A 72,089-nucleotide genomic window follows, 5' to 3' on the forward strand; every position below is an offset into this window, starting at 1 on the left:
CGGCTAACATACTGCTAGCCCCCGCGGACACTTCTTGCTCTTCTTCTTCACCTGACACTTGTTGCACTTGTTCGATTGCAGGCATGACTTCTTTGTGAAGCAAAGAATGATGGCGTTTTTTACACGTGCCGCATCGACCTTTAGAAAAACACTTGCTCGCAAAATGGCCAGGCGACAAACAATTTAAACAAAGCCTTTTCTGCATAGCCACCTTCAACCTGTCATCGATTGTTAACTCACCAAACGACCTGCACACCACAATGCTATGCTGTTTGCTACACTGCGCACATTTCGTTTCTCCTTTGAGAGCAAGATTAACAAAGCGACGATCAGATTTCTTCGTAACACCCAAACTGTGTTGATCAACCGCCATGGCATCCAGAACACGCGTTTCTGCTCGAAGAAAATCGAACAAACTTTGCACCGAACACTCGCTATAACTCTCTAACTGCCGTTCCCAATTCCGCTGAGTTTCATCATCCAATTTTGACAAAAGAAGCTGAGTCAAAAGCATACCCCAACCACTGGTTTTTTCGCCAAGCAGGTCCAAAAGCTTCGCATTTCGCTCGAAACTATCCACAACGCTGTGGATATCTTTTGTTTTACGCGTTTTCATTTTCGGCATATTCAACAGTTCGTTTACGTACCGCTTTTTCAAAAGATATTCGTTGGCGTATCTTTTTTCCAGAGCCTTCCAAGCGGCTTCATACGCCGAACCACACGTAGGAAAAGCGTCCACTACCCGGAATGCCTCTTCCTTCAACGCACGCTTCAGATACATTATCTTTTCTGTATCCGTCAAACTATTGTTTTCATGGACTGCCGTTTTGTACAAACTGTAAAAAGGCAACCATTCATCATAATTTCCCGAAAATTCGGGCAGCGCAAGAGGCGGTAGCCGAACCTTTTGTTCGTCCAAAACACGTACTGCCACTGCACTGTCACTTTCTGGACGCTTCAACTTTTCCTCGAATTGCCCGATCAACAACATGCACTGTTCGTCGATTTCGTCCACCAGCTCTTCGTTTGCTTGGACTATTCCCTCGATCGAACGAATTTCACGGGTTACTTCTTGGAATTGTTCCCAACACGAACGAACACGTTTCAACCTTGTTGGAACATACATTGCGTCACTTTGTGCGTAACTTTGCAAAAACACTTCCTGACGCTTCAAACACCGGATTATGCCATCACGTTCAGCTTTTTTCACTTCTAAGACTGCATTGGGCTCAACGAATGCTCCTGTCTTAGGGCCCTCCCCCGAGGCTCCCCTGACCATCTTCTTATCCAACTCCGTAGAGTGGTGTTGAAGTAAGGATGCTTCTTTCACCAAAACTGTATTAATTGCGGTTTCCAGATCTTCCTCTGCGAAACCACGCAACTCCTCATCCGACTCGTCCGAGTGGCCTTTAGACGTTGCCAATTCACTTCACTAACGCAAAAAACTCCAAACAACAAATCGAAAACCACGCTAAACGATCACAATCACAATCCTGTGTCACGAAGCACCATATGTTTATACGGGTTTGATTACGTTTGCTAGTTTTAATTTAGTCCCACGTTGTGTTACAAATTACAAAGTTTTAGTGAAGTTAAAGAAAAATGGCTGAACAAAATCCGTGGTGTTTTAAGTGTTGTGCACAAGTACGTGTAGCGACCAGACCGCCATCTGGCGTGAGAATCGTGAGCGATCGTGACATCCAGGGACAAAGACACGGATCTCCGTGGAGCGCACTCACCAGGCACACGAATGTGTCAAAGTGACGTGCGCCGCGTGTCCAGCGCTACACTTCCTGCTGTCAGCGAGCACATTCTCTCTCTTGCGACCCAACCTCGAAAGCGAACAGACCTCTTCCTTCGCTCCGCGCTCGAAAATTCCTCAACGTGAAACCCTCTCGAACGAACGTGCGCAACCGTTCATATTATAGTGTAAAATAAAGTTCATTATTACCTACTCACGAAACCCGACGCGTTCGCGACATAAAAAATTAGGGACCACTTTTGTGGCGCCCCTAAAACTGGTGACCCCGACGTGATCGCGTGCGCGAGTGAGTGAGTGGTAACCTGACGAACACCGTGTCCAGCCGGAAAAAACGTGTTTCCATTGTTCCACGGTCCGGACCGACGGCAGCGTTCCCCCCCCCCCCCCCCGTCATCGAGGAGCGGCCGACCACGAAGGAGGCACCACGCAAGCGCAGCCAGCGAAAAAAACCCCCGTGCACAAACCCCGAACCCACGTGAGTGCAAATCGACACCGAAGGTGGCCGACAGTGAGGAACACTGTTCAGGAACATTTTTCCCCGACGGAGCGACCGATCCTAGCGGAAAAGTTTCCTCTCGGTGCTGAGCGATCGCCGAACATTTTGCTGACACACCCCGCGCCGTGTCGCACACCCGCCGAGCATTTTGGTACCCGTACGTGTTTGCGCACCCGCCGATCATAACCTCACACGTACCGCCGAGCGCGCTCCAGACCCATGCGGTTTTTGTGTGTGCACCGTGTGTGTGTGTGTGTGTGGGTGAATGTGCGCAGGCCGACACCGAGCGAATTGCGTCAGAATTTTGCTCGAGCTACGTTCGTCTTTTTTTTCGACCGTGTACCGAAGACGTCGTCAGCGCACGCAGCCATCGTTCTCTTCTCGCCGACACCACCGACCGAACGCCACCGAAGATCATCGCCCCTCGTTTCTCACACCACCGGCGTCATCGACGAACGCAGCCAACGAGCGACTAATCCTAACACGATCGACCGCGTGTGCGGATTTTTCGTCGCCGAAGGATCGACATAGCCAACCTCAGCTGGACTTGCTTGCGCCCCCGCCACTAAGGTAAGATCCACCCTTTTTTAACTAACCTTAGTCGTAAGGATGTTGCACAGTCCGCCGGTCCGCGACGTATCGACTCCCGATGGCGTAACCCCGAGTGCCGATCCAGCCGCGAGTGGATCCAAATCGCCTCACGTACCAACACCGCCCGTTCCGAATACCCCGCGCGTACCAGGGCCGTCCGCCTGCGACGCCATGTTTATGCCGCCCGAATCGCAGATTGACACTTTGAATGCCATGCAGCTGAAACCACCGGAGATGGACACCACTGACATTCAAACCTTTTTCTTCGCATTGGAAAACTGGTTCGATGCGTGGAATATCACCACGAACCAACATATTCGCCGTTTTAACATTCTTAGAACGCGTATACCGCTTCGTGTCCTTCCTGAGCTTCGCCCCCTGTTGGAGAACATTCGACAGTACGCTACGGACCGTTACGAGGTAGCAAAGCGTGCAATAATTGAGCACTTTGAAGAGTCGCAACGAAGCCGCTTGCATCGTCTGCTTGCCGAAATGAACCTCGGGGACCGAAAACCATCGCAGCTATTAGCGGAGATGCGCCGCGCCGCAAATGGAGCAATGACGGACTCTATGCTGGTAGATTTGTGGATCGGCCGTCTCCCGCCATACGTCCAGTCCGCCGTTATTGCCACTAACACGGATACCAACGATCGAGCTAAAGTAGCAGACTCTGTTATGGATTCGTTCGCGTTATACCACCGAACGGGCCCGTACCAAACCATCCACGAAGTACGCAACGAGGACTTCGAACGTCTTTCTCGGCAAGTAACGGAATTAGGTCAGCGCTTGGACGCCGTACTGAGCAGGCTCAACGAACGAGAACGCGCGCGACCACGCTCACGTACCCGGCAACGTCAACCGAACCAGGATGCGGTAACACCCAGCGGACACTGCTATTACCACACGCAGTACGGGCAAGCAGCGCGGAACTGTCGTGCCCCCTGCTCCTTCAACAATCGGCGGCAGGGTAGTAACTCGGCCACTGCTTCCGATTGACGCTTAACCAGAGGCCAACCTCAGCAGATACACGTACTTTCGACCCATAGCTATCGTCTCGTAATAACCGATCCAAAAACTAACATCAAATTCTTAATCGATACTGGTGCAGACGTTTCAGTAATCCCTCGACAACACAGTTCCGTCCCGAGTAAACCCTCCACCATGAAGCTGTTCGCCGCTAATTCTACACCAATCCAGGTTTACGGAGAGTCGCTCTATACTCTCGATTTGGGACTTCGCCGATCTTTCCTTTGGAACTTCATCATCGCAGACGTGGGGACAGCGATTATTGGAGCCGATTTTCTCCAACATTTCCATCTGCTCGTGGACTTGCGCAAAAAATGTCTTGTCGACGCCTTAACGAACGTACGTTCTACCGGAGTGCCGAGCCAAAACCCGTGGGAACCAACCGTAAAAGTATGTGATTCCACCTCACCGATCGCCACTCTCCTAAAGGAATTTCCCGGGTTAACTGCACTATCCACTCCTGGCACCTTACTGCAGTCCGAAGTGACACACCGAATCGAAACGACGGGGCAACCAACATTCGCAAGACCTCGCCGATTACCACCCGAAAAGTACGCAGCTGCCCGCAAAGAGTTCGAATCACTCGTCCAGCTCGGAGTGTGCCGCCCCTCGAATAGCAGCTGGGCCAGCCCGCTACATATGACAAAAAAGGCCGACGGCACCTGGCGCCCTTGTGGTGATTACCGCGCCCTAAATGCAAAAAACCGTACCCGACCGTTATCCACTACCGTTTTTACAGGACTTCACGATGCATTTGCAAGGCAAGATCATATTTTCCAAGGTCGATTTGCACAAAGCATACCACCAGATAGCAATTCATCCGGATGATATAGCGAAGACAGCCATCACGACACCCTTTGGACTTTACGAGTTCACTACCATGCCCTTCGGATTGAGGAACGCAGCGCAAACATTCCAACGCCTTATCCATGATGTCCTACGAGGACTCGAGTTTGTTTTCCCGTATATCGACGATATGATCGTAGCATCAACGTCCGAGGCAGAACACCACGAACACTTACGCCAACTTTTCGAACGATTGGAGAAGCACCAACTAGCCATCAATCCAGCCAAGTGCGAGTTCTACCGGAACGAGATTTCCTTTCTGGGCCATCTGGTCAACGCTTCTGGTATTCGTCCTCTCCCCGATCGAGTCCAAGCCATCAGCGAGCTGCCACAGCCAACGACGATTATGGAGTTGAAGAAGTTCCTCGCCATGATAAACTACTACCGACGTTTTCTGCCGCACGCCCTGGAAACGCAAGGTATACTTCTCGAGATGACTCCAGGTAACAAAAAGAAGGACAGAACGCCATTAACCTGGTCGCTAGAAGCTTCCGAAGCATTCGCCCAATGCAAAGAGCAACTGAAACGTGCAACGTTATTGGCACATCCCGTGAAGAACGCCGAACTTTCTCTATGGACCGACGCTTCAGATTTCGCAGCCGGAGCCGTACTTCACCAACGCACCAACGAAGACCTGCAACCACTAGGCTTCTTCTCGAAACGTCTCGAAAAGGCACAGCAAAAGTACTCGACCTATGACCGAGAACTTACCGCCATCTATCTCGCCATACGACACTTCCGATACCAGCTAGAGGGTCGGGAATTCTGTATTTATACAGACCACAAGCCTCTAACCTTCGCCTTCCGACAAACGCACGACAATGCCTCACCTCGACGAGCCCGGCAGTTAGACTTCATTGGACAGTTTTCCACCGACATCCGTCACATCGCCGGAAAAGACAACGTTACAGCCGATCTGCTCTCCCGCATAGAGACAGTGCACGCGACACCGACCATCGATTATGAGCGATTAGCAGAAGAACAAGAGCGCGACCCTGAACTTTCCGACATTCTCAGTGGGAAAATTCAGACGGACTTGTTCCTGCAGAAGACACCAATACCGGGAAGCCCCAAGTCACTCTACGCCGACTGCCCTGGAGGTATCATCAGACCGTACATCACCCGATCGTTTCGAACACAACTTCTCCACGCCGTACATGATCTCAGTCATCCCGGAGCCCGCGCCACAGCTAGACTAATAACAGAGCGTTTCGTGTGGCTCAATGCAAGGAAGGAATCCCAGGACTTCGCTCGGAACTGCTTAGCCTGCCAGCGCGCTAAGGTAGGAAGGCACGTCAAAAGCCCCTTGATACCGTACCCTGCAACAACAGCGAGGTTCAGTCATATCAACGTAGACATCATTGGACCATTTCCCATCAGTAACGGTAACCGATACTGCCTTACGATAATCGACCGATTTACTCGCTGGCCAGAAGCAATACCGATCTCGGATATCACCGCATCTACCGTCGTATCAGCACTACTATTCCACTGGATCGCCCGATTCGGAGTTCCGGCGCACGTAACAACGGACCAAGGGAGACAATTCGAATCCTCCTTGTTCAAAGAGTTGACGAAAGCCCTAGGAACGAAACACATCCGTACGACAGCCTATCACCCGCAGGCAAATGGAATAATCGAGAGGTGGCACCGCACTCTTAAAGCAGCAATCACCTGCAAAGACACCGCAAGATGGAGCGAACACCTACCGCTAATACTGCTTGGGCTACGAACCACGTTCAAAAATGACATCAACGCCTCGCCAGCCGAACTTGTGTATGGAACGACGTTGACCATCCCGGCAGAATTCTTCATCGCGAAACCGCAAAATGCCCTCGCCGACCAATCCGACTTCGCCAAAACGTTAGAGGAGACGATGAGCAGCATTCGACCACAGAGCACCGCTTGGCATACCAACCGCACACCGTTCGTGCATTCCGATCTGAACAAGTGTACTCACGTGTTCATACGCGACGACACCGTCCGACCTGCACTAACTACACCTTACCACGGTCCATATAAGGTTCTTACACGCAATCCTAAGTCTTTTCAGATACTCCTACGTGGACAGCCAACGCTGGTTTCGATCGACCGCTTAAAACCAGCGTATGGCGCAGAAGAGGAAGCTACCCCGGCCCCGCAGTGCTCGTGGGAAGGGCTAACGACAAACCTGCTGCCGCCAACAACCGACCACTCGGAAACTCTGCCGTTACCGGACGTCCAGGCAAATTCGGACCGCAGAGACGCCACCGCAGCCTCCAAACCGACGTCGCGCGAACAACCAGTGCGTAATCAGACGACACCCGCACCACCATCGCACCCGACGACATCGAGACAAACCGACCGAGCCGCCGTCGACGCCCCACCACCCTCCATCCTACGCCGCAACGACCAGACGGTATCGACCGGCGTCACCAGGTCTCAGCGGAAGGTCATCATACCTCTACGTTACCGGTGACACCGCTCTAGGAGGGGAGTACTGTAGCGACCAGACCGCCATCTGGCGTGAGAATCGTGAGCGATCGTGACATCCAGGGACAAAGACACGGATCTCCGTGGAGCGCACTCACCAGGCACACGAATGTGTCAAAGTGACGTGCGCCGCGTGTCCAGCGCTACACTTCCTGCTGTCAGCGAGCACATTCTCTCTCTTGCGACCCAACCTCGAAAGCGAACAGACCTCTTCCTTCGCTCCGCGCTCGAAAATTCCTCAACGTGAAACCCTCTCGAACGAACGTGCGCAACCGTTCATATTATAGTGTAAAATAAAGTTCATTATTACCTACTCACGAAACCCGACGCGTTCGCGACATAAAAAATTAGGGACCACTTTTGTGGCGCCCCTAAATACGTCTTTCTCTTCTCGAGTTCACGAAGCGTCTGTCTTCTCCTTACAAAAAAATGGTAGTGATGAGCGTCACAGCGGAATCGATCATTCCGTGCGGATCGGAACTGTACCCCTCACTGAGCTGTCAAAATATGACCCAAGCAGCAAATTCTCCTAAACAAAATGTATGATAAATTCAAATCCAAACAGATAGTTTATCGTCCATAATAATGTCACATTCAAGAAAAATAATAAAGGTTGTAAGTGTACGAGCTGTTTTAGTGAAATTGCTGCACTAACCTGCCCAATACTGGTTCATTTACCCTATGCAAAAAAAAACGTATTTTTATTCGAGCTACAACTACTTTTGGTAGTGTATACTGGTGTTTATCTACATATCTCAAATTGCATGAGATTTTAACCAGCCTGACCTTATGAGTTTTTTAAATCAAATCATGTAGATTCGATGATACAATTATTATTTCAATCGGAGATTAAATTCTTTTTTTTCATAAATTTGCAACCACATGAAACAAACGACCTAACTCTCGCAGGAATACATTCAACACATTCAAGGCATCATACGATTGAAAATGGAAGCTTTTTCATCCAGCTGTCAAAACTTTCCCACGCTTTTTGATCAAATGTTCTGGACGACTCGACCTCTGTATTATATAGAATTTGGGAAAGACACTGACGGTAACTACAGAAATGAATGTCGTTCTTCAACAGTCGTGTCATGGCAACAGGGAATGTTATGTACGAAAAATGATTTTGACCAGTAGCCTACGGCGAACGTCAAAAAAAAATAAATGTCAACAGTTTACGCCAGGACTCCACAGAGCATAACACGGAGCGCAACATAACAACTGACAGCTGCCAAACGCTTGAGAAAACGCTTGGGAAAGGAGGTTAAGCGTTTCATTAACTATCGGTCATCGCAGTAGGTTGGTAGCTTTTCAACGAAAAATGAGCGGCCTACTAAGGATATTCAAAACATAGTACCGGCAATAAAGCGTTTTATGAAGCGTTTAGCAGCTGTCAGTTGTTATGTTGCGCTCCGTGTTATGCTCTGTGGAGTCCTGGCGTTACAACACTGATCTGCACCAATCATTCTAAAAACAGAAAACACCATCATTCCTCCAACAGAAATACCTGAGGCTTTAGCTGGATACTTTTATGATACATCTGCAACACACAATTTGCCACCTTATTTTTTAAGCCATAAATTCATCTCTGAGACCCCTTCCATCCATTGACGCCGCCGACCAAAATTGCAAGAGTCTTTTTTCTCTTGATGAGCTTAATTGGGCTCTTAATAAATGCTGTGGCATGTCTTCAGGCCGGACAACATTGGTTATCCAATGCTTCAAAACTTCCCTTACCGGTCCAAAACAGTCCTCCTACAGATCTACAATAATATTTGGTCATACAATCCGGGAACATACCGGATGATTGGAAAACCTGTTTCACAATGCCCATTCCAAAACCCAATAAATCACCACATGCAATAGATAGCTATAAACAGAGCTTATTCCGGGCCCGACGGCCAAGCCGACCGCGAAGGTTTCGGTCGTTCTGGAGCGCTTGTAAACCGTCTGCTGCCACGGAATAGAACGTCCCGGGCAAAAGGGTTTCGGGAGCGTCAACGGTCCAATTCTCCTTCACCAAACTACTTTCAGTATTGGCCTACCAGGCTAGTTACTTCTTTTCCAATGTAAATTGGGAGGTCTATGCCGTGGTAGCACCGCTACTGATTTCGTTAAGCGCAGTCGAGAAGGCAATCGTATTCGCCCTGGTTTCACCCGGGAGAATCTTAACACCAAACAGAGAAACGCACTCCTAATAAATCAGTCTTACACCAGCATTTCATAATTATTTCCTCCTTTTATACTCTAAATTACAAGAATACAACAATCAATTGTACACCATCATTTAATAGTATACTTAAATCAATTGTAAACTTCAACATCCCGCCTCAATTGATCAATCTTAGCATCGTTCGTAGTTTGCCAAATCTTGGTGCAGGAAGGCCTTTCGTCATAATCTTAGCTATTTGTTCTTCAGTTGGCTGATATTGAAGTTTGATATGTTTCTGTTGAATAAGGTCTCTGAGGAAGCAATATTGTATATCAATATGTTTCATTCTTCTATGCTTCCTTGGCCTTTCACATATAGCAATGCATGGTTGGTTATCTTCATACATAGTAACTGGTAAAGGAACAGTAACATTGTGCGTTTTCAAAAGGTTTACCACCCATACAGCTTTACAGCTAGCTTGACAAAGAGCCAACAATTCTGCCTCAGTAGTCGATAGTGCTACAGATGTTTGTTTTTTTGTAGCCCACGTATCCTGAAACAGATCGACGGTTATTTGGATCAATTCGAGCAGATATCTGGTCTCGATGTAACCATCAGATACATTAAGCATCCAATCAATCAATTGCTTATACGGCTTCTTCGTGAAACATGTTGCATCTTCACACTTGAGCAGCTTTAAATGTGGATCCATGGGAATTCCACAAGGTTTATAATTGGCCATCCCAAATCGCTGTACGATTTTCTTCACGTATTGCTTCTGGTCGATCGTCATAACTCCAGTTGTTCTATTTCGATTGATGTTTAATCCTAAAAAAACACCGCACTTCAGCCAGGTCCTTCATTTCAAACTCTTTAGATAGCTTTTTCTTCAGACATTTTATCGCCGTTATCGAGTTTCCAATAATCAGGATGTCATCTACGTATATAACTAGATAAATGACTACCTCTCCTTTTGACCAGTAGTAAAGACACTGATCATGTCCACTTCGTTCAAAACTAATGCTAGTGATGAACGTATGGAATCGCAAATTCCAGCTCCTAGATGCCTGTTTCAATCCATAAATGGCTTTGTTCAGTTCGCAGACCAGTCCATTTCCCGCCTCAAAGCCAGACGGTTGCCTCATATAAATTTCTTCGGTCAGGCCGCCATTCAGGAACGCAGCCTTCACATCCATTTCATGAACATGTAGATTTAGATGATTTGCCAGGGCCAACAATATTCTCAAGGTCGTCATCTTCGCCACAGGAGAATATGTTTCCGAATAATCGAATCCTTTCATCTGCGTAAATCCCTTCGCAACAAGTCGAGCTTTGTACCGGTCAATTTTTACTTCACCATCACGCTTGATAGTGAACACCCATTTATTGCCGACAGGTCGTCGACCAGCAGGCAGTTCTGTAAGGGTCCACATTTGATTCTTCTTCAGCGATTCCCATTCGGCCTCGATTGCTTTCTCCCAAAGTGACTAATCATCTCGCTTTTTCAATTTATATATATCACTTGGAATGCTGTCGACATACTCTTCAGCACTCAACGCAAACGGAGGGCACGGCTTTGACCTTGCTCACGCAAAAGCCCAGTTTGTGCTTTGTGCCCTCAAGCTCCTTCGTGAAATATGGGATTGGTGTTGGCTGTGCTGGTGGCTCCAACTCCATGACCACCACCGCTGCCTCACGCCCCGACGTCAGTTCCGGCATCGCAATGATGGTGCTATTCAGCTCATCATCATCGCTGGAGTAGCACTACTCCATCATTGGCGTGGCCGGGCGCTCTATCAATGATGGCTGCGTCACCACTATCGACCCATTTCTTGGCCGTAGCCTATACGGCGTACTCGAATGCGGAGTTTGGGCCTCGTCATCGATCATCGGTGATGTTGTTGTTCAAACCCGCTACGCACGCGCACTCCACAATGTGAGGGTTTGGACGCAGCCCGTCGCACTCTGCGTTTCGACCGCGATACAAAACGAACACTCATGGTGGGGGAGGGGGCGGCAGAGGGTGCCACTGCCACCGCGACTTGGCCAAGGATGGAGGAAGGGAAAGGAGGAACAAACCGGTGAATAAATTCGACCGGAATTGCCACAGGAAAGGGAAGGAATAGAACCTGACTGGTTGTTGGACGTGCCGAACTAACCAGGTCGAGAGAGGGGGAGGAAGCGACTGATCGTTGGACTATGCCGAACTGAACAGGTCGAGGGAGGGGGAGGAAGCGACTGATCGTTGGACTAAGCCGAACTGATCAGGTCGAGGGTGGGAAAAGGAGAGGAAGCGACTGATCGTTGGACTATGCCGAACTGATCGAGTCAAGTTGAGAGGGTGAGGAGGGGCCAAGGGGGGAGTGAGCAAATTGACCAACTGCGCCAGAGAGCGCCCAAGAGTGTCCAGCTGTAGCTACCCGCCAAGGACTACCGAAGGATTCTAGGGCTGTGTCGAGTTGAGGATATGAAATAAATTTCGACTCCGAACAATTTGCCTTTTCTCTCTAATCTCATTTTGATTTATTTTGCGCATCCTATGGCCTAAACACAGGCATGCGCTTCTAGCGATTGTTACATCAGATTACACGGTTACATTTACATCATGGCTCCTTATCGAAGGAACAGTGGTAATCTGCCATGATGTTATTTTCGCATGTATTAGTAGTACTGCAGGTTGCATATCTGCAGGCGGATATTTGTTACAAATCCAACATCCTGCCACCTAAAATTTCTAAATTTTACTATCGGTTGGATCTATATGGTCTATTTCAGGAATCAGACATATTTTGGTTATGGGTCTAGTCAGTTCCTTTTCTTTACTAGTCTTGATTGTAACTACCCGAGTGACACCATCCTTTCCTGGATGGATTTTAGTAATCCTAGCGAGCGGCCATCTAGAAGGTGGAACATTGTCTTCATGAACAATGACTAACTGCCCTTCCCTTATTTCATCATTCCCCTTAACGAACCACTTGCTTCGCGTTTGCAAATGCTGCAAGTATTCGGTATGCCAACGTTTCCAAAAACGTTGAAGTTGTTGTTGGATAAGCTGCCAGTGGTTGAGTCGATTGGATGGAATCTGCGAGACGTCAATCGAAGGTAGCAGCTGCATATGGGACCCAGTCAGGAAGTGCCCCGGGGTTAGAGCTGTCAGGTCGGATGGATTGTCGGACATCGGAGTAATAGGGCGCGAGTTGAGACATCCTTCAACCTCCGTCAGTATCGTCATCATATCTTCGAAGGTATACGAAGAGGTGCCCATGGTACGGAGAAGATGGTACTTGGCTGATTTTACGGCCGACTCCCAGAGTCCGCCGAAATGGGGTGCGCGAGGAGGGATGAACGTCCAATCGATGCCACGCTCCAGGATCCAGGAGTGCATCTTGCGGTGATGTTCATCAGAATGAAGGAGACGATAGAGGTTGTTGAGCTCGTTGGAAGCTCCCTTGAAATTGGTCCCGTTATCCGAATGGAGCTCGGACACCAGACCTCGACGGCCTATGAATCGACGTAAGGCTGCAAGAAAAGCTTCGGTAGTTAAATTGGAGACGAGTTCGATGTGAACTGCCTTTGTTGTAAAACAAATGAAGATAGCTACGAATGCTTTTGTGGGTACCGCTCGACGGTGTGCACCCTTGACAAAAACAGGCCCACAGTAGTCGATGCCGCTTATTGAGAACGGCCTGGAAGCAATCACCCTCGGCGGTGGTAAGTCACCCATGAGTGTGGTAAGCATCTTGGGTTTAGCTCGGAAGCAAGTTAAGCATTGGTGATAAACACGCTTTACCAAATTTCTGCCACCGATGATCCAGTATTGTTGCCGAATTGTATTTAGCATGTGCTGCGGTCCAGCATGGAAATATTTGAGATGATAATAATTGGCTAGCAACACTGAGTAGGGATGTTTGCTTGGTAGAATTATGGGATGTTTTTCGGTTTCGGGGAGAATCGAATGTGTGAGTCGACCTCCGACACGAATGAGGCCATCAGAAGATATGATAGGATTAAACCATTTCATGCAGGACGATGACGGTACTGAGAGTCCTGCCTTTAATGCTTTCAGTTCTGCCTTGAAGTGGGTTTCTTGTACTAGACGACATAAATATAAATCAGCTTCTATTATGCTTTGCACTGATAGAAGCTTGCTGGGAGGAATTTGCTTGCGAAGTATTTTGTAATACTGAATCCAGTAGCCAATCATGCGTCTAAGGGTAAATAAAGATGAGTATTTAGTGAATAATTCATGCACTGATGGCTCAACTGCTACGTGAGCTAGTACGGGATGCGATCGTCTTTGTTGTTCAGCATCGACGTTTTCTTGTACCGTAGGAGTTAATGGCCAAAAATTTTCTGAGCATGGTAGCCAGGTTGGACCCTGCCACCATTTTATGTCGTTGATTAATTCAGAACCAAAGCAACCGCGAGAAACTAAATCTGCTGGATTGTCGCATCCTGGAATGTGTCGCCAGGAAAATCCTTTGGTCACTTTTTGTATGTGAGAGACACGATTTGCGACAAAAGTTTTCCAGCTCTGTGGTGGAGATTGTAGCCAGTGATAAACGATCATTGAATCGGTCCAAAAATAAACATTCGAAAATGTTGGAATTGCTTCCTTTACTTTCGCAAATAGATCGCTGCCTAACTTTGCTGCGCACAGCTCTAGTTGGGCAATAGTTAGTTTTTGGCTAAGTGGAGCTATTTTTGACTTAGAAGTCAATAGTTGTGAAGTGATGTTTTCTTCATCGTTGTCGTCACGGATGTAACAACAGGCGCCATACCCCTTTTCTGAAGCGTCACAAAAAACATGTAATTGAACATTATGAATGGATGTATGGACAGCTGCTCGAGGAATCTGAAGGTTACGAAGAGGTTCAAGGTGTTGTTGAAAGTGAACCCAAGCTTGTTGTAGATCCGACGGAAGTTCATCATCCCAATCCCAGTTCTTCCCATCTGTTTTCTTTAGCTCCCAAATCTGCTGCATTATTTGTTTTGCCAATGCCTTTACAGGATCGATGAGGCCTAATGGGTCATAAATTTTAGCAATTGAAGAAAGAACGAATCGTTTTGACAGGTGATGAATGGTTTCAGGAATGTGCACCTTTATGCTAAAAGTGTCCGCACGGGGTCGCCAAATAAGTCCTAGGGTAGTCACATGTCCATTGACGTCGTCCGCAGGCATTGTGACATTTTTTATGTTGCCGATTTCAATCAGCGCTTCAGGATCGTTTGAACACCATTTTCTGAGGGTGAACCCTCCCTTTGCCAACAGTGTTGTTGCTTCAGTGTACAATTGTTGTACATCAGCAATCGAATCAGCACCGGAAATAAAATCGTCCACATAGAAGTCGTCCATTCTTTCTGCCGCTTTTGGAAATTCTTTCCCATGATCAATTATTATCTGTTTCAAAGCTCTTACAGCAAGGAATGGAGCTGATGCTGTTCCGTAGGTGACGGTGTTCAGTTGAAAAGTTCGAATTGGCTGATTTATAGAATCTCTCCAAAATATACGTTGCAGTGGGCGATCTTCAGGGTGTACCCACACTTGCCTGTACATTTTTTCTACATCAGCGATGGCTGCAATGATATGGGAACGAAAACGTAGTAAGATTGTAAACGATTCCTGTTGAATGGTTGGTCCAACCATTAATGCATCATTGAGAGAATAGCCAGAAGTGGTTTTGGCAGACGCATCGAACACTACTCTGCATTTCGTTGTCGTGCTTTCAGCTTTGAACACTGGATGATGTGGGATGTAATATTCCACCTGGTGTGATACAGCTTCATGTTCGACAGGACTCATATGACCAAGTTGTTCGTATTCGGTCATAAATTGAACATAAGCTGCTCGTGTCTCTGGTTCGCGCTGCAATCTACGTTCAAGGGAAAGAAATCTACGAAGCGCCATCGATTTTGAATCACCCAAAGCATGCACTATGTCTGACTTTACTGGTAGTCGAACAACATAGCGACCTTGTTCGTCACGCGTTGTGCTATCCAAAAACGAAGTCTCGCAATGTGTTTCTTCTTCACTCCAGCCGGAGCTGGTTGCCGATAGTTCTTCTACTTCAAAGAATCTTGCCATAAGCTGTTCTATGGGTGTTATGCATACTGCACTCATAATAGGTGTGGACACATTTGTTGATGCCACCTTTCCGCTAACCAACCATCCTAGTTCGGACTCTTGAAGGGAAGGAAGTACGTCGTTGATTTTCAAGCGACCACCCTTGATGATTTCTGCGAAATGCTCGGCACCCAGTATAATATCAATTTTTCCTGAACAATAGAAATTAGGATCTGCAAGCGTGATGGCTGATGGTAATAGATTCTGATTGAGATTGACATTGTTACAAGGCAGATTAGCAGCGGGTTTTTTTAGCACTAAAAGTTCTGTTGTTGTTTTATAATTAGTGCAACGGGAGTGTATTGTAGTGCGGACCTTGCTTCGCACAAAGCTATCGATGCTGCCTCCTATACCAATCACTGGTATTTCTACTGATGTTTTTTTAATGTTTAATAATTGAGCCAAATGGCTCGAAATGAAATTAGATTGCGAACCGCTATCTAAAAGTGCTCTAGCTGGATGTGTTTTTCCTGTTTTGTCTTCTACATAAACAACGGCAGTGGCGAGCAAAACAGTTGGCTGTGTTGTGGTGTTTTGCATGCTGATCGTAGTGGATGTAGTGGGATGTACAGGCTCTTTATGCAACAGAGTGTGATGCCTTTGCTTGCATTTGCGACATGTATATTTCGACTTGCATCTGTTTGCCGCGTGATTTTTTCCAAGGCAATTTTCGCACCGTGCTAATTGTTGAACACGATTTATTTTTTCGTGAACAGATAGCCCAATAAATACTGGACATTTATCCAGCCAATGGCGTTCTGAGCATAGCTCACATGCGGAGAAGGCTGAAGATACTGGTGTGTGTTGCGCTGGTACGGCAACGTGTGCCCGAGTCTCTTTATTGCCTTTGTAGTGGCTTTCAGGTTTGCACCTTTCCAGCACTTCACATTGAGTGGTGAGAAAACTTAATGTGTTGTCAAAATCTGGAAAGTCATGGTGAGGAAGTGTTCTTTCCCATAATTTGCGCGTTTCAGGATCAAATCGTGATGTTAACAGGTAGTTAATTATCAGCTTGCTTAGTGTATCAGGTGCCTTGTTCATATTTTTCAACCCATTAATATAGTGTGTGCACATTTTAAGGAGACTGCGTAATTCCTTTGCAGATTCACTGCGAACGTGTGGCATGTTGAGCAGTCCCTTAATGAGTTCGTCCACTATTACTCTTGGGTTGTCAAATCGGGCTTCGACAAATTTCCAAGCTTGATCGAATGTAATAGTTGTTGTTAAATGTGCATTTAATGTGCCTGCTGCTTGGCCCACTAGCGCTTTATCTAAATGATGGATCTTAACAGCATCACTGTCACTGCTTCTTTTTATTATATCAAGAAACATTGCCTTGAATTTTGGCCAGGCTTCATAATTCCCGTTAAAGGAGGGAAGCGATGCCGGAAGCGGATAGTGCTGTACTATAACTGAAGCAGGTTGAACTTCTGTTATAGATGGAGAAAGTTTATTATTGATTTCGGAAATAGCCTCTTCCAATGCATTAGTTAATTTTCTATGTAGTGAGTTGTATTTTCGCTCGCGTTGCTTGTCTTCATTAGTATAATTTTTGCTATCATACAACTGTTCTTGAAGACCATTGTATTTCTCTGCCATTGTGTTTACTCTGAGTTTCACGGCAGGAACAATTGACGCAGACGGTTTTGTGACGAATTCGTTTAGTTCGTCTTCGAGTTGTTCGATCACCATTTGCATTTTTGTTCTTGCAGTGTCGAACTGCATTAAAGTGGTTTTCGATAACACGTCATCGACGAAGCCGGCAAACTCATCCACATCGTCCTCATGTTCCCCCTTCTTACTCGGTTGCGGTAATGGAGTGACTGGCATTGTGGTGGCTGGTAAAAAATTGCTTCACTTGTCCCTACACCCTTGCTTACCTGTGACTTTCTATACTCACCAACCGAGGGGATGCTGACGTCTTGATGGTCCGCTTCCCGGAATCAAGCAGGAACACAGCAAATACAGGAACGGGCCGTAATGCACCAAAAGCATCCGACAGCACCAAGCAGGAACACAGGAACAAGCAGGAACAAGCAGGAGTAAACAGGATCAGGCAGAAACAACAGGAACAAGCAGGAACAAGCACTAACCAACTTCGCAAGAACTATTGCTTTAATGTTAATGTTCACTCGCGGAGTAGGGTTGTACACTGAATTCGAGCGCAGTTTTCACTAATTGTTTCTCGGAAGGCAATTCGCGTTCACGGTGGCGGGTATGAAAAGAAACGTTCTTTGCAACTTGCAAATGTTAATAATGGTAAATTAGTACAAGCTGATACGCACTTGTACTCGCGAACTACCTACACTTGCACTTCACAGCACTGATTTTCGTAGGATCGTGTAAGCTGATTTGCACTTACACATGCGCACGGAGAAATTCACTTAGGCTGATACGCACCTAAGTAAAGTAAACGTAATTTGCGAAGCACTCTACACACACGCGAATTGTCTGCTGCGCTTACACTGCACTGCTCTTTGGTTGGATCGTGTAAGCTGATACGCACTTACACACGCACGCGAAGAAAGCTACCTAGGATGATACGCACTTAGGTATTGTGTGAGCTGATACGCACTACACACACGCGACGCAGAAACACTGTTCTAACCCGAGCGGATGATCGTGAAAGCAGATAAGCACATGTACGCGCGATGCACAACACTATTGTCTTGGATCGTGTAAGCTGATGCGCACTTACACACGTACGTGGAAGATGTCCCTTAAGTGGATACGCACTAAGGCACTACACACGCGACGTAGACACACGGTTCTGACCCGAACGGAGATCGTACAAGCTGATACGCACTTGCACACGTACGCGGAGAACTTTCCTTAAGAAGGTACGGACCTTAAGGAACGTGAGCTGATACGCACTCACACACGCGACGTAGAACCACTGTCCTGATCCGGTTCGAAGGACCAATTGGTGGGGGAGGGGGCGGCAGAGGGTGCCACTGCCACCGCGACTTGGCCAAGGATGGAGGAAGGGAAAGGAGGAACAAACCGGTGAATAAATTCGACCGGAATTGCCACAGGAAAGGGAAGGAATAGAACCTGACTGGTTGTTGGACGTGCCGAACTAACCAGGTCGAGGGAGGGGGAGGAAGCGACTGATCGTTGGACTATGCCGAACTGACCAGGTCGAGGGAGGGGGAGGAAGCGACTGATCGTTGGACTAAGCCGAACTGATCAGGTCGAGGGTGGGAAAAGGAGAGGAAGCGACTGATCGTTGGACTATGCCGAACTGATCGAGTCAAGTTGAGAGGGTGAGGAGGGGCCAAGGGGGGAGTGAGCAAATTGACCAACTGCGCCAGAGAGCGCCTAAGAGTGTCCAGCTGTAGCTACCCGCCAAGGACTACCGAAGGATTCTAGGGCTGTGTCGAGTTGAGGATATGAAATAAATTTCGACTCCGAACAATTTGCCTTTTCTCTCTAATCTCATTTTGATTTATTTTGCGCATCCTATGGCCTAAACACAGGCATGCGCTTCTAGCGATTGTTACATCAGATTACACGGTTACATTTACATCATGGCTCCTTATCGAAGGAACAGTGGTAATCTGCCATGATGTTATTTTCGCATGTATTAGTAGTACTGCAGGTTGCATATCTGCAGGCGGATATTTGTTACAAATCCAACAACTCAGTTGACGGGTTGAAATCTGGGCCGACGCTTATTTCGGCTAGCATTTGCGTCTATCTCAAAACAGGCATCAGCGAGTCAGCCGTTGCAGACCCGATTGATAGCACTGCCGCGTAGCCTGGCTGAAGCTGAGTTCAGCGAGCACTTGCCTGTTCGGCTAGGGCTACCCGTTTCAGAGATATTCGCTCCCATAGTTTCACTTAGTTCACAAACTGGGAACACTGCCACGAGCGTTTTAAACTGGGTTGGCCACACTGCCTGGTAGTTGGGCCGGTGCCAACGTCAGCCAACACTTTCCCGTTCGGCTGGGCCTACCCGTTCCGGAGATGTGCACAGTTGAATTTTTCGCCACCTGTCAAAACTGGCAACACTGGAATGGTCGAAAATGGCCTCGATGGCAGCACTGGCAGATAGCCGGGACAATGCTGATTCCAGCGAACACTTGCCCGTTCAAATCCGACCAGCAGTTCCTGAGATATACCGGTATAAAGTTTGACCGGTGGCGCCTTCTAGTAAGTTGGTGGTGCACTAATGTGTCGCGAATCTAAATCGTGCACTGCTTGCTCAATTTTCCTCCGATTTTGACGTACGGGTACACATTCGAAGGTACATACACACAAAACACGTTTTTGCAAAATCGGTAAATCAGCTGCTCTGAACACGTTTTTGACGTTTTTAGAGCGATCCACGGCCATTTACACACTTTTTTCACAATGCTCACGGAGCGTGTTTACACCTGTGTTCACTGGTCGGCTACCCAATGAACACTACTACCGGGATAACTGGCTTCTTTTTTAATACATACAGGTTATTTTATTCAGTTCATTCTTAATACCTAACTTAATACACCCAACCCTCGCCTAAACCACCTTTGTGCCCCGCGAAGGGTCTAAGGGGGTTATTATGCTCATTCGAGCAGCCTATATCCGTGCTAACCGCACCTTGCTTATTTATTTTAGAGTAATTCAGTTTTCTCCCATTTCAAACCTCCTTCATGTTCAAGCATCCAGTCTAACGGGAGGACAATTCAGCCTCAAGCGCTGCTGCGGCCTCGGCTTCCGTCAGCCCTGCGCGAGGCTCCTCTACCGCCGTTCGCACTGCCTCTGTAGAAGCTGCTGCTGCTGGATGATCTCCATCGTCACTGTCGTCTTCGCTGTTTTCTGCCGCCGCTGGCCAATTTGCGCCGTGCATTTCAGCCCGGGCTGCGTGCTGTCGTTCCTCCAGTCTTGCCACCGCACGACGGTTTACCTCCCGTCTCCGCTTAGTTCTTGGTGCGGGCGGACGTTCTGCATGTCGCTGTTGCGTTGCGGCTCTTCTCGCTGCATTGCGTTTATCGTTGTACCTCCGCAGTCTCTCCTGGCGAAGGACGTCTGCGTTGCGAAGCTGGACATTGTCGGCTAGTACGCCGTGTGGAAGTCGTCCCACTCGCGCTGCAGAACGATCGTGATCTGCTGGGCAGCCTCGCAGACGTTGCTCCAGTTTTGCTGACTCTAGAGCATGTAGGACAGCAGCGTGTCCGGGTTGACGCCGTGTATCAGTCTCTCTCGAACATCGGTGAAACGCGGGCATGTGAACATCGCGTGCTCGGCGCTCTCACTTACGCCGGGGCAATGCGAGCAGTCCTGGGACGAGGCGAATTTCATGTCAGCGAGATACTCACGGAAAAATCCGTGACCAGAGATTATCTGCGACAAATAAAAATTCACCTCTCCATGTTTCCGCGACTGCCATGCACCGATATCCGGAATGAGGCGGTGCGCCCACCGAACGTAACTGCTGGCTTGCTGTCTCGCCGCGTCGCTGTCCCACATAGCCTGTCACTCAGCGATGGTCGTCTGGCGTTCCTCCTTCCTCAATTCTGCGCTCGCCTTCGCGATCTGGTCCGCTTGCTGAGTCACTGCAGTCACGTGAGGCAACCAGGATAGGTGGTCGTGGACCAGCACATCCAAGTGCTTTATATGCCTCGAGTACGGAATTGCAATTCCTCCCACGTTGATGGTGATGTGGTTTGGAGGGTGCTTCAGACTGGAGATTATCGTCAGCTCCGTCTTAGCTGGCGCCAGCTCCAGGTAATGCTGCTGCATCCACTGGTCGACTGCTGACACCGCTGCCTCTGCCAGTGCTGCAGACTCCCCCCGCGTCCTACCCGTTTCCAGGACGACGAGATCATCGGCGTAACCATTGATCTTGGCTTCGTCGGGCAGGGGAATCCGCAGCACCCCGTCGTACATTACGTTCCACAATGTGGGCCCAAGATGGACCCTTGTGGAACTCCCGCGCTGACGCAACGTACGACGGGTCCCTCGTTGGTATTGTAGGTCAGTTCCCGATCCGTGAAGTAGGACTGCAAAATCCTCAGCAGCCCAGCCCTGAAGGGACCCCCTTTTCTCGCAACGCGTTGGCGATCGACTGCCAACTAGCAGTATTGAAAGCGTTACAGACATCCAGCGCAACCACCATCAGGCAACGTTTATCGCGGTTGTTGGTCCGGCCGAACGTTCCTTGCCTGCGTCCATCTGGCTTTGAATGGCACTAATGATGGATGATTTCGTCCGCGACGAAAGCCATACTGCGCGTCCGAGAGCAGCGGTGAATCCGGGTCCTCGAGGTGTTTGTTGAGGCGATTGAGTATTAGCCGTTCCGTAGGAGCTGCTTTCCCCGGGCCAGGTAAATACTTAGGCTTAGGCAACAGCACCAAGTGCTGCCGTTTCCACTGTTGCGAAAACGTACCAGTGTCGAGGCAGTCCTGGTACAGACGACAGAATACCCCCGAGTACTCTTCAATCGCGACCTTCACCGCAGCATTGGGGATCCCGTTTAATCATGGCGCTTTCCTTGTAGCCATTTGAGGTGCGATCTCCTTCAGCTCTTCGGGGGTCACGCGTTCGACATCGGACATTCCCATATCGAGATCGCCGGTTTCCGGCCAAGACACCGGTGGGTGGGTGGGTAACAAATCAGAAACGATCCGTCCCAGCTCGACCGGATCTGTCTCAGGCGGTACATGACTGCCGCGCAGTCGACACAGAACAACCTGGTACCCCGTTCCAAACTCGTTCTCCTCGGCGATGTCGATAAGCTTAGCAAAATCCGCGCGTTTGCTAGCTTTAATGGTATTTTCGAGTCTTGTTTTTGCATTCGGGTGCTCAGCTCAGGCAAGACTCCTCTCCTGAAGATCTGTAGTTAGGCGCATCCGCTCGAGCGCCGCAGTACACTCGTTTCGCAGCTCTTCTATCAACGGTGACCACCAATAGACGTCGCGGTGTTGCTGCAGCACGTTGGGGCCCGCTGCATGGCAATGTCACACGCGTCGACCATTGCGTCGACTAGGCCAGTGTGAGTCGTCGCCTCTTCCGCGAAGTTCACGTTCTCAAGAGCAGAACGGAAACTCTCTTCGTGAAACTGCGTGGTAATCCATCGCCTACCAGCGCATGTAACGCGTTGCCGGCTGGCTGACGGACTACACCCCCACGACCCATGGGACTGCTGTTCCGCTTCCCCAACAATGTAAGTTATCAACTGATGATCTGACCGGGCAAACTCGTGTACTTCCCACGTTTCTGCCCGAGCGATGGACGGAGTGGCGAAACAGACGTTGATGACGCTGCTGGTGGCCGCTCCTCTGCCAATAAACGTGAGTTCATTCCCGGTGTTAATCACTTGCAGCTGTACACCCTGAATAAGCTGTAGCAAGTTTTCTCCTCTCTGGTTGTTCCTGGCACTGCCCCACTCCGTGTGCCAGGCGTTAAAATCGCTGGCGATGACGACGTGGGAGTGGGATGATGCCTCCAGCTGAACAGCGGCCAGAAAGTTCTCGTACTCGTCCTCAGGGCGTCTCGGTTGAGCGTAGCAGCTGATGAACACGAAGCCCCCAATCTGTGCGGCTATGACTCCAAGGATTGCACTGCGCCACACCCGTTGGATAGAGTAGGAGCTAGTAGCCACCACTGCTACAGATTTATTTGGCGGCGTCGTACGCCCATGGCCCGTTATTCGCCGGTGGTCGGTACATTTCCGACAGGAGCAGGACGTCAGCACGGTGTTCCCGCGCTGCTTGAAGCGCCAAGTCCTGCCCTGCCTGCCAGTGATCCGCGTTTAGCTGTGCCACCTTTAGATTGCAGGCGAAGCCGACTGTTCACAACTCACATGCCCAATGCGATGAGGTCCATCGCAAGTCGCACACTTCATCTTGCCGGAACAATCCCGGGCTTTGTGGCCTACGCTGCCGCATCGGATGCACAGCTGCTGGCGGTCTGCTGGGGAACGGCATTCATGAGCGAGATGGCTGCGTTCCAGGCAACGGTAGCAGGGCTGGCGCTCACGTGTTGCTTTTTCGACGCCTTTTATCTTACTGATGCAGCCACACAGACGGAGCTTCGTCCTCTCGAGGGCAGCGACAGCCTTGGCGGGCAAGCGGACTCGGGCTCGCTGAGTGCCATCTCGCAACTCCCACAAGATCACCCGGACGATGTCAATCGGCTCTCGACGTTTTGCTTCTATGGCCTTTATGATCTCCTCTTCAGTCGCGAGGGGATCAATGTTTGTCACCATGACATCGGCCATGTCGGTGATGACCCGAGCCTGTCCGGCGTCCCCAACGATCTCCTGCACTTCCGCGCGGACCAACCTGTGGCTGGGGTTGGCCGAATGACTCAGGGCCATTCGTAGGTTGGCCGCGTGGCTACGCTTGCCCATCTTGAGGAGGTCAGCAAGGCCCTTGTGTGGGTGTACTTTCACCGCATCCCGAACATTCTGGTACAGAATATGCCAGGTGTGTCCGGAACTCGGGATCGTCTCGATCTTGTCCGGCCTGGGCCGAGCCTTTTGCTGCTGCTGCTGCTAGGCCTGCTGCTGCTGCTGCTGTTTCGGCTGCTGCTGCTGGGCCTGCTGCCTGCGCTCTCCCTGTTGTTCTAGCTGCTGTTGCTGTCTACGCTGGTGCTGCTGCTACTGCTGCGAGCCAGCGATCGCCTGTCGCTGTGGCTGACGCTGCTGCTGCTGCTGTTGTTGCTGCAAGCCGGCGATCCCCTGTCTGCTGCTGCTGCTGTTTCGGCTGCTGATGGGAGCGTGGCTTACCAGTGGCCCGGTCGCGGTATCTGCGGCATACCACCTCGCTGAAGGTCAGTCCCGGCATGACTTCTCCTGTCGCGGCTGTCAGCACGTCCCTATCACTCTGATGTGCGACGGCAAGTTTTTCTATCTGCGCCTCCATCTTCTCCTCCCGGCACTTTGCTTCCTAATTTTCCTGTTGCAGAAACTGGCACATGCCGAATATCTGTTCCAGCCGGGATAGCTGGCTTTTTTTCAAAACGGGTTCTATTATTTCGAAAATTTTAAACCCTCCCTTTCCCCTACATTCATGCCCGCGAAGGCGTACCCTGAAGGGGGTTTCTCGGCTTAATTGCCTGTTCTAATACCGTGCTTAACACACCTTCCATGTTTTATTTTTACAGGGTTTCACACTTTATCTCAAGACCGCGGGACCCCTTCCCGAATCTGTCTTAGCCAAAGCCAAGATTGCGGTATGATGCTTGAAATCGTTGATGATACCTGAAAACGTTGATGATACCTGAATTCATCGGATGCAATGCTGAATCTGCGGCACATTTCTCGAAACACACTGGTCCGCGCCGAGGACATGCGGTCGAATATTTGTTTACACGGATAACCTTTGTGTGCATCAGTCTATTAGAAACACTCAATTATTTTTTTCGTTTTTTTACCACAAAAAGACAATTTAATAAAATGAGTGAATGCATATTTGTTTAATTTGAATATTTACAAGTGTTAAGAAAGTAGTTTGAACTGTTTAAATAATTTTTTCTGGTAAAAACACGAATAAATAATTCACTGTTTTCAGTACACTGATGTACACAAAGGTTATCCGTGTAAACAAATATTCAACCGCATGTCCTCGGCGCGGACCAGTGTGTTTCGAGAAATGTGCCGCAGATTCAGCATTGCATCCGATAAATTCAGGTATCATCAACGATTTCAAGCATCATACCGCAGTCTTGGCTTTGGCTAAGACAGATTCGGGAAGGGGTCCCGCGGTCTTGCGATAAAGTGTGAAACCCTGTAATTCAAAAGAAAAACCGCCTATTTCCCTTTATAAGGGCACTTGTTCTCGCTAATAGGCGCTTCTTTGCTGACGAAGGTAGAACGCCTAACGGGAGGCAACTTCTGCCTCGACCGCAGCAGCTTCTTCCGAAGCACTCAGGCCACGGTCCCTGGCGTCGTCCTCTCGTTCGTTCGCGCGGTTGCGCCTTCCAGACGGTCCGGCTGCATCATATGCGCGTTCTCGGCCGTCTGAGTCGTCGTCATCGCTGCTGGTTGATGACGATGAAGTTGGACTGCGCTCCCCATACAGACGTCTCACGTCCTGCTGCGCTTGACGCATTCATTCCCTGAATCGCACCTGCCGCAGCCGAAGATCTATGCGGCGGGCCGCAGTTCTGGGTGATGGTGGTGGAGATGGGGGACGTCCAGCTCTCTGCTGTTCCAGTTGCCGTGCCCTGGCTGCTCGGCGGCTCGCGTTCCTACCATCTTTCCGCGCTCGACGGATCTCCGCTCGCCGTGCCTCCAAGTCGGCAACATCCTCCACGTGCTGCTCGTTGGCCTGAGATGCTAGGGCTGCTCGCTCGTCGTCCCAGGCTTGCTGAAGCTGAGCCATAATCTGCTTAGCAGCTACTCTGATGCGGCTCCAGCTCTAGGCGTCGCGCAATAAATGCTGCTAAAGGTTTTCCGGACGGACCGGGTCCGTACTTCCCTCGCCAAGAAGCTGTTGACGGACTTCAGCAAACATCGGGCACTCAAACACCGCGTACTCCGCGGTCTCTGGAACGCCGCTACACCACTGGCAGTCAGGGGACGATGTGAAACCATTGCGACACAGGTAGTCTCGGACGAAGCCGTGTCCCGAGAGGACCTGGCACAAATGGAACGAGACATATCCATGCTTCCTTGACTGCCAGTCGCTGATGTTGGGCAGCACACGGTACGCCCAACGCGTGTGCCGGCTTGTGTCGGCTTTCGCATCCCACTGCTGCTGCCATTCCTGGATAGTGGCCTGTTTACGGATGTTCGCCCTTGTGTCGGTGCGGTTGGCGGCACTCAGTCACTGGTGGACCCGAGCGTCATCATCCACCAGCAGGCAGATAGGGGTCAAACCAGCGAGGAGGGTGGCAGTCTCGTACCTCACGGTGCGGAATGCTCGTGCCACCCTCATCTTTCGCTGGACACGCTCCAGCAACCGACCAGGCTAACGTTTCCGCAGCTCGTTGCTCCAAACTGGTGCTGTATAGCGCATAACGGACTCGGACACCGAAGCTAGCAGCTTCGCTTTCGACGCCCTTGGTCCGCTATGATTTCGCAGCAACCTGGCGATCGGCGATCTTCCCAGCCCTCTCGGTAACCTCTTTGACGTACGTCAGCCAATACAGCTTGTCTTGGAAAGTCACGCCGAGATAGCGGATCGAGCGGGTCGAGGTCACGTCGTCTACTCGTACGGTGATCCGCGTCGGGGCCTTAGTGCTGGAAATGACCGCACTACCGGGCCATCAGAGGTTTCATACACCAGCTTCCGGTCCTGGAAGTAGTTATGTATGATGCGTTGGAGGCCGGCAGGAACACCTTTCGCCTGCAGCGCAGTGGCGATGGCCTGCCAGCTGGCCGTGTTGAACGCGTTCCTGACGTCTAGTGCAGCTACTAGCAGGGACCGTTTGTCGCGTCGGTTCGTGCGATCGAACGACATCGCACGCTGGCCGGCCTCAACAACGCCGGGATAATTGGCTTGTGGCCTTCAAGCGTTCATAGCGACGTGGCTTTTTGATCCTTCGATGTCGGCTGTTCCTATCATAGTCAAGCAAAATTCACCAAGTGTTGGGTTGTTCAACCTTTCAAGGGAAGGTGAGCTGGGTTTAGACCGTCGTGAGACAGGTTAGTTTTACCCTACTGATGTGTGCTTATAGTCGCTATTTTAACGGAATTCCTGTGCAGTACGAGAGGTACTACAGGTACGTATCACTGGCTCAATACTAGGTACATAATGAGAAATATTGCTGGTACACACGTGTATTGTTTAATAATAAAAGTATAAAATATGCCTCTCCCCATAATCCAACTTTGTGTTTTGTTTTGCAAATCAGGAAGATAAATAATAAGATAAATTATGTGTTTTTTGAGAGACTTGGAATGATTTTTATAGTCAATGTCATAATATATTTACATTATTAAAATACGATATTTGTGTAGTTCTTTAAAAAAACAAAAACATACTAACAATTTAATTCACGCGCTTTAACAAACTTTGCACTGAACACTGAAATGCTCAAATTAATCGGCATATTTAACGTAACGCAATACGCGTTTGAAAAAAATACCAACATTTAATAATACGAGTCGACCGGTTGGTCTAATACAAATGGTCTGACTAAGAATGCATCGATAACCTGTTATTGAAACTAACTTATTGAAACTGTCGATTGTATACTGAGGGTGATGACCGAGATGAATGCTGATGCGACGGCTGGATGACGACTGTGCTGTACGGATGGCAATCGCGTGATGCCACGGGTCCGGCCGTTGGTATATGTCGCTGTTATGGAGGCTTTTAATGTTGAGGCAGCTCTCCGGAACAGCTCACACACGTTGAGGAAATTGGCCAACGCAATTTTATCCTTTCGAGCAGCATCACTTCCTTCAGGCGCTTGTGGGCTAGCTTACCAACTCACAGTCAATCCACATAATCTCTCATGTATTACTCTTCGGCGGACTCACTGCTTTCATCCAAATCGGGACATATCGCCGTTTGAATCCGATTAAGCATAGCCTCCGTAACCGTTAAGGTTTTCCGAACAACGGTGATCTCTTCGTAAAGCGCTTCATTTTGTGCGATTAGCTCGTCCAAGCGGCGATTTGTGTTGGCCAGCTCGTCCAAGCTGCGATTTGAGTTGGCTAACGTCTCGGTTATCAGCTGCAGCAAATCGGTCGGAGCATTAGCTATTGAAGGCGTGTCAGTTGGAACGCTTACGGGGACGGTGGCTGGAACGATGGTTGGTGCGGTAACCCGAGCGGTAGCCCGTGAAGCGGTGGGAAGTGCAGAAACGGAGGCCTTCAGCTGCTTGCTAGGACCCGGTTGCTCATTGAGACCCTGGTTACGCATTGACCGCTTCTTCGTGATACTGGTGGAGGTGGCGATGCTCGTGGTGATGATGGAGGTAGTGGTGGTGGTGGTGGTGGTTGGTGTGGGGTAATTTTCCTCGCTGGACCGTTGCACGGTTCCTCTGACGCTCTTTTCAGAATCCATTGTTTTCTAGGAAAAAGAACAAACACAAACAGTTCTTTGATCGTTGGTGTGTGAGAGGATAGCACGTGTTCACTCGTTCAAGTCTTGAAACGGATTGAGACAGACGAGGCCGGCGCGCACTATAAATACCATCGGGAGTGCGAGGCAACGAACGAGATCGGGTGCGAGCTGCGAGAAGAACCCATACGCACCATCTACCTGTATCATTCGTCTTTTCCACCCGTTAAAAAAATATTATTTGCCGTTTAAATACAAACACATAGCAGCAAATATTACACCTGTTTCCAATTTTGAATTTTGTACCGTATGCATCGAATCGCGAATCGCATCTCACTACGATCGAAAGCGTGCGTCTACGGTTGAACCATCAATCAGCTCTTTGCTGCGTTTGATATTTGTATAATTTTATCACAGTTTAACAACAATACATTTCGTTTTGTTAATAATCGTATTATTTTTTTCATTAACATCTTTTTCATTGTTTACCTGCTTTTTTACTCTTTTGGTCGCTTTCGATTAGATTTTAGCAGCTTTTTAATTGCGGCTTTGGGATTGATTTGTTTCATTGTTAATTTCACTTGTAGCAACGTAAAGCATTTAATCATTTCTATGGGTAAACTCGATATTTTTTCCTGTCTTTACACCCGTTTTATCACTATCCCTGTCTTTTTTGGCCAGATTATCATCGGGATGCAGCTTTTGGAAGTTTGTTTTCCTATTTGGAAAATTCCCAACTTCAGAAAAGAATGAGATGGAACAAACAATCCTCCTGTTGATAAATGTTTCAGAAATGATGGTGGTTTGCTGTAGTAATAGTGCGGATGCCTTTATCAGTGTGCGGGTATTTTTTAAATGTTTTTCAGAAATACTCCATAATGTATTCAAATTCATCACTATCTTGTTCTGGTAGATCTGGAATGGCGGAACTGATGGTAGGGGAAGGTAGGTAAAGACGGACACTGCGGGTAAGATGGACACTTCTCATAAATGCATGAAAAAGGTTATTTGCGAGAAATTCAACAATACACTATCCAAACTGAAGGTAAAACAACACATTTGAGAACATTTTTCGAGTAATATAAGCAAAATTGGTTAAATTCACGAACAAAACAAGTTTTCAATCGTGCGCTCCTTTGTGGATCTAATTTGATTGCTGCGGGTATTAAGCTCTGTAACTTGAATTGTTTATATTTTTGGAAGTTTTATTACATGAACGATTTGTCATGATTGTTAAGAAAAAAAACTGGCGAAAGAACGAAAATGAAAAAATTAAAAAATCTTGTTTTCTGATGGTTTAAACATCCTGACACCAAAGCGGGAAAGACGGACACTTTGTTGTAGGGAAAGATGGACACCGAATTTATTGATTTATTTTACTTCTTATTTTAATTGGTTATAAATAGATTTCTTCAAATACCTTAAATAAGGGCATTACGAAGCTTTAAACCAATCAGCAACTTGAGAAAGTATTGAAATAAGCGAGAAATGAAACACCGGACAAAATAGCAGTCATGCGTTATGATATTACTCGCTCAACGCTAATGAGGTTCTTCACGAAATCCAATATTTTGTCACGACTTGGATAATTTTAATAAAAAAAAGATAAAGTACTGATATCAAATCGTTTAGGAATAGATGAGAGATTCTATGGGTTTACAAATATCAAAAAGTTCAATCTTCAATGTAAGAAATGGCTTCACCTATTAACAAGTCCCTCAAATATGCTGTGGTCGCGGACTTTCCGCGGAATAATTTCCTAAAGCGAAGTTTTAAATTGTTGTTCTGTAAGCTGGTGCAACCTCCACTATTAGTGCCCAATATTAAAAAAAGATGCTTTAGATTCTGCATTCTATGTTCTATTAGAAGCGGTGCTTACAATTCCTTAATTCACGGCTAAATGAATCGTCGTTGCAATTGGCCAAGAATTGGTTTATAAACGTACCAGGACGTGGAAAGCGATAGAATTTGTTAAAATACTGTAAAACTCTTCAATTTCCAACGTTTTCTAAAGATGTCCGTCTTAGCCTTCATGGTGTCCATCTTTCCTATATCAGGTGTCCGTCTTACCCGAACATTTCAAAACTGCACGAAAAAAATCATGTTTTTCATTCATGAAAAAAACGCAAAAATCGACGGAATCTTAAAAGTTTCAACACATTTTCTGATAAAACATGAGTGTAAGATAATTTATGCACATTTTCATGGCCGTAGCACTTATATATCCCTAGATTTTTACCATTTCCCTTAACGTTTCCGTCTTTACCTACCTTCCCCTACTAAGGAGTTCACTTTCATTATCCATTTCATGTTGGCATAGGCATACAAAAACACATACCCTCAAACCCTATTAATTTGTCTACCAACATACACGCAATAGCCGTTAAAATATCTTCAACAATAGAATCCACAATTGTTAGTCTGTACCTTTTCTCTTCTCTATCTCCTTCTATTGTTGCTCAGGAGATGGAAACTATGTTACCTATGTAAACTATGTTTTAAACTATGTAAACAAATCTTGACGATTTCAATGCACAACATTCTACCTGGGGAAATCCCGGCTCTAATCCCGTAGCCATATGCTACAGGACTATTTTGATACCTGATTCATAACACCACGGCAACACGTACCAGTCCCACTCGTGCACTAGGTACTATTTTAGATATTTGTGTTCTCTCCTCTTCTAGAGCTTCTAGTTTTTCTGTTTCCATTCATAACGATACCCGTGGCAGTGATCACCACTAACTTTTTGTCCATAGCCATCAACTAACCCACAGCCCTCAAAAACGTCCCAGGTGCATTTATGAAGAGGGTGACTGGGAAAAATACAAAATAGAAATGACATACACATTACCCTCAGATGATCCTCCCTCCCTTACGTGTTTTACAGAGACAATAACAAATGCAGCCTTAACTAGTATCCCTCTTACATAGGGGTACAGTTGGCAGAAAGTCCGTCTCCTGGTGGAATAAAACAGTTGCCCTTGCCATTAAGACTCGGTGAAAAGCACTCAATAGGGTCCAACGATAAAAAAAAGAAACAATATTTTTACACCGCACTTGGCCGATCAATACCAAGAAGCCAATCGGGAATCAAGAGAGGCCGTCAAATTTGCAAAAAATCTATCTTGCTGGCAAATTTGTTTTTCAAATTAACCCTAAGACAACCACCAAAGTAATGTTCCAGAATGTTGCAATTTTATTCGGTACAAACCACAAATCTGCATCAGTGTTGTTAGCGGTGAAGTTCTTCGACATGAAATTGCCTACTTTGACACGATTTGAAGCTTTGCGTTTAGTTATCACTGTTTCATTCTACAGTATGTTTGATTCGACGACATTTTTTGGCGACATTTATTTGACTTTCATTTTCGAGTGCACTACATCGCCTTCTCCTTTGTAACATTTTTTCTTTAATATTTGTGTACGCCAGCAAGAAGACACTGATTTTCGCACTGGCCAAGTAAAAATATTTATTTTTCAGTCAATTACGATCGGTAAAGGCACCAGGCAGTTCTGGATTCACAAGATGAATGTCAATTGACATTCAAACTACATTTTTAACAGTCATGTCATCGGAAAGACCAAATTAATTTTGTATTTCGTGTGAAATGTTAGCTAATATGCCACATTTCTTGCTGAGGCTTCCTTCTGGATTCAGCTTGAGAAAAATATTTCCATCTTGTTTCCTTGTTTTATAAAGTTCTCTGACGTCTCGAATAGACCTCCCAGAGACAAATGTCTTATAAACGACGGCGGTTGACCGTAGGTATGGTCATCAGTGATTTGGTAGGTATGCTTGCCTGAACATAAATTTGGATACTTAGCACTGAATTTATATGCAAGATATCCCATTATGTAATGCAGCCCATCACTTTCTTGTTCTGATATTTCTAAATTGCTGCTACTAACGCAGCCAACAATTTCATTTTCAGCGTTATTACTTCCCGTCAGGTTGTTATTTTCTTCCATCAATGAAATTTCTGGCAGTGTTTGAGGAATATCTGCAATGGAAAATACCGTGGCAGACAGATATTCCTCATTGTGATCTCCTTCGTTGTTTGGTGTGTTGCTATTATTTGAATTATTTTTTTCTTCATATGATGTGTGATTTTTCAAAATAGTATTCGTCTTTCCCAAAATCATTATTCGAATTATGTATAAACAACTTAACGGTGAAGGATGATCGTATACTCCACCTTGTTGACGAATTTGTGAAAAAAAAATCTCAAGAACATCTTGGTTGAGCTGAGAATGAGATGAACATAATGATAAAGGGGATTCATGAGATAATTGATATCAAATGATGTTAAATAAAATTTACCTTATGCGTTGATATAAATGTTATTTGATGTTTTTCTTTCATGTCTTCAAACAGCATTCTTAGTGATGTAATACGCATCAATGTTGATTTTTGAAACCAATTGGTATAGCTTTAGCCATGAGATCAAACATATCGTTTAACGCTTGATTTTGATTTTCATTTGCATTAAACGATTTTTTATAGTGGATTTTTGCTACCGGTGAGTACGAATTTGAAATATTAAACCAAAAATCAATTTTTTCAATAAAATCGGCTAATTGTTTGGCTTCTGTATGGGTCGGAAAATATATCCTTAAAGCAGTAGCAGTGGTTCGCGATAATAACTCAGCTGCTTTACGTACATTTTGCCGCTCTTGTGGGGACATATCCAAGTGATGTTGGGTGAGCTTGAACAATGGAGTTGTCTCGGATTTAGTTCTTTCGAGGACTAACTCACGAAGAATATGAGCACTTATATGATTGTCTTTAAATATAAACCCGGTATCAAGCAACCAATTTCTAATTAACTTATTAAGTGAGGTGCATCCGGAAAAACATAAGCATTTATTTTGTCACCGGGTGAGGAAAGTGTGGACTTAGGTAATTATGTGCACCTAAGACTTTCCAGCATCCAACATTCGCCTGACAATTATCACTAACTATCGCCACAACATTGATGCCCTTTTCGAAAAGCCTTTCTACAATTTCAAGGATGATTTGTTTCTTCATCTGTTGGTCAAAGCCAATAAAAATTGGTTGCTTTCAATTTCTGAAGAGACCCCGAGCCATTACTACTTGCAAATAGCTATATGGCCCAACAATTTCATCCGGTGCTGGATCATATTCGAAATACATACATACTTCATCTCGTCAAAGCTCAAAACGCATTCTCGATCACTTTCAGAAAATTCGCAAGCAAGATTTTTGATAAAAATTAATATGTCGTTGAGAATTCCTTGCTTAAGATCTAGTTTTCTTGAGTAGCGTTGCAATGTTGATATGGCATCGGTATATTTAAATAAATGATTTTATATTTGTAAGATCGTTTACTGAAATACCTAAGTGTAAACGCCTTACTTATTTCAGCGTTTGTCCATCTTACTCGATTTTTTTGTCCAATAATCAAATCAATTTGATTAGATGAAAGTGTTTGTTTTAAGGCATCTTTCATCTTTGCCAAAAATTGGGATGATAGAATGGTTGAAGTTTTAAAATCGCTTAGTTCTTTTTCTAATTGGTCTGCTTCATTTTTCAAAGCGGCCATCTGCTTTAAAGCGTCTAATTGATTTGCAATGAATCGATTAGATTCTAGCAAATGTTCGACATTTTTCATAAGGTTGTCATTGGCCTCAAGCAATTCTTTTACCTCTGATTTATTTTTGATACATTCTCTGCAAATTTCAGTATCATTAGTATGTTCCATTAGTTCATCAAATTTTGGTTGTTTTTGTATTGGTTCTATTGTTTCTGAATCATATAGCATGTTTTTTTTCACAACAGGTTCAATTAAAATCAATGGTTCTGCTGTCTGCACAATTTCAGATTTTTGATGGAAAATATTTGCTTTTAAGTTTGGCAATGCTGTAAAAATAATGTTTAAAAAAGTGAAAATATTACAACTATGATTTGAATGCGATACCCAACCCGCAAAACCGAAGTTATTGGAAAACTTTCCTGTATACCAAAGCGAGAGAGCATGTCTTCTCTCTCTAGATTTTGGACGGCACAACCAAGGTGTGTTTATTAAGGAGGTGAATTGTTAGCGCGTTTTCCGGGCGCCATCATTGAGTATTGTTATGTCAAATCGCATACAATTTTCTATACCCCCCTCCAGCCCTCCCAGATTTTAATACCGGAGCCCCCAGTATTGTTATGTTAAGTCGTGAAATGTCAATTTGCTCTGAAGCAAGGTGGATTAAAAATATCAGGTGGTGGATTAGGGCCTTTGGGGGGTCGCCATAGTTGAGGGACTTTACGTCATTTCAGAACCGTTAACCATTGTTTTCCGCACACAAAGCTTAGCAAATAGCACAGATTTCTTTGTTATTATGTGCATTTTTGTGTGTCTATTGGTTTTATCGAAAAAAATGAGATATATTAAGAAAAGATTTGATGATTTGTTTATGCACGAAATTTAACATCAAGTGAGTAAGAGTTCTAATCTCACGTAAATTGTCCATGCGGCTCGTAGATAATGAGGAATTAATGTGAAAATAGAAAAAAATAATGCTTTCTTAATTTTTATCATCGAAAATGTCGAAAACACAATGAATTATAGAATAAATTCACGGAATAACACAAAATAACACACTTTAATCCATGTTTTAATGTTAAATAAGAACTCGCGAAGTCCAAAATATATTTTTAAAGAATGTTTGATCAAAAAAATGGGGTAGATAAATTATATGAACAAATTTATTAAATGTAAACAAAGTTTGAATCCTGGGGACCTTACGTCAAGTGACGAATTGTCAAAATGCACTAGAGTCCACCACCTGATATTTTTAAATCCACCTTGCTCTGAAGCACTTCACCTCCTAATATCCATACACCTTGGGCACAACGCCGCTCGTGTAGCCTGGAAAGAAATGATGGACAAAAACCGGCCGTGAAGGGGTGAAGGGGAAACCGATATCCATCGAACGACACACACTCATGCAGCTGCATGCAGAGTTCGCTAGGCTGAGTCTATCCATCTCTCTCGATCTGCCATGATTCTTCTCCCATCGCGCTCATCTAGGACTTGTGAATTTCTCTCTCTGTGCATCGACGAGGCCATCGCTCGCATCCAGGCTTGATGCTCTCACACAGATTTGTTCTTCTAGCGTATCAACAAGTGTCAAAACATTGCAGAATTTCTTAAGCGTCAAGTGAAGCCAACAAGTGAAAAGTGAATCTGTTGTTATAATCTGAAGCAAGGTGAATTTGTGCTGTGCCAGTAACTTAATGTTACAAAATGAACTAACTTTTATCGGTATTTGCAGCATAAAATGGAAGCATCGTGTATGAGTTCTCTGGAGACATAAAAAAGAACCGGGCAATTCTACCGCCGGCTTCAGAAGCGCACTGCTGAAGAAGAAGTGCTAGAGGAAGAAGAATACAGCAGGAGCGGTGTGGAAAATGGTAAGACTATATTTGCCAACAAGTGTTATTTGTTTTGTAAAAGATAATGTTTGTTCCTAGCCATATAATTACTTTACTTGTTTACATTATGTCGTGTTTCGTGATTTTAAATCAGTTTTACAAATTGTTTATAGTGCAAATTGCTAATTTCAATGTTTACGTTTATGTCAGAATATATGTGTGTATGTAATAAGAGTGCGGCGTCCTGGTATGTTTTGTGATTCAATTTGTACTTTGTAGGAAACATTTTAGCTTAATTCACAGTGTAAATCTCTGTGATTATAATTGAATTGCGTGTTGTAAAAGAACAATATTAACAAAAGTTTCAGTGTCTGAGCAACAGCCACAATCTTTTGTGGGAGATGCATGCGTGGGTGATGTGGAAGATGTTTTTGAAACTGTTATGGAGGGCGAAATACTCGATTCGACCGACGATGAGGCTGAAGAAGATTCCAACGAGCCTCCTAAAACACCGGGATTTGATGTGCATTCGCATTCAATTAATGAATGTCTGAGGTGTATTAGTTATCAACGCCCAATACCGCAAACCTCCATCAATTTGCTGCTACACATCTTACGGGAGCGGGCCAATTTACCGTTGCCAAAGGATGCGCGAACGTTGATGCGGACAAGCACGGCGCCAAAAAATATTTTGAATATTGCTGGGGGGCAGTATTGGTACAATGGTCTTGGCAAGTGCCTGCAAAATATTTTTAGGTGAGCATATAATGTTATCATTTTTGTTTCCCTAAAGGAGCAACACAAAGATTACAGACGAAAATTTTCTTTTCTGTTGAGTCTGCGACGAACATTCCCATTGATATAGTGTATATGATTCGTTGCTGTTAAAACTTATGCTTATTTTTTTAGGAGCCAGAAGATGCTACCCAATACAAAATTACCCATAACAATTAATATTGATGGTCTGCCGTTGCACAAAAGTGGGCGAACATCATTTTGGTCAATTTTGGCTAATATACACACCATGCCACATTTAAGGCCAATGATTGTGGCTATATTTTGCGGGCCAAAAAAACCAGAATCGCTCGAACAATACCTTCGACCATTGGTGGATGAACTAAATGGTCTTATCGAGAATTGTATTATGTTAGGGTGTCCTCTAACTAAGGTGTCCATCAGAGTGCGTGCTTTTGTGGCTGATTCCCCAGCACGTTCATTTATTAAAGGTAATTACAAACAGTCTATGATTTATCCAATGATGTTAATGTACTTTTTTTTAGGTGTGGTATCACACACAGGAAAGCATGGCTGTCTGAAATGCACCGTTGTTGGATACCATCATCCAAGATCACGAACGACTTGTTTTCCGGGAACCAATGCTCCATTGCGTACTGATAAAGATTTTCGTAATGATGTGTATAAAGAGCACCAAAAAGAAAAAAAACCCATTGCTGGATATAAAAAAATTAGATATAATTGAGAGAGTTACTATCGGTGATGAATTGCATCTTATGCACTATGGAATCGAACGCAAAGCATTGCAAGGGTGGACCTACGGTATGTGGGGAGCGATTAAGTGGTCTCCATCGACTATAGAGGCTATTTCATTGGATTTGGTACGCATAGAATTGCCATCGGAGATCCATCGTAAGCTACGCAAATTGGATGATTTAAAATTTTGGAAAGCTTCTGAATACAGCTCTTTCCTTCATTATGCTGCTCCTGTCGTTTTAAGAGGCAGGATAAGTCAAGATGAATATAACCACCACATGCTTTTTATATGCGCAGTTAAATTTCTTTCCTCTTACACATACAAAAGTAATTGGAAAACTGCGTGTCAAATACTTGAACGATTTGTTGTCGATTATGACAAAATTTACGGGGAAGGGTACGTTATTAGTAACATTCATAATTTAGTACATGTTACAGAAGAGGTTGAGAAATTTGGTCCACTCAATACATTTTCTGCTTATATTTTTGAAAATGCCCTTCAATTACTGAAGAACATGTTAAGAAGTGGTTGGAAAAATTTGGAACAAGTGATAAACCGGCTGTCGGAGTTAGATAATTTGATTGTTCCAGAACCATGCAAGTGGTTTTATCGCGTCGAATACCACGGAAGTAACATCACCCTCCATATGAAGGATTATGTGTTGAAGAAAAGTAATAGAGATGGCTGGTTCCTTACCTTAGAAAGAGAACTCATACAATTTTGTTCGGCATCGATGATATCTTCCACTGTGCGCATTACTGGGAAAAAGCTGAATTGCAAAAAAAGAGAATCCTACAGGTTTCCACTTTCTTCAACACACCTATTCACGTTCGAGTGTAACGTTAATAACGCATCAACTACCATTGTCGAGTTAAGCCCTTCGGATGTTTTCTGTAAACTAGTGGCGATTCCTCTGGGTGTTACAGGGGAAATGTATTTTACCCCTTTGATACACACTCTCCCTAGTGCAGACAACACGCAATGAAAGTTATATAAAATTAATAACAAAACGGTTCTTGGCGTTTATCAGTAGTTTACATTTATTTGTGTTTATTACTTTTTCCAGCAAAACAGTCTTAAATAGTCTTAAATAAAAAAACCTTTCTTTCCCTTCCTTCTAACCATTCCTTATTTGCTCACCGTTAATTACCGCTATATGTTTTTTACCTATTTTAGAACGGGGTGCAGTCTTTCTAGCTCCGCTCAATGTTTTTCTTCGCTTAGCATGTTGATTTTTTTTGCTGAAAAAGCTTTGAAGCTCTTCATCTTCAAGATGCCCTAGTTCTTTAAAAAGCGTTAAAACATTTTCAAATTTCTTAATGGGAATTTTTTTACATCGCCACCCGCTACCGCTCCAAGTACACTTTGCAAACAAACCTCTTGAAAAAATTATGTCGATTGCGCGATGGGCAATGTAATTTACGCGATTATCACCGGCTTTACGCAACACAAAGGTCAAAATATTTTTCCGAAACTCGTCATCGATTCCTAACAGTGCATCAAACTCTTCCAATTCTATACCGGTGTTCAGGGGACTGAAATGGAACAGACGTTCACGATTTTCGGTAGCAGGGCCGATGTTCTTCTATTGGATAGAATGTTCAACAATTTCTCTTAAGTTTTTTATTTCACGAAGCAACATTCCATTATGTACAGGAGTACGGGTTTTCGCTAGAGAGGAGGGATCCACAGATAATGGGAGCTCTGATATTAATGGTTCATTTTCGTCCTGTACATTATCAAAAATATCAGGACTTGTGGTTGGTATTAAATTGGGATCGGCTCTGCTATTTACAGTAGCGTTATGTAATGTTGAAGGCGTTAACGAATCGTTTGTAAACGATGTAGACGAAAGAGTATCTGACGATTTCTTATCCATTTCAGATTTGTCACACACCAACGGAGACATCTCAAAGAATGGTGCAGCTTTTTTCTTACCAACAGAAATTGATGTAAACTGCTTCATATCAAATGGTTGTACATTGTTCATTAATGGTAAACCGATATCTAAACACGGAAGCGGATTCAAGGAAGAATACACCTCGGATGCAGATAATGGTTTGACGGCGCTTGGCCCTATCTTAGCAGTAATCTTTTTGGATCGTTTATCAACTTTTAACGTGTCTTTCTTTTGTTCTTGTTTTCGCACTAGTTTGTTTGATGCTGATGATGATCGAGAAAGCACGACGGAAGATGATATCTCGAAAGCACCGGGCACATTTTGTTTTATCGGCAGCGCTGCTGCCCCGAACGATAACGGAGCCAGCGGAGGAGGGAGCGATTGTCTGATTGATCCATTCTCGCTTGCTGGTACCTTACGTGCGCGAGAAAACTGCGCGGACGGTTTTGCTGGGAGTCTTCCTGCTCCGGATGATGAAGGTAAGGACAACGATGATGCCGTCGCTGCCGAAACAACATGAGGTGTAGGACGCAATTCAGTATTTGGCACATTTTGTTTTATCATCCGTTGCTGCGCTGCTGCCCCGGATGATAACGGAGCGAGGGGAGGGAGCGCGGTTTGTTTTGCCGGCAATTTCGCCGCTCCGCATGATGAAAAGGTGGACGGAGTACATTTCACTGATTCCACACAGGGCGATTCAATATTTGGCACATTTTGTTTTATCATCCGTTGCTGCGCTGCTGCCCCGGATGATAACGGAGCTAGGGGAGGGAGCGCGGTTTGTTTTGCCGGCAATTTCGCCGCTCCGCATGATGAAAAGGTGGACGGAGTACATTTCACTGATTCCACACAGGGCGATTCAGTATTTGGCACATTTTGTTTTATCATCCGTTGCTGTGCTGCTGCCCCGGATGATAACGGAGCGAGGGGAGGGAGCGCGGTTTGTTTTGCCGGCAATTTCGCCGCTCCGCATGATGAAAAGGTGGACGGAGTACATTTCACTGATTCCACACAGGGCGATTCAATATTTGGCACATTTTGTTTTATCATCCGTTGCTGCGCTGCTGCCCCGGATGATAACGGATCCAGGGGAGAGAGCGCGGTTTGTTTTGTCGGCAATTTCGCCGCTCCGCTTGATAAAAAAGCTGACGGAGAACGCTTTACTGGCCCCAAACTGCTTGCCGGCGATGATGCTGGCATTTGTAGGTTAGTTGTTGTAGACTCCTTCTATCGAAAAAAAACAGTATTTGATATAAGCCCGAAAAAAGCTTTTTTATCACTTACGTTGCAATCGCGAATATCCATTTAGACGTTAAATATTAATTTGTCAAAACACTTGGGATAGCAAAAAATGAAGTACTGCTTTGGAACAAGTGAAACTGCAGCGGTAGGAAAGAAGGCACGATGCATCAATGTGAAAAGAAAGTAAAAGATAACCCTATCTGATGGATAATTGTAATTGATATGATGTATCAACTGCAATAAAAGAGAATATTAGCTTAAAAAATCCTCTCGCAGAAAGTTTCTCTCCTTTCTTTTCATCCGAAACTAGTGTGCGTGAGAACGGGTAAGTATCAATGTATTTGTGAACGCAATCGCAGCGCGCTCGCATCTAGCATTTGAATGTGTGCGTGAATTCACAAGCTTCGGTTCGGTCGGTTTGTGCCGTGCTGAAAGTTTTTACTTTAGCTGCTGCTAGTGTAAAAACTTAAGGAAAGCTTAATGTAAAAATTTTTTACACGGGGCGCCTTCGGAAATTGTTGGCTGGGACGTTCCCTCTCGTTGCCGATCGGTACCGAGAGATCGATCTCCATCGGTACCGAGACGGTGGGCACTCGTGCTCGTCAGCCGACGAGAGATCGCTCTCGCGGAGAGCGCACCTGAGTGCCCCGCTTGTAATGCATCCAACATCTCCCCTTCTTTATGAACAACATCTATAAACACCGAACCTACTGGGCGGTCTTCTAAGACTAGAAGACCGGTGTGGTTCCTGTCTTAAAATTGCACCAGGATTGCTGGATTCGCAACGTATGAGGCGGCAGCGCCACGGCTGGAGGTGGCATCCGGATTAATGACCGATGCTGAAGTTTGCAGTGGATGGTCAGACGATAGGCCAGGAGTGTGGCTAGGCTCGGCTGTGGCGGCATCCAGGCTGTTGACTGATACCGAAGTCTGCGATTGAAGATCAGACGATAAGCCAGGAGCGCGACTGGGCTCGGTTGTGGCGTCATCGGTATTGCTGACTGTTAATTGAAATAAGCGAAATGATTCCAACTCTAATGCGGCACTGTTCTGTGGGTTTTTTACGATGTTTTATTTGCGATCAACTTTCTGCATGTGCTCTGTTCTCGATCTCCTAGCGAACACACACTCACACAACGCTTCGGCTTGTGGTTTGACAGTTCAAAAACGCGGTAATCTGTCAGCGCGCAAGTTGCGTCACTCGGTGGCTGTCAGCGGCCATGATACCAAGCATTCTTAACACTGACCAATGCTGGTATTTGCAGTAGCGGGCTAGACGGTAACCCAGGAGTGCAGTTTGGTGCCGTATCTAAAAGTACATTAAGAGGGAAATTTGTATTAACCGGTTTAACAGGATGTTGGTGATGTTGCTGACGGTTGCGACGATCGCGCAACTGATTAACGTGGCTGCGTGTAATCCTCTTATCAAACGTCTTGACGGTGTACATAACAGTCCCGATGCGTTTGACAATTGTGCCAGCTACCCAGATCCACTCATTGCGCGTGTATTGTTTAGCGAAAACCGGATCAGATGAACAAAACTGTCTCAGGCGGTTGGCTGTACACACAGCAATATCTTTTGAGGGCGGCGGTTTGGCAGCTCCTTGGAATGTACAACATGTTTTTACCCAGTTATCGATGTCTACATCTAGGGATGGTCAATAGAAATAACTGCGAGCTAAGGCCTTTATGCTGATGATGTCTGAGTGTGCATTATGCAATTGTTGAAGACAGCGTTGTTGCAGTGCTCTGGGCACTACCACCCTTCCGCTGAAAAGAAGACATCCACCGCCGATTGACAAGCGATCTTTTCTATCATAATATCGTGCCAGTTCGCCTGTATACGTTCTGTTTTCAGGCCATCCTTTGCGAATGTAATGTTCGACCATCTGTAGTAACGGATCCTTTTCTGTTTCCCTCGTTACCTCCGCAAAATTAATAAGCATTATCTCTTGCGTATTGACCATTATTGACTTGACGTCTGTTTCCGAGCTTGCGATCACGCAATTTTTTGCTGGCTTGGCGTGCGTGTGTTTCAGACGTGACGGCGGATCTATATTGCCAAAATTTGTGGTACATACGTCTTCGGGCTGGCAGCAGAATGTATCAATGGGAGATGACCATAGTGAAAAAATGTCTATCAGATCCAAACCAAGAAGAAGCAGGCATGCTGAAGTGACGAAAATCTGGACAATCTTGGTTTGGTCGGCAACACTAACGCTACCCATAAAATACCCGTCCAGTGTTAGGTTAGCACCCGATGCTGTGTGAGTAATTATCGGCGAGGGTATTAGTTTAGGACTACCTACGTGCTGCCATGACCCTCTTTATGACCGATTCGCGAGCACATTTCACATCGGTGTGTGTGGTAGGTACATTCTCGCATCCAGTGACGGTCTCCGCATAGCCAACATGGATTCTTAGGAATGCCTGTGCTGTAAAAACTCTGTAGTTGGCGATCCGCTTTAGTGTTGACAGTTAATACTCGCTCCGGCAAAGGACCCTCGATCATCGCGCTATCCCTCTTTAGATTCTCTAAACGGTGACACTCGGTGGACAGCTGCTGAAGGGTTGTGCAGGTTCGATCTTCAATACGAGCCAGGAGTCGCGTTCTCAGATCAGCTTCGTCCTCGTCCCTCAGGCCGCACACAAACAACAAGCATTTAAAATCTTCTTCGCTGAGCTTGCCAAGCTCGAAATCCACTGAAGATTTGTTGATGCGACATGCGTAGACCAAGTGATCCTCTGTCCGCTTCTTGGTCATCTGAAGGCATTTAAAGCGTTTGCTGAGCAGTGTTTCCTGGTCGTCGAAAAGCGCTGATAGCTTCTCTACCGTTTCATTGAATGAAAAATCGGACGGACGACGGGGCAGGATAAAATATAAAAAACGATCGTGCTCGGCCGTACCCAGTTTCCGCAACATCAGTCGAACTTTGGCAGGGTCATCGATTCTTGCTGCGTCGTTCTGAAACAAGTCCGCATACCTCGAATACCATTGTTTAAATGTGATTCCTGCATCTTTCTCGTACCGGAATTCTGTAATATTACGAGAAAGGGAATCAATTATTTGCTCGGGATGAAAACTGGGCGGCGCGGCGCTTTGGCTTAGTAGCCGCTGATGCATAAACTCGTTGATGAATTGTTGTTGCTGGGCCATTTGTTGCTGAAGTAGATTCAGCATTTGCACAATCGTTGCATTATCGGTGCTAGTTGTCATGGCTGGTGACGCGCCGAACTGCGATGGCGGTGGGGCTGCTGGCTGCGATGGCGGTGGTACTGCAGGATGCGATGGCGGCTGGATGTACGCCGGACGTTGACCCGACAGTCCCTCTCGTTGGGCTTGGAAAGCCGCGTCCTGAGCAGCGGAAACACCTTGTACGTTGGGCTGAACCGCTGAACCTGCTCCGTTGATCCGATTTAGAGACAATCGGCGTGATTCGGCATCCGCGAATGTATCACCAATGTTCATATCACTACCCACCGGTCACCAGCACTCAGAGATCCGCTGAGATTGAAGCTGGCTTTGAAGCTGAGTTGGCGAAATTATTCAATCGATCCGTCGGGTCCCGAAGCCGAAGCAAACCCGAAGCCGAAGCAAAACCCGAACGGGGTTTGGCACGACCCTTCGTTAAAATAGCCCCCTCCCCCTTTTTTGCCAGGATTTCTTTCCGAAATGATACAGTGCGGACCATTATATCAACATGATTCGATTTATTGAATATCGAACCAACATAGAATACAAAAAAAAAACACAACACATGCACAATAATCATAGCACTTAATTCTAAATTAACGCACATAATAAAAAAACACTTTTTACACTCGCACAAAGAAAAATTAAAATCAGCACAGCACTTTCTGCTCCACATCGCTGTCGCGCCTAGTTCTTCTCGCTGCACTGTACGGGCCACCATCTCCAACACCACGACACTGCCACAGGTTTTGTTGTCTCCGTTCGCCGTGAAACACACATGAAATGGAAGAAAAATGATATTAATTAGAAGGGGGGATGTTGGTTGATAATTTTAATCACTTTTACTTACCTCAAACTAAACAAAACTCCATTTTTTACGGGGTTTATCCGCCAAGCGCTGAAACACCACACGAGCACCAACCTCACTGGACTGAAAGTAAAGCCTACTGCGTGAATGTGTGTATGCGCTTCTGCGAACTACATGCACTAGAACAGAGCGCTGGTATGGTCAAATGTGTGCATGTGTGTACTTGCTCCACTGAAAGCCGGTATCGCACCAGATTTCGGGTGTCGCCTTGCGCGTGTGTGTGTGTTATTGTGACAGCACACTCGTTCGTCATTTTTTTTTTTCGTTTTTTCGCTTGAGCCACTCGATTTCGTTCTTCGCTGATTTTGGCAGCGCACGAAGGGGGTTCGGTTTCAACTTCCAACAACAACAACCACACGAGGGAGCTCGTGGATACTCACGAAGGGAAAATCACTCAAATTAGAGCGAGAGACAGATAGAAAAAACGAAAGGTCAATATAAAATCTTCGGCTTTTGACTGTTGGGCCCCTCCCCTTTTTCGCAAATTTTCTTTCTGAAATTTCACTGTGCACACAATTACATCAACACCATTCGATTTATTGAAAATATTAATATTAAACTAACAAACTCTGAACTTCATTCTAAATCAACGCACATTAAAAAAAACACTTTTTACACTCGCACAATGAATACAATCACAAAATTGCCATAACATTTACTGCTCTTCCACACTGTTGCTCCTGGTTCCTCTCGCTGCACTGTACGGGCCACCATCTCCAACACCACGACACTGCCACAGGTTTTTTTGTCTCCGTTCGCCGTGAAACACACATGAAATGGAAGAAAAATTATATTAATTAGAAGGGGGGATGTTGGTTGATAATTTTAATCACTTTTACTTACCTTAAATTAGAATGATCTCCATTTTTACGGGGTTTATCCGCTGACCACCAAGAGCTGAAACACCACACAAGCACCAACCTCACTGGACTGAAAGTAAAGCCTACTGCGTGAATGTGTGTATGCGCTTCTGCCAAGCCAACCGCGCCGTACTGCGTGTGTAGCCAAGTGCGTGTGTGTGTGTATTTGCACCACTGGACATAGAACACAAACCTCACCGCACAGCAGAGCGTGTGTCGCCAAGTGTATGCATGTGTGTATTTGCACCACTGAATTCTGAACGTCCGCCGCACCGCACCACACAGCGTGTATCACCAAGTGCGTGGCTGTGTGTAGTATCACCGTGGTGTGGCCAAATGTGTGCATGTGTGTACTTGCTCCACTGAAAGCCGGTATCGCACCAGATTTCGGGTGTCGCCTTGTGCGTGTGTGTGTTATTGTCACAGCACACTCGTTCGTCATTTTATTTTTCGTTTTTTCGCTTGAGCCACTCGATTTCGTTCTTCGCTGATTTTGGCAGCGCACGAAGGGGTTTCGGTTTCAACTTCCAACAACAACAACCACACGAGGAGGCTCGGGGACACTCATCAGGGGAAAATCGCTCAAATTAGAGCGAGAGACAGATAGAAAAAGTGAAAGGTCAATATAAAATCTTCGGCTTTTGACTGTTGGGCAGCGTCCACGGGCCTGCCCACGCCCGAATACAGAGCCGATGGCATACGATTCTATCTTACCCATTAACATGAGAGGGACAGAGCTAATACCCCGAACGTACCCGTAAGGTATGCATGGTTCACTCATCAGGATCTAAAGGCAAGGACAAGGCAAAAGAGACACAGAAAAATTTCCTCACGGCTACACATGTCCTTTTGATGCGTTGTCTCTGCGTCTCGCTTGGTATCACAGCGGCATACGGCAGGTAAGCAGTACAAATGCTGCTACCTGATACGCACACATATTTATCGAACACAACTGTTCGGTTCGTCTCGGTAAACTTCACGAGGACGCCGGAACACAAGGGCGCAGACATTTTCATGATTTTGTATGACTTCGGCTGTTTTGGACCATACGTTTAGGCGCAGGCATTGAATAATTTCGCCAACTCAGCTTCAAAGCCAGCTTCAATCTCAGCGGATCTCTGAGTGCTGGTGACCGGTGGGGGGCTATTAAAACGAGGCGAGGTTCGTACAGTCCTCCGTTCGGGTTTTGCTTCGGCTTCGGGTTTGCTTCGGCTTCGGGACCCGACGGAACACTTGAATAATTTCGCCAACTCAAGTTCTTTTTCAAGCGCGTATTCAAGCGATCTCTGAGTGCTGGTGCCCGGTGGGGAGCTGTTGCTCCGAACGCGTCGCGGACCCGAATGCCCCCTAATCTCTTCTAATCTCTCTCTTTCGACCTCTCCCTACGTTCCCTCTCGTTGCCGATCGGTACCGAGAGATCGATCCCCAACAGTCAAAAGCCGAAGATTTTATATTGACCTTTCACTTTTTCTATCTGTCTCTCGCTCTAATTTGAGCGATTTTCCCCTGATGAGTGTCCCCGAGCCTCCTCGTGTGGTTGTTGTTGTTGGAAGTTGAAGCCGAAACCCCCTCGTGCGCTGCCAAAATCAGCGAAGAACGAAATCGAGTGGCTCATGCGAAAGAACGAAAAAAATGATGAGCGAGTGTGCTGTGACAATAACACACACGCACGCACAAAGCGACACCCGAAATTTGGTGCGATACCGGCTTTCAGTGGAGCAAGTACACACATGCACACATTTGGCCACACCAGCGCTCTGTTCTAGTGCAGGTAGTTTTCTGCAGTCCACGGTGATACTACACACAGCCACGCACTTGGCGATACACGCTGTGTGGTGGACGTTCAGAATTCAGTGGTGCAAATACACACATGCATACACTTGGCGACACACGCTCTGCTGTGCGGTGAGATTTGTGTTCTGTGTCCAGTGGTGCAAATACACACACACACGCACTTGGCTACACACGCAGTACGGCGCGGTTGGCTTGGCAGAAGCGCATACACACATTCACGCAGTAGGCTTTACTTTCAGTCCAGTGAGGTTGGTGCTTGTGTGGTGTTTCAGCTCTTGGTGGTCAGCGGATAAACCCCGTAAAAATGGAGATCATTCTAATTTAAGGTAAGTAAAAGTGATTAAAATTATCAACCAACATCCCCCCTTCTAATTAATATAATTTTTCTTCTATTTCATGTGTGTTTCACGGCGAACGGAGACAACAAAACCTGTGGCAGTGTCGTGGTGTTGGAGATGGTGGCCCGTACAGTGCAGCGAGAAGAACTAGGCGCGACAGCGATGTGGAGCAGAAAGTGCTGTGCTGATTTTTCTCTGTGCGAGTGTAAAAAGTGTTTGTTAAATTATGTGCGTTAATTTAGAATTAAGTGCAGTGGTTATTGTGCATGTGTTGTGTTTTTTTTTGTATTTATGTTATATAAAATATTCAATAAATCGAATCATATTGATATAATGGTTCGCACTGTATCATTTCGGAAAGAAATCCTGGCAAAAAAGGGGGAGGGGGCTATTTTAACGAAGGGTCGTGCCGAACCCCGTTCGGGTTTTGCTTCGGCTTCGGGTTTGCTTCGGCTTCGGGACCCGACGGATCGGTTGAATAATTTCGCCAACTCAGCTTCAAAGCCAGCTTCAATCTCAGCGGATCTCTGAGTGCTGGTGACCGGTGGGTCTCCATCGGTACCGCGGTACTCGCGAGACGGTGGGCACTCGTGCTCGTCAGCCGACGAGAGATCGCTCTCGCGGAGAGCGCACCTGAGTGCCCCGCTTGTAATGCATCCAACAAAAACGAAATGACAGGAGGGGATTCGATCATTTGTTGATGTATGCGTGTGAATTCCAATGGCTACCCAAGTGACATTTGCTCGAAATTGTCTTCCCATATCTGCTCGATTAGTACTCGATACGCTTGAAATTGTGGATTTGTGTGTGATCAAGTGTGTTGAAAGCGCCAAGATTTTGTGTGTTCGTAAATTAGACGTTCCTCTATCGATGGACCATGCCGTCGAGCTCATTTTTCATTCATAGCTATGGTTTTTTGATGAAAAACAAAAGGTAATTTTGTGTGACGTTATTTTACAAAAAATGGATATTATTTATGTATAAAATGGGAACATAGCCGACTATGGCGATAGGAAACATCATTTCCGAGGGAATCTAGAAGAAAGTAACGTAAAAGCCGCTTCACAGTTAATTTTAAAGGACTTTTTCTAAATTCCCTTAAACTGGTGCAGTTTAAGGGAAGTTTAAGGCTCCAGTTTAAGGGAATTTGCTCGAATTCCCGATTATTCGTGCTCGAAAATGTCAATTGGGTATTTTGGATGATGTGTCGTAGTGTGGGTGAAAAACTACGTATCACAATCGAATCCCCTCCTGTCATTCGTTCGTCCAATATTCCCGCCAAACCTATAAGCCCACCTAGTCCCTATACCCACTTTGATACCGACTGTCAGCTATGGCCTCGTGGTGTTTATGTCAACAGTGACGTAGACGCAATTTCTCCTTGAACTTGGAAGTAGACATACTAAAATCGAACAAATCTAACACTTCATTGAACCCGAGGGACATACGTATAATAGGGTGTCCCTGGCTATGGTTGTTGCGGGTACGCGGTACACGGAGATGGAAATTGGATCTAAGAATCCGACAGGGAGCGAACAAATTGATGCTGGCTAGTAATGCCGGGGAATCGATCTCTCCGTTAAGGAGCCGGAATATGAAAAGGCATTGAGCGTTTTTACGTCGAGAGCAGAGTGGTTCAAGTCCGAGAAGCAGACACCGCTGATGGTAGTAGGGCCGAGCGTGGTGAGATTGCCATGGAAGGAGTCGAACCGCGTACCTGGTGAGTCTCCGTTGAATGGCTTCGAGGCGATTGATGGCTGGCTTGAAGAATGCTGGCTGAACATTATCACCTAAAACAATTGCACGCTGGAGTACAAAAAACTCTGATTGCGATCAGACAACGATTCCGGATATTTGGGGCAAGATCGATAGTGAAGAAAGTATGCCACAAATGTATTAGGTGCTTCAAATGTAATCCAAAGGGAGTGGTTCAACCAATGGCCGATCTTCCTGCAAATCGAGTAACAGAAGCAAGACCATTCGCGATATCGGGAGTGGATTATTGCGGGCCTGTATGGATCAAGGCACAACATCGAAGAGGAGCACGGACAAAGGCATTTGTAGCCATTTTTGTTTGTTTTGTAACTCGAGCCGTTCATTTGGAATTAGTATCCGATCTAAGCACTCCAGCCTTCTTGGCTGCACTCAGGAGATTTGTTGCAAGACGAGGGTTGGTGACGGACTGCATTCAGACAATGGAACCAACTTTAAGGGAGCAGCAAACGAGCTACATCAATTATATGAAATGCTATGCTCGCTAAAGCATAGAGAAGAGGTTTCAGCATGGAGTGCGGAAAATACAATCCAGTGGAAGTTCATCCCACCTCGTGTCCCACATTTTGGTGGATTGTGGGAAGCTGCCGTAAGATCAATGAAATTTCATTTAATAAGAGTTCTTGGAAATGGCATGATTCTGTAATCGCAATCGTGCCCGGTATGTTAGTCTTGTTACGCGAGGATAATGTACCCCCAACGAAATGGCCATTAGCAAGGGTGTCAGAAGTCCATCCAGGGAGTGACGGTGTGGTACGGGTAGTAACATTGCGAACGTCCAACGCGAAAGATATCAAGTGACCAGTAGTTCGTATTTGTATTTTGCCTAACCAGTGATCGACGAAACGGTGAAAAGGAAGTAGCAGTTAGAGGAGTGATTGATAAAATATTGATAATGATTACAACATACATATATAATTATAAATGGTGGTGGAATGCATAAGAGAGGGATCTAATATTTAAAGCATGAATTTATCAGTGGTTTAGATAGACTAGAGGCACTAGATTGATCAATTTATCCAGTGAAATTGATGTGAGATATGATGAATTAAGGTATCGGCAGATAAATAAGGAAATTCAATGAAGGGGGAAATTCAATGTGGGTAAAAATATGTTTTTTTAGGTGGTCGGGAATGTTTGCGCCTATGAGTAGGCAATCCGCTAGACGGATCTAAAACGTGTATATATTGGTGATAGACTTAGGATTAGAATAGGATTCAGGTGTTAGTGAATTGTAAATATGTATAATAAATTAGTCTTAACGTAGCCACCGCGATGTTTAGAAGTGAACCGATCGATCCGAAAGTAAATTACTTGTGAGCTAGAGAACACATGTAATTACATTCAAAAGGGATTTTTTGTAATTATTCACTGGAAAAAGGGTGGGAATAACAAAATACACAGAAATTAGAAAATCATACCACAAGCGCTACTTTTCATGGCATTGCAAAACACATTTAAAGAACAATAATATGCCACACGTAAAAATAATTATAAATTGTTATAAAAATTATAAATAAATACGATACTTTCTGCGATACGCGTTGCAGTTCGTTTTGACAAACAAATACATTTCAGATCAATTTGGTAGCAATGTCTCGAGTTAACGAAAAAAGTCTCTAATAAGCTTGTATAATACCGATTTGGTTCAGTTCGCTCGGTTTTGTTTGACACATTTCCGTTGGAATCAGATAATCGACTCTAATATGTCAAACACGCATCATAACACCAAATCTGTATTTTTGACACTTTTTCTCTAACGATCGAGTCACATAATTGGCCTATATGTTGATGCATCAATTGTTGATGATGCTCATGGGGTTTGGGATATACCAGCAAGGTAGTTTCGGCTAATTTAGTTTTAAGCTTCTCAATAGCATGTGTGCAAGAGTCTTGTTGTATTTGGGAACTAATCTTTGTTGTTCTAAATAGTAAACTAGAATGAGCTCTGCTGAGCTTCTTGCACTGCTTTTATAGCGCTATGATTTTACACCATGTGTACTATAATGTTGTACAACATAACATCCATTTTTTTATAAAAAGTTTTATTAAAAACGTGCTTAGGTTCTATTTAACATTAATATTTACAAAGAACAACGCAGAACTTCTATGTCAATCACAGCATCATTGTTTCCAATGATGTGGATGACATAGTTCGCAAACAAACCAAGGTGTATGGATAATAGGAGGTGAAGTGCTTCAGAGCAAATTGACATTTCACGACTTGACATAACAATACTGGGGGCTCCGGTATTAAAATCGGGGAGGGCTGTAGGGGGGTATAGAAAATTGTATGCGATTTGACATAACAATACTCAATGATGGCGCCCGGAAAACGCGCTAACAATTCACCTCCTTAATAAAGACACCTTGAAACAAACTTAGGATATGGCTGCGTTTACCTGCACTAATGCCTTTTAGTACAGGCAAACGCAACAAACCGAACAATAACGTTGACGAAAACGGACACCCTGAATGTTGCGCAGCGACCACATCGAAGGTGGCTGTTTGAATTTATAATTAAATAATTTATATTTTGTTCTTAGTAGGCTATGATAGCTTGTAATTTAGAGCAAGATCTATTAAGGAGAACAGGTCGATGCAAAGCCCGTTGCTATGTTGCCATTTTCAGGTCACTTTTGACAGTTTCATGAAAAAGTGTTTACAAACAAACGGCTAATAGTTAACGCGGAAAAGTGGACGATTTTACTATTAGGAAGATTATATTGGTTAAATTTTTTGCGGTCAATCACTTCTGGAGAATAAAGGAGAAGTAATTGCAGTCTACTCTGTGTTCAGAAACGTTGATAACCTTTTTCATTGTTTGCCATTCCGTGACCACAAACCACTACCGTTTGCAACGGTCCTGCTGGAAAAACGAAAAGTTTAACATGTTCGAACTGGGTAAAAGAAGTCCTAGTTACTTTCAATTAAACACTGAGAATAAAATGGAACATCCAATCGACACACACTGGTACAATATGTATACCGTCCTTTTCTTATAACCCGGCGACGAATGATAAATTAGATCCTTGGATTGAATCAGCCACGTAATATTCTAATTAGAATCTAAGTGTTATAATATTCTAAAAGGAAATGAGTGCAAAATGCTGAACAAAAATCTCATTAACTCCATAGCAACGTCCATCGCTAAACATAAACAATGTTCACTTTAACTGTCAAAATTTTCCCATGGCTTTCTGTCATTTTACTCTAAACGCTTCGACCTGTTCTCTTTCAAGGACCTTGATTTAGAGTATAAAAGGAGGAAATAATTATAATAAATCAGTCTTACACCAGCATTTCATGAGTGCGTTTCTCTGTTTGGTGTTAAGATTCTCCCGGGTGAAACCAGGGCGAATACGATTGCCTTCTCGACAGCGCTTAACGAAATCAGTAGCGGCGCTACCACTGGGAATAGACCTCCCAATTCATATTGGAAAAGAGGTTGGTAGGCCACTACTGAAAGTAGTTTAGTGAAGGAGAGTTGGACCGTTGACGCCCCGAAACCTTTTTGCCCGGGACGTTCTGTTCCGTGGCAGCAGACGGTTTACAAGCGCTCTAGAACGACCGAAACCTTCGCGGTCGGCTTGGCCGTCGGGCCCGGAACACTGAAATTACAACGCTGATTCGCTGTATTCGCGCTCTTCTGTAGTCAGCGAATTTGTGTTCCAGGGTGTCTATTGCAGGACAAAACGATCATGACGGAGATAGGACGCGGTTCATTCGATGCAGCAGCTCTCCATGGCTGATCTTGCCGTTTACCAGCAAGAAGAGCGTGCTGCGTTGAAGGGACGATAAAAAGGAACAATGAATATTGCGCCAGAGTAGCCGCCAATTCACTGACGGATTTTCCAAGACTACCTTCAGCTCAAGTAGCACTTCCGTCAGTGTTTGGCGAACCCAGCGTGTCGTGATGGCGTCTGATGGTGGTTGATAGCCAAGTTGCTGTTTGACGATACGCAGACACGAGTACGTTGACGAAACAGCGGCGATGTTCGGAGGATTCCCAACACAAGAAATGTGCTGACCTCCGACTCGTAGACACCCCTGTTCCGCAACATACCGGTTCGTCAACAGCGCCTTGGCCATGATGGCAGGAAGGTGAAGGTTAATCCCACCTTCATATGGCTTGATATACAACATTCCTTCCTTCTTATTTCCAGAATACGGAGTATGCTTCGCATTTGGAATGCATTCTAATTTATCTTCATGTGCGTTCGTAGGAATGCTGATGTTTCGGTTCCTGATGTATGTATGTAGAAAGGGTATAGGTTCATGAAGTTCGTTTATTGACTGTTCGCTTCGACTTCCCGATTGCTACTGCTACCCCTCACACTCTTACACTCGAAGAAAATTTCATTTCGTTCCCAATTGACAAATTATACCAGGGTTGTCGAACCCATTCCCACACGGCCTTTCCTGACCTACATTCGTCCCGAATGTTCCCATGGCTTTAACGCATCCGCAGTAGTGATGGGTAAATTCAACAAAAATCCGGAATCGCTTCCGGATGACTCCGCCAAAATTGGAAGCGATTCCGGAAGGTAGGTGCAAAACTCCGACCTCGGAGCCGTCCGGAGCCGTTCGGAGCCGTCCGGAGCCGCTAGTCGGCAGCCGGAGCCGGTCGGAGCCGTCGGAGCCGTCGGAGCCGTCGGAGCCGTCCGGAGCCGTCGGAGCCGTCCGGAGCCGTCGGAGCCGTCCGGAGCCGTCCGGAGCCGTCCGGAGCCGCTAGTCGGCAGCCGGAGCCGGTCGGAGCCGTCGGAGCCGTCGGAGCCATCCGGAGCCGTCGGAGCCGTCGGAGCCGTCGGAGCCGTCGGAGCCGTCCGGAGCCGTCGGAGCCGTCCGGAGCCGTCGGAGCCGTCGGAGCCGTCGGAGCCGTCCGGAGCCGTCCGGAGCCGCTAGTCGGCAGCCGGAGCCGTCCGGAGCCGTCGGAACCGATGAAGCCGTCGGAGCCGTCCAGAGCCGTCGGAGCCGTCCGGAGCCGTCGGAGCCGTCGGAGCCGTCCGGAGCCGTCGGTGCCGTCCAGAGCCGTCGGAGCCGTCCGGAGCCGTAGGAGCCGTCGGAGCCGTCGGAGCCGTTAGTCGGCAGCTAGAGGCGGTCGGAGCCGTCGTAGAAGTGGGAGCCGACGGAGCCGTCAGAGCAGACGGAGCAGTCCGGAGCGAGCCGTCGTAGTCGTTGGAGCCGACGGAATCGTTTGGAGCCGTTGGGGCCGTCGGTGTCGTTGTAAAAGTCGGAAGTATTCTGAAGCGCTTTAATTTCCCGATAACAACGATTATTTCAATTTTAAAAACTGCTCACAAGCAAAAAAAAGTGTTCGTCATTTATTGCTCTGAAGTTTTTTTTTTGTATACAATAAAGTAAAAAAATATTATTTGTATAATATATATGTATATATGTATATATATATATATATATATATATATATATATATATATATATATATATATATATATATATATATATATACAGAAAAAAATGAATCAAACACATACATACACATACACACACAACATACATACATGCACAAGTATATTGTTTGACAATTATATAAAACCGACATTTTTAGATTAGATAAAATAAAATGAACTTTATTGAAATTTTTATTACCTGGCTTTCTCATAAATCCATGTTTTATTCTAATGAAATTTACTACAATGTTATAAATTGTGTAACTTTGTGAAATGCGTTGTGAGTTAACTGTAATTATGCTGTACAAACAGAATTTCTTTCAATTTCTTAGATGTTATCCTGTTTCTTTTTTCAGTTAATATATAACCCGCTTTTGAAAACATTCGTTCGCATGGAACTGACGATGCTGGAATGCTTAAATACCGTTTAGCAAAAGTATACAAAGACGGATAACATAATTTACGCTCGTTCCACCAATGAAGGGGATCCTCTTTCAATTTCAAATTATTTTCGGCTATGTATCTATCTAGTTCCTGAGCAGCAATAATTCTAGGACTAGATATTTGGTATTCGCTTTGTACTTTTCTCGTTAAGGGTTCCCAAATATCGTCGTCGCTATCTATTCCTCTTTCTGTATCTTCTACAACTGCGCTTTCTACCTGTGGCTGGAGTGGAATCATATTCTCTATCATTTTACCATAAACTCCTTCGAATTCCTCAGTGTTTCCTAAAAATCCATCTTTTTTGAATCTAGGGTCCAAAAAAATTGCGCATGATACTATTTCTGACCGACTGGCTTCAAACTTTTGTTGAAGTCCTTGAATGAGTAGTTCTATTAACTCACTAACCTGAGGGACAAAACTTTCTTTGTTTTTTTTATCCTTCAATTTTTCCAATAGCAACCTCGTTAAGTACCCCAATTTAGAGAGGGTTACAGTTTTCTCTGCCATTATTTCAATTGTAATAGTATTCAACAATTTTAAAATTTTGGTGGATTGCTCTACTATAATCCAATCTTGTTCGTTTAATGTTTGGTCGATTTTCATCGATGCTATGCATGAAACTAATGGTACTCTATTTTTCTTTAATCGGTCCAGCATATCAAACGTGGAGTTCCAGCGTGTAGAACAATCATTTATAATTTTTAAAGTAGGGTAATTTAAACTAGTTTGCATTTCAAGCAGCATCTGAGCTGCTTTAGAACTTTTTCTGAAATGTACTACCAATTTTTTTGCTTTTTCGACTGTGCTGCTGATAGAATGTTGTATAGCATTTTTTACGACTAAATTCAATGTATGTGCCCCACAAGAAAGATGCATAATGTTAAGCTTAGATGCAGCTGCCATCATGTTAGAAGCATTATCAGTGACCAAAACGAATATTTTATCAGTTATATTAAACGTACCACTGATAGTGTTTAACCATTCTGCAATGTTTTTTCCTGTATGGCTGATGGAAAATTCTGAACATTCTAATAAGTGGGAGCATAATTCGTTACTATTGTTCATAAAGTGGGCAGTAACCGCACAAAAACTAATTTGGTTGATATTTGTCCAGAAATCGGCAGTAAGCGAAACTGTTGACGTATTTTTTAAATTATTGTGCACAATTTCAAATGTTTCATTGTACAATGCTGGCAATGATGCGTTTGATATAGTTTTCCGGGTGGGTAATACGTATTTAGGATTTAATGATTTTACAAAACGCACAAAATATTCATTTTCCACTATTGAGAATGGTTGATATTCCTTGCAAATCATTAAAAGCAATAACGAGTCGATTCGTTTTTTTGCTTCTGATGATAATGGCTTAGTTGACGCAAAAAAGGATTCTATGGTACCCTCACTTTTGTTTTGTACATTATCTACAACAACTGGCGTATCTGGTTGAGGTTCGGACGTAGATGGTGGTATATTTCTATATAATGGAACTGTCGGGTGCTTACGTTCGAGATGCCTTTTCATGTTCGACGTGGATCCTCGATTGTGCGACAGCTTTTGGTTGCAGTAACGGCACTTTCCTCCACCTTCTGATTTTGTGAAATGTTGCCATATGTCACTTGTTGTTTGCGCCATTACGCTAATCTGAAGAAAATACAAACAGTAAAATATTATTGCACCGTTTTTTGCACATATATTTTTTCGTAACTAATTAACAATCATGACACTGATAGATTTTGTGGAAATCTTACTAACCTTTTACTTTAAGTTGTTGCTGCGATAATTGTAATTAATAACTGCCAGAACTGTTTACGCTGGGTTTATCAGGGACGGGTGCAGCTATAGTCCTTCCAAAGAAGTGTTGTCTTGGTATTATAGTTGTTACTAAACTTCCACGATACTTGACTAAACATCCACAGCACACTTTGTAACGAATTGGTCTGAAGTCTTCGCTAGTTTTTAGCGCTTACACACACACTCAAAGACTATTTGCAGTAATCCAAACAGTTTTTTTTTAATTTTTATCAGCGATCACTTAGTCACTTGCTTCAAGTCAAGATTTTTATGTTTATATTTACACTGCGTACATAACTTCATACGAAAACGAACTGTATCTTCATATGTACTTTGATCGTAAATCGTGTTTTTGTATTGACATGCTATCGTGTCGCAGAGAGAAGACAGATTAAGTGAACTCGCGAAAATGCATGCATTTTATAATCCCCGAGCTGCAGAAAACCGAGGCCCCATACTATTCAAAGCAGCACATTTAATGTTCTAAGAAATTTGTCAATACTTTTACCAAAATCGCAAGCGAAGAGCGCTGCAACACTTGCGCACAGCTCAAATCAATACAATTTCATCCCAAAGCATTGGTCAGAGCGAGAAACCGTCATTTTTTGCTGGTGTGGATGGCCGTTGCATGAGACACCGAAACCACACAGAGACACTTGCTGCTAAAATCGAATGCACAGAACGCTGCGCTTAACCACCACCAAAAACCCGTTATACAGCCACAAGCATGCTACACACAAGGACAAAAATTTAAAGACCACGAAAAACAATATCAATACACCGGCTCGTAGGCGGTAAAATTATCAGGAAAAATTGACTAACACCAAGCAAGCAACGGTGCTCCAGTGGGTGGAGGTGTCATTCGAGAAACGATTCCATCGTTATCGATGTGTGCGCTCTTCAATTTGGCTTGGATGAAATGTGTCTGTGCTTGTACTGGGGGTTTCTATACGTATTTTTCAGTTGTGTCCCGAAAACAGGCAGCTGTTTTCACGCGAAAAATGGTATTCACATCCCGTGCCTGAGATAGAGGAGCGTGTCTGTCTTTTAACGCAAAAACTAAAATTTTCTCTCGGGGTCCTAATCATCTTTTGTAGTCAACTGAGAAGTTGGGGAAGGGGGGTATTCATATGTCCAAAGGTAACTGGGCCATTTTAATTTTAAAATATTCTTTTATTACCATTTACATACAACTTTTTATGTGAAGACAAGATTAAAAACCGTTACAGGTATAATGAAGCCAAAACTCAAAAACGATTTAGGGGGATCCATCGATTATGTGGATTATGTCGATAAGCGGCCCCGTCAATAAGGTGGCCCCGTCCATTTGGTGTCTTTGTGTGGAAATTCTGTGCACAAGCTCACCGAAAAATCACGGAGACACTTGCTGCTTAAATCCAGTGCACAGAACGCTGCATTTAACCACCAAAGAAAACCCGTTACAACAGCCTCAATCATACACATCATACACAGACAAAAATTTAAAGGCCCCTAAACAAAATTTCAATACACCGGATCGTAGCCGGAGAAATTAGCAGGAAAAATTGGCTGACACCAAGCACGTCGCTTTAAAAAACCTGAAAAGGTCGTTTGGTCAACGGTGCTTCAGTGGGATGAGGTTTCATTGGAAAACGATTCCAAGATGTTATTGTGTGCGCTCTTTAATTTGGCTGGGATGAACCGTCCTGTTCTTGTATACGGGACCCCTGCTACCGCCTTGTGATTGTGTGCCGAAAGCAGCCAGCTGTTTTCCCACGAAAAATGGTATTCACATTTCTGGCCAGGGGTAGTGGAGTGTGTGTGTCTTTTAACACATTTATTTTCACTAGAGGCATTGTTGACTTTTGTAGGCCACATCAAGTTTGTGGACCAAAGAGTAGGGGAAATGGGAAAGGTTTAAGAAATGTACAGGGGTATGGCGGGGAGGGGGGGGGGCTTGTTTAAGAAAGGGGATGGCAGGGTATGAAAATGCACTAGGGGCCTATGGGCCATTTTAATTTAAATTTTGTTTTTATCGACCATTAAAATTGTTGCATATACAACAAGACCAATAACCTTTACAGCTGTTTCTACATACAGCCATAATACGAAGAACAATCTCTGTTGCCTCGGTTATTTGGGGGCTCATCGTTGGAATCGTTTTCCAATGAAACCTCATCCCACTGAAGCACCGTTGACCAAACGACCTTTTCAGGTTTTTTAAAGCGACGTGCTTGGTGTCAGCCAATTTTTCCTGCTAATTTCTCCGGCTACGATCCGGTGTATTGAAATTTTGTTTAGGGGCCTTTAAATTTTTGTCTGTGTATGATGTGTATGATTGAGGCTGTTGTAACGGGTTTTCTTTGGTGGTTAAATGCAGCGTTCTGTGCACTGGATTTAAGCAGCAAGTGTCTCCGTGATTTTTCGGTGAGCTTGTGCACAGAATTTCCACACAAAGACACCAAATGGACGGGGCCACCTTATTGACGGGGCCGCTTATCGACATAATCCACATAATCGATGGATCCCCCTAAATCGTTTTTGAGTTTTGGCTTCATTATACCTGTAACGGTTTTTAATCTTGTCTTCACATAAAAAGTTGTATGTAAATGGTAATAAAAGAATATTTTAAAATTAAAATGGCCCAGTTACCTTTGGACATATGAATACCCCCCTTCCCCAACTTCTCAGTTGACTACAAAAGATGATTAGGACCCCGAGAGAAAATTTTAGTTTTTGCGTTAAAAGACAGACACGCTCCTCTATCTCAGGCACGGGATGTGAATACCATTTTTCGCGTGAAAACAGCTGCCTGTTTTCGGGACACAACTGAAAAATACGTATAGAAACCCCCAGTACAAGCACAGACACATTTCATCCAAGCCAAATTGAAGAGCGCACACATCGATAACGATGGAATCGTTTCTCGAATGACACCTCCACCCACTGGAGCACCGTTGCTTGCTTGGTGTTAGTCAATTTTTCCTGATAATTTTACCGCCTACGAGCCGGTGTATTGATATTGTTTTTCGTGGTCTTTAAATTTTTGTCCTTGTGTGTAGCATGCTTGTGGCTGTATAACGGGTTTTTGGTGGTGGTTAAGCGCAGCGTTCTGTGCATTCGATTTTAGCAGCAAGTGTCTCTGTGTGGTTTCGGTGTCTCATGCAACGGCCATCCACACCAGCAAAAAATGACGGTTTCTCGCTCTGACCAATGCTTTGGGATGAAATTGTATTGATTTGAGCTGTGCGCAAGTGTTGCAGCGCTCTTCGCTTGCGATTTTGGTAAAAGTATTGACAAATTTCTTAGAACATTAAATGTGCTGCTTTGAATAGTATGGGGCCTCGGTTTTCTGCAGCTCGGGGATTATAAAATGCATGCATTTTCGCGAGTTCACTTAATCTGTCTTCTCTCTGCGACACGATAGCATGTCAATACAAAAACACGATTTACGATCAAAGTACATATGAAGATACAGTTCGTTTTCGTATGAAGTTATGTACGCAGTGTAAATATAAACATAAAAATCTTGACTTGAAGCAAGTGACTAAGTGATCGCTGATAAAAATTAAAAAAAAACTGTTTGGATTACTGCAAATAGTCTTTGAGTGTGTGTGTAAGCGCTAAAAACTAGCGAAGACTTCAGACCAATTCGTTACAAAGTGTGCTGTGGATGTTTAGTCAAGTATCGTGGAAGTTTAGTAACAACTATAATACCAAGACAACACTTCTTTGGAAGGACTATAGCTGCACCCGTCCCTGATAAACCCAGCGTAAACAGTTCTGGCAGTTATTAATTACAATTATCGCAGCAACAACTTAAAGTAAAAGGTTAGTAAGATTTCCACAAAATCTATCAGTGTCATGATTGTTAATTAGTTACGAAAAAATATATGTGCAAAAAACGGTGCAATAATATTTTACTGTTTGTATTTTCTTCAGATTAGCGTAATGGCGCAAACAACAAGTGACATATGGCAACATTTCACAAAATCAGAAGGTGGAGGAAAGTGCCGTTACTGCAACCAAAAGCTGTCGCACAATCGAGGATCCACGTCGAACATGAAAAGGCATCTCGAACGTAAGCACCCGACAGTTCCATTATATAGAAATATACCACCATCTACGTCCGAACCTCAACCAGATACGCCAGTTGTTGTAGATAATGTACAAAACAAAAGTGAGGGTACCATAGAATCCTTTTTTGCGTCAACTAAGCCATTATCATCAGAAGCAAAAAAACGAATCGACTCGTTATTGCTTTTAATGATTTGCAAGGAATATCAACCATTCTCAATAGTGGAAAATGAATATTTTGTGCGTTTTGTAAAATCATTAAATCCTAAATACGTATTACCCACCCGGAAAACTATATCAAACGCATCATTGCCAGCATTGTACAATGAAACATTTGAAATTGTGCACAATAATTTAAAAAATACGTCAACAGTTTCGCTTACTGCCGATTTCTGGACAAATATCAACCAAATTAGTTTTTGTGCGGTTACTGCCCACTTTATGAACAATAGTAACGAATTATGCTCCCACTTATTAGAATGTTCAGAATTTTCCATCAGCCATACAGGAAAAAACATTGCAGAATGGTTAAACACTATCAGTGGTACGTTTAATATAACTGATAAAATATTCGTTTTGGTCACTGATAATGCTTCTAACATGATGGCAGCTGCATCTAAGCTTAACATTATGCATCTTTCTTGTGGGGCACATACATTGAATTTAGTCGTAAAAAATGCTATACAACATTCTATCAGCAGCACAGTCGAAAAAGCAAAAAAATTGGTAGTACATTTCAGAAAAAGTTCTAAAGCAGCTCAGATGCTGCTTGAAATGCAAACTAGTTTAAATTACCCTACTTTAAAAATTATAAATGATTGTTCTACACGCTGGAACTCCACGTTTGATATGCTGGACCGATTAAAGAAAAATAGAGTACCATTAGTTTCATGCATAGCATCGATGAAAATCGACCAAACATTAAACGAACAAGATTGGATTATAGTAGAGCAATCCACCAAAATTTTAAAATTGTTGAATACTATTACAATTGAAATAATGGCAGAGAAAACTGTAACCCTCTCTAAATTGGGGTACTTAACGAGGTTGCTATTGGAAAAATTGAAGGATAAAAAAAGCAAAGAAAGTTTTGTCCCTCAGGTTAGTGAGTTAATAGAACTACTCATTCAAGGACTTCAACAAAAGTTTGAAGCCAGTCGGTCAGAAATAGTATCATGCGCAATTTTTTTGGACCCTAGATTCAAAAAAGATGGATTTTTAGGAAACACTGAGGAATTCGAAGGAGTTTATGGTAAAATGATAGAGAATATGATTCCACTCCAGCCACAGGTAGAAAGCGCAGTTGTAGAAGATACAGAAAGAGGAATAGATAGCGACGACGATATTTGGGAACCCTTAACGAGAAAAGTACAAAGCGAATACCAAATATCTAGTCCTAGAATTATTGCTGCTCAGGAACTAGATAGATACATAGCCGAAAATAATTTGAAATTGAAAGAGGATCCCCTTCATTGGTGGAACGAGCGTAAATTATGTTATCCGTCTTTGTATACTTTTGCTAAACGGTATTTAAGCATTCCAGCATCGTCAGTTCCATGCGAACGAATGTTTTCAAAAGCGGGTTATATATTAACTGAAAAAAGAAACAGGATAACATCTAAGAAATTGAAAGAAATTCTGTTTGTACAGCATAATTACAGTTAACTCACAACGCATTTCACAAAGTTACACAATTTATAACATTGTAGTAAATTTCATTAGAATAAAACATGGATTTATGAGAAAGCCAGGTAATAAAAATTTCAATAAAGTTCATTTTATTTTATCTAATCTAAAAATGTCGGTTTTATATAATTGTCAAACAATATACTTGTGTATGTATGTATGTTGTGTGTGTATGTGTATGTATGTGTTTGATTCATTTTTTTCTGTATATATATATATATATATATATATATATATATATATATATATATATATATATATATATATATATATATATATATATATATATATATATATATATATATACATATATACATATATATTATACAAATAATATTTTTTTACTTTATTGTATAAAAAAAAAAAAACTTCAGAGCAATAAATGACGAACACTTTTTTTTGCTTGTGAGCAGTTTTTAAAATTGAAATAATCGTTGTTATCGGGAAATTAAAGCGCTTCAGAATACTTCCGACTTTTACAACGACACCGACGGCCCCAACGGCTCCAACCGATTCCGTCGGCTCCAACGACTACGACGGCTCGCTCCGGACTGCTCCGTCTGCTCTGACGGCTCCGTCGGCTCCCACTGCTACGACGGCTCCGACCGCCTCTAGCTGCCGACTAACGGCTCCGATGGCTCCGGACGGCTCCGACGGCTTCATCGGTTCCGACGGCTCCGACCGGCTCCGGCTGCCGACTAGCGGCTCCGACGACTCCGGACGGCTCCGACGGCTCCGGGCGGAATCGACGGTTTGAATTTTTCGGAATCGGAGCCGGAGTAGCAATGCTCGGAAGCGATTCCGAGCCGTGGGTGCGATTCCGGTTACCCATCACTAATCCGCAGCACTAGTGGTCACTCTAGGACCTTCCTCACTATCATCTAATTTTCTCATCTCATATCGCCCATATGGCATTTTCTTAGTTATTTCATAAGGACCATAAAACCTTTGCTTAACCTTCTTTCCTGTGACAAATTGTGTTACCGGCAGAGCTACAATATCACCCACTTGATAGATTCGTGCTGGTCTTCTGCGAAGATTGTAATACTTCCTGTTCTCTTCCTGTATCTTCTGAATTCCATCCCTTGCACATTTTCGCCATTCATTACGGGCCTCTTGAAAATTATTTCGCAGCTCCTCTGCCAATAGAGTAGTTAATCCTACACTTTCTTTAGTCCTCATTTTCACTCCTAATAGTAATTCAAATGGCGTTGTTTGTATCGCTCTTTGCCAACTATTATTCAATACTTTCTGAACGTCAGTGACATATTTGTGCCATTCTTCTGGATTCTTAATAGAAAGTTTCGTCAGTACCGGTATGATCACACGATGAATTCGTTCGACTTGACCATTACCTCTAGGAATCCCTGTCGCTATCGTATGTGTCTCTATTCCACGATCTTCACAATATTTTTGAAAAGCTCCTGACGTGAACGCTGCTCCACGGTCAGAAATTATGCGCCTAGGATCTCCGAACATAGTAGCCACTACTTCCAATTTCTTCAAAACTTCCTGCGCTGATGTCGTCTTTGTCGGAAACATCCAGACAAACTTGGTGAACGCATCAATAATAGTCAAAATATAATTATAAGATTTTCGAGTCGAAGGCATGGGTCCCAAATGATCCATATGAAAAGTATCTAACGGTACATCGCCCTTAGGAATTGGCTGTAAATGACCTTCCGCCTTTCCTCGCTTCTTCTCACTCAAAATGCACTCAACACAATTGTTAATACAGTCATTAATCTTTTCTTCAACATTCGGAATGTAATATTCTTCCTTTAACCGCTCCATAGTTTTCTTCACTCCAAAATGTCCTTGTTCATGCGCACGCCTAACTATTTCTACTTCCATGGAACGTGGTACGTAAATTCTTTTGTGCCCACCTGTTTCTTTATAAAGTAATCCATTATCAAATACGAAATTACCACAGTTTCCTCCATGCTCTATAGTTTGTACTATTTCACAACATTTTTCGTCTTCTTTTTGAGCCTTAATCATCTTCTTACAAATCAATACCGATATCTTTAACACACTTACTCGTGATAATGCATCTACATGCTGCATTCTCTCAGCGGGTCGATGTTCAATATCAAAATCAAACTCGGCTAATACGACAAGCCATCTACTAACTCTTGCATTGACTACATTCTTGCTTAATGCTTGCTTGAATGCCACGCAATCCGTAACGACACTAAACTTTTGACCTAACAAATAGCATCTAAACTTTTTGAGAGATTCAACCACTGCTAATCCTTCTAATTCAAAAGAATGATAATTCTTTTCCGCTGCGTTTGTCAACCGGCTATAAAAATAACATGGATGACACTTTCCTTCATCATCATACTGCATCAAAATCCCTGCCAAGGCGTCTTTGCTTGCATCCGTATGCACTTCTGTTTTACGACCTAATTTAAAAATGTGCAAAACTGGATATTCCGTTAGCATTCGCTTCACTCTCTCAAATGATTCCATTGCACTACGTTCGAAAATAAATTCAACTTCCTTTTTTAACAACATCGATAATGGCCTCATCATGTTCGCAAAATCAGGAATAAATTTCCGGAAATAATTGGCTAAACCGTAAAAACGCTGAAGCTGTTTCACATTCGTCGGTACGGGAAAACTTCTTACCTTTTCCACTTTCTGCGACGATGGTTCGATTCGCCCTTCGTAGATTTGGTATCCCAGATACTCGACACGTCGTTGCAGGAATACGCATTTCTTCCAATTGAATTTCAGGCCCGCGCTTTGCGCTACATCCAGCACACGCCTGATCGCTGCTAGCCCCTGCTCCTCGTCTCGCGATGGGATGATGACATCATCGACGAACGCTAACATTACTCCTTCATTTATCAAATTACGGAACACTGAACTGATAAATCTCCCGAACGCACTACCACTCGTACAAAGCCCAAACGGTGCACGCATAAACTCGTACTGCCCTTCTGGTGTTACAAAGGCTGTGTACTTTCTACATTCTTCCTTTACCGGTACGTGGAAGTATGAGTTCTTCAAATCTAAAGTGGTGTACACTCTAGCATCAGCAAGCTGATCAATTTGATCCTCTATATTCGGCATAGGATAGGGATCACGAACGATTCTCTTGTTTATCTCACGATAGTCGATATACACCCGATGAGAACCGTCTTTTTTCGGAACCACTACCACTGCACTCGCGTATGCACTTTCTGAAGGCCGAATAATATCGTCACGCAACCATTGTTCGATCTGCTCCCGAACAACCATTCTTTCCAACGGAGCCAACCTACGCGGATTCATCCGAACAACACTATTGTCCTGCACCACAATATTTAGCTCACAATTGGAATTTACTGTTTCAGCGGGTACATAATTGTTCACTATATTCGCTACCTCTTGTCGCCACTCACATGGAACATCCAACTCATCACGTTCACATGAAATTTGAAAAATCCATGATGTATTCTCTTCCACGTTTTCACCATTGCCTGTACCACCGGTCTCGCTTTTATCCACTTTTTTACGCTGTATCGTTACGCCCGTATTGTTAATCACAAAATCAACACTTCTAAGGAAATTCATTCCTAATAACATCGGTACCTCAAGTGCCGCATCAGGAACAATGTCAAATCTTACTTCACATTCTGCTTCGCCGACAGTTGCAAAGACAATAGCTTCTCCTGAAGTGTTTGTTACTTTGCCACCCAGACCGCAAAGCCTTTGTGTCGTTGGGCTCCACTTCTGCAGATTTTTTGGAATCAGCTTATGCACGTCTGATCGTAACAATGTCACTTCACTACCTGTGTCGACAGCCGCATCGTATTTTTCGCTCGCTATTCTTACTGGAATACTTGGAAGCTTTTTCACCAGTAACACGTTTTGTTGGTTGGTCGCTCGATCATCTTTTGTTGTGCATTTCGACGACACATGTCCAAACTCACCACACTTGAAACATTTCGGTCCGCTGTTCTTACGCACACACTCAGAACTACGATGACCGGTTTCACCACAATTGTAACAACGAACTTTTGTGCTCATCGTCTTTTGTTTGGCGACGGTATTCTGCGAAGCATTGAATGTTTTTCGGGTCGCTCCTTTCTGAATAGCACGCTCTCGAAGTTCAATTTTTACTTTTAATGCACTGATCGTACGCACTTCATATAAAGCAGCTCTCTGCGTTTCGTCATCCGTGATTCCATCTATGATGTACTCACATATGCTCTCCTCGTCCAAATCTATCTGTTTAGCAATGCGTTGCATTCTATAGATAAAATCAAGTGCCGTCTCGTCCTTTGCACGTCGACATGTTGCTAGCTGGCGATGAACATCGGAGGGACGCGCTCTTTTCCCAAACTCGACCAAAAGTGCTTTTTTCAATGCCGAAAATGACGTTATGTTGCAAATCGTAAGTAAGAAATTCCGCGCACTGCCGGTCATTTTCTTGCGACACATGATGAATTTTTGGTCATCGGACCATTTTGCCATTCGCGCAACCGCTTCAAATTCATCCATCCACACACAAAAATCGATCGTCTTATCGGAACCGTACGTAGAAATACTTTCCTCTACATCTCTAAATGAATAAGGATGCATTAACGTTCTTACCGACGAATCCATTTCATTTACACCTGATGCCTGTCCCGCATCTTGAATTGATTCTGCATCGGCATCATGAAATTGCTCCATGTCAGCCGATCCACTGCTTGATGTTTGCTGTTCATGTTCCACCAATTGCATCGCCATCTCTTCCTTAGTTCCCGTTGCAGGTATACCTTTCAACTCACATAACCGCATAAGTCCCGTGCGCGTATAGTCTTGTATGAGAATCAACACTCTTTCTTCCGCCATTTCGCTTACTTCACCTTTACTTCACGCACACCGAACTTATTTGCTCAACACACGCGCCGTCTTTTCGGAACGCTTTTTTTTTTTTTTTCACGATCACGCCAGCTGCGTTCTTTTGTGTTACTACGAGCGCGCCGTCAAATGCACTCCTCTCATACGCACAAACACATACACGAGAGCGCCTCTGATCTCACACAATGACGTTCATACACGTATCGCACAAACACGTCATCAGATAATTGACACAAAGCGTCTTAGTTAAGCGCCTTTCTTATGCCCGCACGCAAACACCATCATGCGCGTTTTGCACATGCATACACACAAACACGTCGTCATACGCGTTCTCGTTTCTTAAGACGCACGTCGTCATACACAACCGGTACCAAGCACGTCGTCCTACGCACTTTAGCACACATACAAACACATCGTCATGCGCGTTTTGAGCACATACACAAACACTTCGTCTTACGCGTTATCGTCTTTAGAATGCGCGTCGTCATACGCACTCCCAACTACCGGTACAAAGAACGTCGTCTTATGTTCTTATGCACACATACAAACACGCCGTCATGCGCGTTTTCCTCTACCGTGTAAGCACGTCGTCATACGCACATACACTTATTCCACGATGCGCGTCGTCTTTACGCACAATCGTTTTCGTCTTTTTCACAATCGCGGTTTCGCAGTCTTTTCTCGAATTATTGAATCCATCCCGGTTGAGCCCCCATGTAGAAAGGGTATAGGTTCATGAAGTTCGTTTATTGACTGTTCGCTTCGACTTCCCGATTGCTACTGCTACCCCTCACACTCTTACACTCGAAGAAAATTTCATTTCGTTCCCAATTGACAAATTATACCAGGGTTGTCGAACCCATTCCCACATGTATTCCTGATGTATCGGTTCTTCTACACATTCCGCGAAAGTTTCGTTTTCTCCGTCTGAACCGTGTCCCACTTCATCCTGTATGTTTTTGGAATTTTCAGAAACTGCAGCTTGTCCAGTAACTTCCTGAGCTTTTCTAGCCTCTGGAACTTGCACTATTGGTTCTTCTTCTTTAATCCTGGTCATTTGAGAAGGGTAGGCAAGTCCAAACTCATCCACGAATATAGATATCGGGATCGTGGTTGATCCATTGTTGGTGGAAGCTGATGGTCATTTTCTACGAAGGTTCAACTGATTCGCATTGGAACGAATCAATCTACGTCTTCCGTGCCAATCTTCTAGAAGAACAGTGGATGTGACCATCTCGATTACTTCAATGTTTGGTCCAGGACGCCATTTCCATTGGGTGTTAGATTGGTGTATTTTTGCATACACCTTATATCCTGCAGTAAAATTTGAGCAGTATAATTAAACGACTGTTAATTTGTGTCTCATACGCTCTTGACAGTCGTTTGTTTAACGGCGACATACGTGTATGTCATGTGCAAATAGTTCATTTGCAGATTAGATGGCATCGCGAAAGAAATGGTTTAAAATTAACAGTCGTTAAAAAGAAACCAGAGTCGTTCAAAATTGCTAGAATTTGGCATTGCGAACGCATTGAGTTCATTTGTTAATTTTAACGACTGGTCCTAATGGTATTCTAACGATTACTTCTAATGATAATTCGAGAATTGGGATTTTAATTTTATTTGTTAGATTCGTTACAATTCCAGAATTTTTATGCAAAATTCCATCTGGATGGAAAATATTATTTCCATTTTATGACCATAATTAACAAATGAACTTTATGGTTCAAATAAACCTGCTACGGACAAGTGACGAACAAATGTGGGTGATTGACAATTACTGTGATCTTCAGCAATATTTTTGGTTTGTGTTCCTAAATCCAAGTTAGGAAATCTCTCATGATACTTTTTGGCAATATAACCCATTATATATCTCAAACCGTCTCTTTCTTCGTCAGATTGCCCAAGGTCTTCAATACTGGAGATACTAATGATGTTGCTGTTATCATTATCATTTCCCTGGTTGATATTATTAAGTGCTACCACCTCTGTAGTATCACAAGGCACAAATTGCCTAATGCCTACCGAAATGAATATAGTAGCTGAAATAAATTTTTCGGTCTCTTGTTCGCTGTTATTAAAGACGTCATTCTCCCCATGAGGTAATACAGGTTAATTTTTTGTTTTCGTGACGTTGGTAGTCAACATTGTTGGAGACTTTCCCAATATCATTAAACGAATTCTATATATAAATACAACTCAATGGGGAGGGATGGTCGTAGAAACCTCCAGTTTGCCGTTTTGGAGAGAAGGAATTCTCAAGTACATCTTGATTTAGCTGAAACAGAATAAAAATAATGAATTAGATAAGGTTGAATTGAATCAGATAACTGAATAACGTTGAAAATTTACCTTATACGTCGAAATGAACTTAACTCCATGCTTGATTTTCATGTCGTCGAATAGTTGCATTAATGATGTGCATGTGAATGTACTTTTGGAAAACTTGTGAATTCGCCTTGCCTATAGCTCTCATGTTTTCAACATAGTCGAACATTGGATGTAGCGCTTGTAGCGCTTGTTGTTTTACATAGTATCTTGTATTTTGGCAAGAGGATGCTGAACAGGCTTTCGAGGAAGACATTCTCCTGCTGAAATTGCTTTAAAACATGTAATATTAATGGTTTTGTATTACATTGACCCAAATGATTATCCTGGTTTTATAGTTTGGTTAACTTACCTGTAACACACACAACCACAAAACACACAAATAAGAGGTAGAAAACAGTAGAAGAATGTTAAAACTATTCTCGTTTACAATTTACAGAATGTGTACACAGTGAAAACTATACTGGCTCAATCAACAATCTCAATTCCACAAACACGTATGTGGGTACTATGATTGCGTAACGACGTTTGTAAACAATTTTCAATTAATCTGTCAAAATTTTCCCATCGCTTCTTGTCACTATTTATTAGTATTGAGCGATTCAGGATTCGGAAGATTCGAAGATTCAATCCCTAGAAAGATTCGATCAGATCGGATCCCGTTTGTAGGATTTGAATCCCTAAAAGATTCCTTTGCGATTGGGATTCTGATTGGGATTGTGATTCTGATTGGGATTGCATCGATTGCGATTGCGATCGGGATTCTGATTGCGATTGAAATTAGAGGCTGTCCCCGAGATACGCTATTAATGGGGGTCAAGACAAATCACGTATCTCTAATTTCGGAAGTCGAATCACGCAGTTTTGGTCAAAATATAGCAAATGTTCGTTGTTGTTGTTGTTTTATTTTTTTACGAGGTTTTTTAGCATTCGCCTCTCGTAATTTACAATTCAGAAGCTACTAATTCTATTCAAGATTAAAAAAAAGTGAATTATAAGTTCAAGAAGAAAAAAAATACAAGAGTTTTTATGGTAATGGTGAAAGGTAAAAAAGGTTTGTTAATTCCAATGCTTTTTTCATTTAAATTATGTTTTTATAAATACTTTTATCTTTATCTTTATATTTATTCCTACACTTGTTTGTAGAGATTAGTGCCCTTTTAAAAATTCAAAGTTTTTAAATTTCATTGTAATTGTTGGAAAGTACATTATCCAAGTGCTCTCCAAGTCTGTGTCTCTTCCTTTCTGCGGAACATCCAAAACAATTGATTAAAATGTGTTCCACAGTTGTATCACATCCACAAAATGGGCAGATTAACGGTGATTCCTTTTTAAGTTTGTACGTATGCGCAAGTCGGGTGTGTCCAATTCTCAATCTTGTTAACACTCTTTGATCGCTGTGATCTAGTGGATCGTTCCAAGGTGCCGTAGTTTGTTTTATTTTTTAAGGTTTTTTTTAATGGATGATTTGTTCAAACTGTTTTGCCAGCATTGATTTATTAATACTTTCCAGCATAAGGATGCATCACTTCTAGAGATAGTTCCATCTACATGATCTTTGATCATCCTACTTTCATTCGCAAGACGGTCAGCTACTTCGTGTCCTGCGATTCCTTTATGTCCTGGTATCCAACAGAATTTGATTAACCTTTGATAATGATTCAATAGTTTGTGTGTAAGGGTTTCGTATGGACCCTTTCTCTAGTGCTCTACACTAGCGCTATCTGTGAAAATAACGTTAGGTCTGTCATTTACGGTCTTTTCTTCAGTTGCTATCATAATAGCAAAAGCCTCTGCTGAGAATATTGATGTATTCTCCGCAAGCTTAATACTACAGCGAGCATTTGGCGATGTTATGCCACAGCCATCAGAACTATTGTAGACTGAGCCATCAGTATAAATTTTATTATATATTTTATGTTTGTTGGCGATGAGGATTTGATAGGTTTGTGCTATTTGTTGTTCGTGTTTGCTTAGTTTTTGCAATGTTCAGTAGATTGTGGGGATTTTGTCGTACCAAGGTCTAGTCGAACAGCTTGTGAGTTTAGCTATGTTGGGCATGCTGTGACATGTTAGTTGTTTTAAAACCTTGTTGGCTCTATCTATAAAATAATTTGCTTCGATTCCTTTTTCAATGAGTTTTCCAGCTAGGTTTACTAATTTAAGGACTACAACATGATCGAGAGGTAATTGTCCACTTTCACAAAGTACTGCGGTGTTTGGGCTAGTGATAAAAGCTCCTGTATTTTTTTTCAGAGCATAGTGGTACA

Source organism: Anopheles gambiae, chromosome 2, assembly GCF_943734735.2.
Source record: "Anopheles gambiae chromosome 2, idAnoGambNW_F1_1, whole genome shotgun sequence".
In the NCBI taxonomy this organism is placed as follows: domain Eukaryota; kingdom Metazoa; phylum Arthropoda; class Insecta; order Diptera; family Culicidae; genus Anopheles; species Anopheles gambiae.